At 34.4% G+C, this 72,089-nt stretch overlaps 2 protein-coding genes across 2 annotated transcripts; one reads left to right on the top strand and one right to left on the bottom strand.

Annotated features, from left to right (window-relative positions):
• Positions 1-26,466: 26,466 nt before the first annotated feature.
• LOC142628400 (putative mitochondrial protein AtMg00310) lies at positions 26,467-26,928 on the top strand. Its single transcript, XM_075802511.1, has one exon. The coding sequence runs from the start codon at positions 26,467-26,469 to the stop codon at positions 26,926-26,928; it is 462 nt and encodes a 153-aa protein (XP_075658626.1).
• Positions 26,929-38,147: 11,219 nt separating this feature from the next.
• On the bottom strand, positions 38,148-39,075 carry LOC142627362 (uncharacterized). The gene is made up of 3 exons (XM_075801206.1): positions 39,040-39,075; positions 38,500-38,927; positions 38,148-38,318 (listed from the first exon to the last, which is right to left on the bottom strand). Exons 1-2 carry the CDS (start codon positions 39,070-39,072, stop codon positions 38,511-38,513), a joined length of 450 nt encoding a protein of 149 aa, XP_075657321.1. The 5' UTR covers positions 39,073-39,075; the 3' UTR covers positions 38,148-38,318; positions 38,500-38,510.
• Positions 39,076-72,089: the final 33,014 nt, after the last annotated feature.

The raw sequence follows: 72,089 nt of genomic DNA, 5'->3' as shown, positions 1-72,089 counted from the left end.
AAAGTATCTCCCCTTATCATGGATAACCTATACACAATACATCATGAGCCAAAAAAATATGTAAATACAGAATGAAGCACCTAGATACAATCTAAACATTCCATAGCTCCAAAACATCAAAAACTCAAAAACTCCCCCTAACAACAAAATCTCCTCTCTACAACTACGTACTCCCCCTTTTTGTGATGAATTGTCAAAGGACACTCACTCATCATCAAAAGGAGGTGGCAATCTAATACTCTCCAAATCTGCTCGCAAAGCACGAAGCTCATCAAGCATGTCCACCAAAAGCTGACCATGAGACGCCTGAACGGTCATGACAGTCTCCAACATACAACGAATGTCTGAATCATCCGAAGTAGAAGGTGGAGGAACGGTTGTAACAGCAGCAGGATCGATAGACGCCTCAACAAAAGTATCACCTGTAGAAGAGGGAGGAGGAGGAGCGACACCAAAAGTCTCAACCCTAGGAAGTTTAGAGCTTGCTCTCATCTGAGCAGCCCTCTGCCTAAGAAAGGGGGCACCTATAGGAGCAACTATATGGACAAGCTTAGACGTGGGAAAGTTTTCTAAACCCAAATGCAAAAGAATCCAATGTATAAAAATAGGAAAGAAAAGTGCATGAGAAACAGAACTACTCCAATGAACCTCAATCAAAGAACGAATGAAAAGACGAGGAAAACTCATAGAAGCATCGGTAACAAAGGCATACAAAAATGCACATCTCTTTATAGGAATGGTGTGCAAATGAGAGATGGGCCACAAGGAATGACAAACAATCCAAAAGAAAAGATAATGAATCTCGGTCAACTCAGCACACATGATCCGAGGATCAGAACCCCACTAGATAAAAGTACTAGTGATGTATGACATGATGTCATCAAGGGGTGGAGACTCATCATAAGGATAAACAGGATGTTGGACCAGCGGCAACCCAAGAGCAGCAACCACAACCGAAAGAGTAATGATGTACTCATCACCCCGTATCCAATTTCTCACAAGAGTGTGTTGGAATCATAGGAGTGGACCGAGAGGTTCAAGTAGAACTCTCTGATCAAGGTAGCCGGAGGGGGATGAGAAATATCTAGCAACGGTAACCAACCCCTACGCTCAAAGTTTCTCCTAATCTCAGGATCAAGCTTGTAAAGTTGTGATTTACAACTATATTTTATGTTGGCTTTATTCCATGACAAAAAGTGTTGTATTTGCTTTAATTTGTTTCTTGTATTTTTGTGGGATTTTATTGTATTGGGTTTAATATTAAGTTGGTGAAGATTCAAGCTTAATTGAAGATTAGTGATTTTCGCGACTATCTCGCTAGTAACTAACCCACGAAAGAGCCACGTGAGAAGCACATGCTAGAAGCTGAAGCATCGTTCCAGCCTGGAGGATTTTGCTAATGTCACGCGAGTAAGGCCTTCCCGTGAGACACCCGTGAAACTCTCTGCCTAGAGGTTTTTAAAGTGTGACTTTCTTATCCTTCACCCATACTATATATACCCTTATTACCCACAATGTGTAAGGAGGCCATTTAAAGAGAAAAACTCGAGATAGGTTTTCAACAACACACACACCCATCTTTTAGAGAGAGAGCTACTAATCCTTAATGAGAAATCATCCTAGCATCTTCTCCTACCCTCTCCCATTGTCATACCTTGAGAAGAAATTTGTACCCTAATACAACCCACACATTCTCAGAGTGTAGAGAGTGTTTTGGAGATTGGGAAGCTTTGGGGATTTGCCAAAAGAAGCCGGTGAGGCTTGGTGGATGCAATCGGGCATATTGCGAGATCTAGAAAGCTAGAAAAGATAGGCCACCGTAAAGTCCGTTGGTAGCAGGAGCTTAAAGGGCTCAAGTATATTGGGTAGACTAAGCTTGGAGGGTCTTTTTTTATTCGTGTACTCCAACTTTATTCTCTAGTGGATCGATTACCACTTGGAGGGCGGCGAAGAGATTTTTCGCTGAGTTCTTCAGTTTCCTCTTCGATAACACATCGGCGTGTTATCTTGTGTTTGCATCCTTCTTCCCTTACTCTTGTGCTTTACTTTTATTGCTGTTATTCATGTTTATGCACTAGAGTAGTATCAGTTGTTTGCGCTTCATTTACCCTTGTTTCCGCACTTAGATAAGTTAGAGCAAAATCAACCGAGCCGTAATTTTTTTTTTGGGGTCTAAACAAGCTCTTGTGTTTTAACACAAATTCAAGCTTTCAATTGGTATCAGAGCGGGTACACTTGTATTGGTTTCATTACCTAAGTGTGATCCTTGACCCCTTTGTGTGTTTTGCCATGGATAGTGTTTTGTATGCTTCGATGGATGTTGTTGATTGTAACATGCCATATGTTTGTGTAAATGCCTCTATGAGTGTTAATCCTCAAAATTGTGATGCCATGTTACATGAATCTTTGGTTGTTGTTGACATTCCAAACATCAAACTCTTGAAGAAAGAAGCTAAGAAGTTTCATAAGAATTTGAGCAGGTTTCATTGTGAAAAGGATGATTTGATTGCTAAGCTCAATGAATCCAATAAATTGGTTGAAAAGTATAAGAAGCTTGCTGAAATTCTCTTGAAAAACTAAAAGAGTTTGAATGTTTGAATATGGACTTGGATGCTAAACTTGTTTTGTCTAACAAACTAGTTGATGATCTTAAATATGAAAATAAATCTCTTAAGATGCATGCCAAGTGTTTGATTGCTGAACCTATTATTAAAAAGGATGAAAATATTTGTTGCAATCATGTTGTGGTACCCAATTTGGTGCCTATTATGAGTTCTACCTTTAAAGACAAATCAATGTACATTCCTCCACACAAAAGAAACCAAAAAGTGGAGAGAAAGGCTCTTAAGCCAAAGCCTCCGTTTAGGTCTCAACCTAAGGTTTTGGATGGATCTAAATTTGTTCCAACTTGCCACCATTGCAGTGTGATCGGTCATATAAAGCCTCAATGTTCTAAGTTGAAGAGAGAACAAAACCATGTTATTAGACCCCCTCCTGAAAAGCCTAATGGACTTAAACACATTGTTTGTCACCATTTTGGTGTCTTTGGTCATCTTAAACCTCATTGCTCTAAGTTTCAAGCTCTTAAAAGAATTAAAAGAAAAGAGAAACTTGAGCTTCTTGGAAGTTGTGCTTTGCATGCTAAACCGGATTTGATGGAAAATAGTAAGTTGTTGAAGAAAGTGATTAATGCTCTTACCTCCTTGTCTATGTGCATCTCCGGTTCTCATTCTTCCAACCCTCGTCTCACTTCTAATGTGACACTCATTCCAAACAATCATTCCTTTTGGATGAGGAAGGGTTCCTATGGTTGAGCTTTTGCTCATTTGGTCCTTAATCTAATTCTTTCGATCTTTGTAGGACTCTTCATGCATTAGATACTTCATTGTCATGCATTTGTGCATCATGCATCTCTTTATATGCATTGTTTTTGCCTTTGATCTTACTTTTATACTTTTGTTTTTGTGTGTGTAAAAATTCAAAAACATATAAAAAGTGAAAAATTAAAAAATTTTGATCGTATATGTTTGAGCACATATCACATGCGAGTTTGGCCTAGTACATTTTTACTAATGGCATAGTGCATTTACGAGCCTAGCTTGTTTTGTATGCATATTTATCTTTGTAGGACAAATCTTAAAATTTATGTGTGATTGTTGTAAATCGATCTTCATGCTTGTAATGAATGATTAGTCAATAGTCTTGTTGGTCTTGATACATACATAGACTTGTGCCTATATCTTTTTTCACGTTTTTATGTTTTTTCTTAAAGAGCTCATCAAATGTCAAATCTCAAAAAGAGATATTGAGCTGCAAAAGCCGTCGCACATACTAGTATTTGACTAGGAAAAAGGGAAAGCGACTTGTATTGAAATGTATGGTGCCCCAAAGAGCCAAAGGCTTATTCTCTTACAAAGTTGAAATATCGAAAATTCATGCATCGATCTCAAAATGTGTACTTTGTTCAAAAATGATCATATGTTATGTTTTGTAATGGAGCCAAATGAAAAGCTACAAAGTCATGTAATTATTCTTGTAGGAGATCATATATGTTCATTTCTATAATTGAGATAGTCCAGTCTCAAAGAAAGGAGCAGAAGAAGAAGATGAGGCTTTCCTATTGGCTTTAGTCTTCCTAGGCATGGTGCTAGAAATAAGACAAGACACACAGAAATGAATCAAAACAAAACAAAACAAAACAAAAAACAAGGGCAGACTGCAAGTTAGCAAAAAATGATTTAGAAAAATGACAATCTATATGATGCATGAACAGTATAATCAGACAATGCATGATTTAATACAATGAGAATAAGTTTAATTTAACTTTAGAATCACAAAATTGGCTTGAGCATAGAGTTTATATCAAAAACCCAAAATTTTTTGAAAAACCACTTGTACAATTTTCAAGAAATTGACCAATTGATCATTAAACATGATAGATAACACATTATAATGATCAAATTAATCAATCCAACAAGTCAATTTCATCCAATTAAATCCAATTGAACAAAATCCCCAAATCGGAGAATTTTAAGCCCTAGAAATTTCAAGTTTTCAAAATCCATCAAATCGATCAAATTAATTCATCATGAACAGTTGTATAACATCCCACAACAAAAATCCATTGATCAATTTCTAGATAAAAAGCTTGAATCATCAAAAATCCCAAACTCCCTTAGATTCGAAATCTCACTTCAATGCATGGTAAAAATGCATGTAAACATGAAAACATAAAATTTAAAAAAAAAAAAAAAAAAAAGAGGGGTATAAAGGTCTACCGACCTTGGATGACAGAAACCCTTGAAGGAAATTGAGGGAAAACGACAAAAATTTTGCTTTGACCCTTAGACCAATCAAATAGAGAGAGAAAAAGTTCTGAAATTTTTGAAATAGTGAATGAACACGTGAAAAACTCAGTTTTTAAAAAAACTCTCTAAACAATTTTCGATTGATCAAAAAATAGATTCGATCAATCGAAAATGCCTTCGATTGATCAAACATCAATCGAGCCACAATCAAAACACATAGAACCAAACCAAAATTTTAATCGTAATTTCGATTGGTCGAGAAATAGGTTCAGTCGATCGAAATTCTGGAAAAACCAATTTTTTGAAAAACAAAGCAGTTTTATGCAGAAACTCCTCAAAACATATTAATTTATGAATAAAATTCATAAGTATGAGATGAAATGTTTTTCAAAAATACATGTTTTGAACCCAGTTTTCCCAAAAATTAAGGTTTTCAATCAATTCACCTTAAATTCTCAAACTTCAAATTTGTTTTGGATAAAACTCAAGGAATTTATCAAACTCAGTTGGCCAAATCATAATCACACAATAACATGTACAAAGTTTAGCAAAGAGTAACTTTTGTAGTGTGTGCAGCAAAAGCTTGAGGTACATGTGAGGTGATATGTGAATAGAAATCAAGTACAATTTCTACAAAATCCATCACATACATTTAAAAGAGACTATCTTATAAAGAGTTACATCATATAACTCTCACATATCTTAGAATAAAAGCTTGCAATCATGTAAGTTTCTTGATTTGCCTCATAATGTACACACCAATTTTATTTGATCAGAAACTTATTAAGTATTAGCCGGGATAATGTACATACCAATTTTATTTGATTGATTTAATTATATTCCAATAATGTACATACCAATTTTATCATTTAAACTGAGGCTACACCTTATGTTTTTTTTGTGCATGTGCTACACTTTCTGGAGCACAAAATCTTATGATATACACTAAGGTGTTCATGATTGGCTAGTAAACAGTGGTGAGATGGTTATTTATGCTTTTCTCATTAAGATCAAGTCCGACAATCAAAAGCATGTGACTTCAAGATTAAGACAAAGTGATCAAAGACTATAAACATCTTCCCACACAACATGCACTACAAGACTCAAACTAGCAAAGTGCAATAAAATAAACTCATCCAAGCTAAACAAGGTACATAAATATGTTATGTAAAGATAAATTGGCCAACCTTGATTTCAAATCCAAGAATAAAAATGCAAAACACATTTTTCTTCCCTTTTCCTTTTTTTTTTTTTTTTTTTTTTTATTTTGAAAAAAATAGCGAAAACAACCTAGAATGAAATGCATGAATGTTATGCAATGCAAATCCTAGAAAAGGAAACAAAACAAAAACAACAAAGAACAATGGTCACAAAGAGAAGAGCGATAAAGTACAAGGACCATGAAAGCCAAGGATGACTAGGGACACTGAATCACAACAATTACATGAGGAAGTGTCTCAAACTTACTTCTATCAAGTGATTTGGTGAAGATGTCAACATTCTAACATTCAGTAGGGATATACTCAAGAGCAACAATCTTTCTTTCAACTAAATCCCTAATAAAGTGATACATAATCTCTATGTGCTTAGTCTTAGAATGTTGAACAAGGTTCCTAGAGATATCAATAGCACTAGAATTATCACAATAAACAACCATAGTGTCTTGTGATATCCCATAATCACTCAAAAGCTTCTTCATCCAAAGAAGCTATGAGCAACAACTTCCAACAGCAATATATTCTGCCTCTACAGTAGACAAAGATACCAAAGTTTGCTTCTTACTCATCCAAACAACAAGATTGGCTCCTATATAAAAACACCCATCAGTGGTGCTTTTTCTGTCATCGGCATTGCTAGCCCAATCAGAATCGGAAAATCGAGCAAGAGATAAATTTGACTATTCGCTATAAAATAATCCATAATCACAAGTTCCACCAACATATTTAATGATTCTTTTAACAGCATTCAAATGTGAAACCTTGGGATTAGATTGAAATCTAGAATAGATACCACTACAAAAAGCAATATCAGGCCGACTAGCAGTCAAATACAAAAGACAACCAATCATGCTTCTATGTAATGTAACATCACCAGACTCACCTGAAGGGCCATTGGTTAATTTTGCATTTGCAGCCATTGGTGTTCTAGCATGTGCAGCCTTGTTAAGTCCAAATCTCTTGACTAGATTTCTTGCATATTTTGCTTGGTTGATGTAAGTTCCAGAATCCGTTTACTTCACCTGCAATCCCAAAAAATAGGTTAGTTCTCCAACCATACTCATTTCGAACATTGCCTTCATTTCATCTACAAAAGATTGAGCAAGAGAATTATTAGTAGAACCAAAAACAATATCATTAACATAAATTTGAGCTACTACAAAGTAATCCTTATCCTTTCATATGAAGAGAGTAGTATCTGCAAATCCTCTTTTGAAGCCATGCTCTGTGAGATATGCAGTTAACCTATCATACCAAGCCCTTGGTGCTTGTTTCAAACCATAGAGGGCTCTCTTCAACTTGTAGACATCATCCGGTTTATGAGGATCAACAAAACTCTTTGGTTGTTCAACATACACCTCTTCCTGCAACATACACATTTTCTTGCAACATACCATTCAAGAAAGCACTCTTAACATCCATTTGATACAACTTGAAATTCAAATGACTTGCTATGACCAAAAGTATCTTAATGGATTCCAATCTAACTATTGGTGCAAATGTCTCATCAAAATCAATCCCTTCCACTTGTGTGTACCCTTGAGCAACAAGCCTTGATTTATTTCTGATAACAGTTCCATGTTCATCTGACTTGTTCTTAAATATCCACTTAGTTTCAATCTGGACTCCCTTTGGTCTAGGAACTAATTCTCACACATCATTCCAAACAAATTAATGAAGTTCTTCATACATAGAATTAACCCAATCAGCATCTTGAAGGCCTTCATCCACCTTTTTTGGTTCAAATGGGATAGATAGCATGAGTGAGTGATTACATTCAACACTTTGGATCTCAATCTCATGTTATCATTCAAACTACCCAATATTTTTGTGATAGAATGATTTAACTTTACTCTTGAAGAGAAGAGGGACCTTTGACCAAAGATGTGGAAGTACCTTTTTGTTCTGATGAAGGGCTAGGCTCACTTTGTTTTTGTTGAGTTTCATGAACCGGTGTAGATGGTTCTGAACTTGATGGTACTGAAACAATATCATTCAACAATAACAACTCTTCGTCACTATGCTTCCCAATATAATCATCAAGAATAGGTTCATCAACTTCCATGGTCTTTTCTTGAACTGGAGCAATGTTTTCTGACTGAGTTTCAGAACACAATTCATCATTGATCACCACATTTGAAGACTCCATGACTGTTTTAGTTCTTAGATTGTACACTCTGTAAGCTCTACTAGTGGAGGAATATCCCAAAAAATATCTCTTGTCACTCTTTGCATCAAACATTTCTAGGTTCTCTCTATCACGTAGAATGTAACAGTCACTGCCAAATATCCAAAAGTATTTGACAACAAGCTTCTTTCCTCTCCAAAGTTCATAGGGAGTTTGCTTGGAATCAGGTCTGAAATACACCTGGTTGAGTGTATGACAAGTAGTATTAACAGCTTCTCCCCAGAAGGATTTGGGCATCTTCTTATTGTGTAGCATGACACGTGCCATTTCTTGTACAACCTTATTCTTCCATTCCACTATTCCATTCTATTGTCGTGTCTTGGGAGAAGAGAACTCTTGATGAGTGCCTTGATCATTGCAGAAGGTAGTCAGATTTGTGTTTTCAAATTCTCTTCCATGATCACTTCTGATTCTGGCTATCACAGTACCTTACTCAATATGCAATTTCTTGCACATATGTATCATCTTTTCAAGAGCCACAACTTTATCTTTCAACAACACAACCTAAGTATATCTAGTAAAATCATCCACTACAACTAGAATATACTTCTTTCCACCTAAACTCTGAACTCTGGTAGGACCCATAAGATCAATGTGCAATAACTCAAGAGGTCTGGAAGTTTAAACTTCAATTACAGACGGATGCTTGGACTTCACTTGTTTCACCCATCTGACATGGTCCACAGATGCACTTTTCTATCTTCTCAAACTTGGGCAAACCAATAACTGCATCACACTTGGAAATCTTCTCTAATTGCTTGTGACTTGTATGTCCCAACCATTGATTCCATAAGTCAACTTGATTGATCTTTGCACTAAAACACTTATTGCTTATACTTGGTGTTATACCATAACAGTTGTCAACTGTCCTCACACCAATACACATATAGTCACCTCCTCCATCAAGTATCTCATATTCATACTTGGTGAAGAGAACATTCAGTCCATTGTCACAAATCTGACTTATGCTGAATAAGTTAGCTTTCAACCCATCAACATACCAGACATCTTCAAAAACTGGAAATCCATGAATGTCCACAGTACCATTGCCTATGATCACAGATTTGCTTCCATCTCTGAACGTGACTGTCCCAATCTTTTCTTCAAAGAGTGTCTTGAATAAAGCTTTATTTCCTGTCATGTGTCTGGAACAACCACTATCCAAATACCAAAGACAATAATCCCGTGCCTTTAAGGCAGTTAAAGCAGTATAACACAAATAATTATCATCACATGTAATTATGTCAAGATGCTCAAGGAAAGATTTAACAAAAGCAACAAGAGACAAAAACAACAATTAGACAAGTTGACATATTAGCAAAAAGATCTTCCAAGAATCCATGACAACAGGGGTCAAGGATCAACAATTAGATCAAAGGATCTAAACACTAGAGCTAACCCACTCTGACACCACTTGTACGTTTTTAGACCTCTTAAATACAACCAGATTAACCTAGTTATTCAGCCAAGTGATTAACTTAGATAAATTATGCAATTCTAGGTTAACACGTATAAATCATATCATTGTAAAGTGTGGAAAAATAAAGAAAACAACAATATGATAACCTAGGAAAACCAAACCAGTAAAAAACCTGGGGACTATTTAAACTAGTTATCCTCAAGGTAAAATTGAATCCACTATGAAAGAATTGAATTTTACATAATAGCGACTTAGACCACTAACATCCTATTGCTACCCTCGAGTAAGAAACTTACTTCCACGACCATGTGACAGCTCCAAGTCTACGGACTACTTCTTTCTTGGATTCCCAGTAAGCACAAGCACTCCCGCTTGTATATCTTTAAACTCTTTAATCTAAAACTGAATTGATCACCAAGCTCTTGACATCAATCTAGATCTTGATAACCCTAAGTGTATGTGAAGGCAAACACCTCTAGATCTTACAAAAAGATTCACACACACAGGATAAAGAGCATCTTTAAAACATGGCTAGGGTTATCCCTTTTATACCTAGGGCAATACATAAAACCCTATATGTAAAACAGGCTTGGGCTGAGTTGGAAAATTCTGCAAAAAAGAAATCTGCACGAGCTTCAATCAATCGAATCTAATTTTCGATCGATCGAGCTAGGCAGATTTACACAATAAATCCTACAAAACACTCAATTCCAACTTTACAGTTTAAACATACTTTGAGCAAGTCTAAAACAAGACTAAACATTTTGATCATGGTTTGCCAACATTACAAATTAAAGTTCTAATACATTTGAACCTAAAGGCTTAGAACCCAACAATGTGGTCCCACATTTGATTCGAAAATTAAGAAATAAAATTCTTTAAGAATAAATAATTTAGGACACATGACACAAAATTGGAATTATAATTTGAGTTTCTCTCAGTTTCACATGTTATTATATATATAGACTAATATGTAACTCCGTGCATATGCACAGGTACATTTAAAATAATCACACACACACATACATATGAGTTCAAATTAAACTTGGTTTAAGAATTACAACTTACACATTTTTTAAGCCAAGAATTTCAAAAATATATAATGGTTTCTCATTTTACACACACACACACACGCTAGCATGTATCTCGTGCAAATGCATGGATACATTTAAAATTAAACACAATTTTTATTATAAAAATATAAATAATTAGTCATATTTAATATATATATATATATATATATATATATATATATAAACCATGTAACACATGCATACGTATGGATACATTTAAAATTAAACACAATTTCTATCATAAAAATATAAATAATAAGTCTAATTATTTTTTTGAAAAAGTAAACATAATTAGCCACGTATTAAATTTTGGACAAAACTTAAGTATAGTACCTTAGGTACTGTTCTTTAGATTCTCATCTTAAGATTCGGCCATGTGGCTACTTAACTAAAAAATACACTTTCATCCCGAGGGGAACCTAAGGAACAACAACTAAGTACTGTACCTAAATCTTGCCCTAAAAGTTTTACCTAAATTTAATACTACTAATGATCATTTGTTTCTAATTTTTAATAAGATAGAATGCACTGTGATTTTTATTGAGTATATGTGATTTTTTTTAATTTATAGTTTATTAATATTAGATTTTAGTATTTTGCATTCATTAACTCACTTGGAACAAAGATTAAAAAATTTAAGTGGATACATGATACAAACTTAAGTAGATAATTATGGTAAGAAACTACATAAATTTAGACACATGGCACAAAATTGGATTCTAATTTCAAGTTCTAATTGAACTTTCTCTGAGCTTTGCCTACTAATATATATATATATATGTGTGTGTGTGTGTGTGTGTGTGTGTGTGTGTGTGTGTGTGTGTGTGTGTGATATAGAATCTAATTGGATCTACACTCTTCAATTTTTGTACCCAATAATGCACTTACTACAAAAATTAAAAAAAAAAAAAGAACAAATGGGACAAAATTGAACTCCAATTAAAATCCAATTCACAAATCTAATTAAATTTGTATTTTTTGATTTTTATACCTAATAATTCACTTAACATACAAATTTAAAAATTAGATAAGACACATGACACAAAATTAGACTCCAATTTAGAATTTAATAAACCTTTTGATTTTTACACTCAATAATTCTCTTTGCATAAAATTATAAATTAAACAAGACACATGGTGCAAAATTGAAAATCAAATTAAAATCTAATTAGATTTTCTCTAAGTTTTGGCTATTAGTATATACTAGTCGCTAATTCGTGCAATGCACAGGGCTCAAAGCATGTTATAATTTTGTTTTAACCCATAATAGTGCAAAATGTTAAATCAAAAGCAAAATGGGGGAAAATATAAAGAGAATACAAATTGACTAAAAAAGAAATGAAAATCTTAACAAATTTAAGTTAAGAAAAAATAGTTGCCAATGTAAACCCTTCAATTTAAGAACTTTAATGGCTTTGCAATTAATGCCTAAAAACCAAGTCTTATCTGGTTGAAAATAGCTATGGAATAAATAAAAAAGGGGGGGGGGGGGGGGGGGGCTATCCTTTTATTCCAACCTCAAAAGTGTCAAGCAAGGATCATAGAATGGATTATGGGCAATAATAGAAGTCTGCAACACAAATCTGGGTAAAAGAAACCACCTACATCATTTAACATTCTGAGGTAAAAGATATGACAATCCAACAAATTTGAGTTAAAAAATTAATTGCAAGTAATATAGCAAAGCATGATTCCAAGTCAAAATTTTGATTCTAAAACAAAATAGGTTCAGGAACAAAATATGATCAAGATCAAATTTTCGCAAAAGAAGAAACTTCATTTTTTTTTTCTCTATATTTTCATTTTTCTTTTGCTCCAAATGCGATGAATAAATTAAAGTTTTAAAAGACAACAAAGATGAAAAAATTGATGTGTAACCCCAAAGCCTTAGGACATAGAATTCATCTTAAGCAATCTAGATGTTAAAACTCTAGGAGTTTATACTTACCTTTTCAGCTTTAGATGTCTTTGTGATTCTCATAAAAAAAGAAATAGCTTTAAATGTAAATAAGCACCCTTTCATCAACGTGTTTAATATAAACACAGGCAAAGGAAAAAAAACCATAACAAAATAAATAAATAAATAAATAAATAAGAGAATCCTATAGAGTTGAGAACAATTACATCTTAGAGAAGAATCAATTAACAATAAAATTACTAAATTTCTAAACTTTGTTCTATCAACATAGTACAATTTTTCATTAAAAAAAAAAATGGTACAACTTAAAACGATGAACCATAGAACAATGGAGACCATTGTTCCCATTTTTTTTTTAATAATAGAAAAAAAGGAACAAAACAGAATAGTAGAAGAATTAAAGCCTTTTGGGTTGTGTTCATTGCAATTCCCCAAAACCAAAGGAAACCCACACACACACACACACAAAAATAATAATAAAATTAAAAAAAAATTTAAAAAAATCAAGCAATAGGGAACCAAACGAACTAAAAGAAAAATAATATTAACAATAAAATTTTAAAATTTCTAAACTTTGTTTTATCAACATAGTACAACTTTTTCATAATTTAAAAAAAAAAAAAAAAAAAAAACCATAGTACAACTTAAAACGATGAGCCATAGAACAATGGAGACCATTGTTCCCATTTTTTTTAAATAGTAGAAAAAGGAACAAAATGGAATAGTAGAAGAATTAAAACCTTCTGAGTTGTGTTCCTTGCAATCCTCCAAAACCAAAGGAAACCCACACCAAAAAAAAAAAAAAAATCAAGCAATAGGGAACCAAACGAAATAAAAGAAAAAAAAAATCCATATGGAAAAAAGAGAGGAAAAAACAGGGTTGTATGGAGATTCAAAGGTGAAAAACTAAAGACAAAGGAAGTAAAATTCATAGACGAGGAACAGAAGCGTGACGTTTACATTGGACCAAAGCAATCTGGCTTTCTAGGTAGATAAGAGATTGGATTGGAGCGAGAGAGAAGGAAGGCAGCAATTGTAGCATAAGGTTTTCACCATGTATTGAGTTTTCAAAAATTTTTGTTATAGAATTTTAGTTGAAGTAGAATTCTCAAGCTCTTAAAACATATATCTAATAGAGTTTCACTTTAACTAAACTATTGTAACACTTGATAAGATAATTACAAATTAAAGATAAATAATAAATATATAAGATATAGAACCTAAAATAAAAAGAATCTAAAATAAAAAGAAAAAGAAAATAGCGGTAACATGAAAAATTGTGGGAGCTTCAGAGGCTTCAGTTTTATATATATATATATATATATATATATATATATATATATATATATATATATATATATATATATATATATATATATATAGATTTGGAAGCTCTTCACAAAAAAATTCAATATCAAAATATATAGCTAGGGCCAATACAAATGTGAGGAACTATACAATTTCGCAATGGACTACCTTTTTCAAAAATAAGACATAGTTACTATACAATCATGTGGGGTTCAAATGTTACTAAGACAGCCTCATGCACCAAGCGCATAAGCTAGAACTGCTGAGAAAAGATGAATTTCTTTTTCTTTTTCTTTTTCCTTCTTCACTCTAGCACAACTTTTTTTTTCTTTGTTTCTTTGCAGCTACTTATTCTTTCTTTCTTTTTTCTTTCTTTCCTTTTTTCGTCATCTCAAACACACTGATTTGTCTATAGATCTAGTTTTTTTTTTTTTTTTTTTTTTGTTATTTTATGTTTAGTTAGTAAGAAAATGGAGGAAAAGCTAAAAATTTTGAATGAAGTGGATATTCTAGCAATATTTGTGTCTATGTCTTGATTTGGATTTGAGTTTTGATTTTGAATTTTTTGGATTTGTGCTTGAATTTGTGCTATTGTGTTACTGATATTGTGCTTATGTTTAAATGGGTTTGTGTTCTTGAGCTTGTTCTTTTGTGTTTCTGAGCTTGTACTTGTATTCCTTGAATGGATTTAGTGTTAGATTTGGGTTGGGTTTGTTGAATGAGAGGAGATTCATGGGTTTGTGCTCTTATATTTTGGAGCACGTTGTGTTCTATTATCAGTATGTTATGTTTGATTTTGAATTGTATGGGTGTGTTTGTTTTGTGAGTATGCTATGTTTGATTTTGAATTTTCTGGGTTTGTGTTTGATTTTGAATTTTCTAGATGCGTTTGTATTGTGAGTATGTTGTGTTTGATTTTGAATTTTTTGGGTTTGTGTTTGATTTTGAATTTTCTAGGTGCGTTTGTATTGTGAGTATGTTGTGTTTGATTTTGAACTTTCTGGGTTTGTGTTTGATTTTGAATTTTTTGGGTTTGTGTTTAATTTTGAATTTTAGTTTTTGTTTGAATCTTGAATTTTTTGGGGAAAAAAAAACCCCAAAATTAAAATAAAATAAAAAAAAAAAACCTATAGCCGCATTTCAAAATCACAGCTAGATGAGGCTTTAGCCACGTTTTTAAAAGGTAGTCAAAACTGTACCTATAGCTGTGTTTTAACGCAGCCTAAAGAGGGTCTATAGCCATGTTTTTTTACAAAACGTAGCTATAAGTCTCAACCTATAGGAGGTGGAAAAATGCAGCTATAGGGGGACCTGTCGCCACGTTTAAAAAAACACGGCTATAGACCCCGCAGGGGCTATTGTCGCGAAGTAAAAGCCGCGTTTGTAAATGTGGCTATAGCCTATAGCTGTGTTTTTTTGAAATGCAGCTAAAGCTCGCTTTTTTGTTTACCCCATTTAAAAACAAAGCCAAAGAAAATATATTGTAGTTGACTCTTAGGCATAGAGCAAACTTGAGGGCAAAAATGCAGAAAGAACAAGAGAGAGAGAGAAAGAAGAAGATTAAGAAGAAACACTGAACATTGAGAGAGAGAGTAGTTTGAGAGAAAACTATGTCATGATCTCAAAGTTTGACAAAATTTCATGGTGGTTGAAACTTCAATAATGGCACTTAGATGCTATTAGCTTGTAAAAACAAAGCCCAAGAAAATAGTTTGTTCACCCCATTTAAAAACAAAGCCCAAGAAAATATATCGTGGTTGACTCTTAGGCATAGAGCAATCTTGAGGGATAAAATGCAGAAAGAACAAGAGAGAGAGAAAAAGAAGAATATTAAGAAGAAACATTGAACTTGGAGAGAGAGAGAGAGAGAGAGAGAGAGAGAGAGAGAGAGAGAGTAGTTTGAGAGAAAATCATGTCATGATCTCAAAGTTTGACAAAATTTCATGGTGGTTGAAACTTCAATAATGACACTTAGGTGCTGTGAATTTGTAAAAACAAAGCCCAAGAAAATAGTTTGTTCACCCCATTTAAAAACAAAGCCCAAGAAAGTATATTGTGATTGACTCTTAGGCATAGAGCAATCTTGAGGGTAAAAATGTAGAAAGAACAAGAGAGATAGAAAAAGAAGAAGATTAAGAAGAAACATTGAACATGGAGAGAGAGAGAGAGAGAGAGAGAGAGAGAGAGAGAGAGAGAGAGAGAGAGAGAGAGAGAGAGAGAGAGAGAGAGAGAGAGAGAGAGAGAGTGTGTGTGTGTGTAGCTTGAGAGAAAACTATATCATGATCTCAAAGTTTGACAGAATTTCATGGTGGTTGAAACTTCAATAATGGCACTTAGGTGCTGTGAACTTGTAAAAAAAAAGCCCAAGAAAATAGTTTGTTCCCCCTATTTAAAAAAGCCCAAGAAAATATATTGTGGTTGACTCTTAGGCATAGAGCAAACTTGAGGGTAAAAATGCAAAAAGAACAAAAGAGAGAGAGAGAGAGAGAGAGAGAGAGAGAGAAGAAGAAGAAGAAGATGAAGAAGATTAAGAAGAAACACTGAACATTGAGAGAGAGAGAAAGAGAGAGCTCAAAGCTTGACAAAATTTCATGGTGGTTGAAACTTCAATAATGGCACTTAGGTGCTGTGAGCTTGTAAATACCAAATTTTTTTTTTAACAGATCTTACATAAACCGTGAGAATCGTCCATGGTTTTCAAACACATGTTTTTCAATTGCAGTTCAAATGATTTGTTACTTCTTCTTTTTTTTCTTTTTTTGCATAGAATGGTTCTTAAGGTTAAAAAAAAACCATATTGGTGAAAGGTTCATGGTTAGCCAATGAAAACCATGCTTATTGGTTAATTATATCATACATATGGACATGATTTCTATTAGGCGTGTTTATTGGTCAAATCAAATTGGGTTAGATAGTTTTTTCAACCTAATCTAGGCGTGTTAGGTCGGAAATTTTGCAATCCAACCCAATTCATGACATCTATAAAATTCAACCTAACCTCACCCATATGGGTTTGATTGGTTTCATGAGTTGAGTTATGGTTTGTACTTACATATTTCATACCTTGTAAAAAATTAGACTTTTATCAATCATTTAATTATTTTTTAATAACATATTACAATTCATATAATATGTCTTAATTATATTACCAAATTCCAAATTCATTAAAATAATTCTTAGAATCCCAAAATAAACTAAAATAAGGATATTTAAATAAACTTTTATATATTATAAATTTGAGTTGGGTTAAATGGGTTGAAAAAACATCTATCCAAATCCCATTCAATTCAAGAATCAAAATAAAATTTCAATACACCAACTTGAGGATCGGGCTGGTTGGGTTGGATTGGATCAATTTCCTCTAGTTGATGAATTGGATGCACACATCTATTTTTACCTCTACTACGAACTATACCATGATTCTTGTTCATCAACGTGTAGAGACAGTGATCACCAAATTGGCATTGTTAGGTTTTTCAGAGTTATGGGCACAGCAAAGGTGAGATAAATGAGATACATACGCTATATATTTTATTGTATCACATGCTGAACAGATTCTTAATCGATATAGAGAGTATACATTTTGTCAAAAAAATTATAAAGAGCATACAATCTTATGAAAATGCATTGGTATAAAACATGCACTTCCTCCCCATCCCACCATTTAATCTTGCACATTATTGAAGAAATCTTGTCTATCTTGAACTCTTGTTTTATTTTTAGGGGTTAATCATGTTTTGACTTTTGAGAGCCTTTAATACACTTGAGTGTTGCCCATTCAATTGCAATGTGGGTTTCTGTTTGTAACTATAGAGGAAAGATCGTCATATTTTATGTGCCCTCCATGCCTTGCTTTGTGTTAAGGGTCACACAAGGTAGTCCAAATTTTCTGTCACACTTTTCCTGTTCCACTCTATACTCCCTTTCTATTTATTATATCACTACTCTAATTGATTAAAAAATAATTTAAATCATAATTGGCTACTAAAGAACCCTTTTCATGTAATATTACATAATAGGGGCGTTTTGTTCATCGTGATGTTACATTATACCATAATATTACATTATTGTAATCTTATATTAATGTAATCTCAATAAAAAGATAAAACAATACATAGTTTAAAAGGGTCTTCTCAAAAAAAAAAAAAACATTGTTTAAGAAGGTAATGAGATTAAGGTAATGTGATATATTTTGTACATCATATCAAGGGCACATCACAGTTAATCAAGTGCCCCCAACATGTTATCCATATTACTAGAAACTATTCTAGACACCTTGGTTAAGTCTTTTTTTTTTTTTTTGCTATATTGGTTGAGTCATATATAGATTATAAACATGAAACCATATTGATTAAATCCTTTTCACCTTGGCTGAGTCACAACTCACAACTATGCAATTTCCCTCGTAGCCTGGAAGCTCAGAAGCGAAAGACCAAAAATGAGGAATAAAGTTTAACACCCAAAAACAATACCCTATCTCCCAAGTTGTTCGCCTTAACCCATTTATCCCCTTCTTTGTTTAACACTCGAAGACCTTGAAAACATGCTTTATCTTTATCTTTTTTTTAGTACAAAAAAAATGCTTTATCAAAATCATCAATATAAAAACCCTTATAAGCCCTCATTCACTCATTGCCAATGTGTTGATATTGTATTTTGTCTGCCCTTGATTTGCATGCCGAACCCCCCGAAAAATCCAAAAATGTTATTTTCTCTCTACGGGGACATGAGAACATCTAGAATGATGTGGCGCAACCCGTTTGGGCACTGGAGCACTTGAAGTGTTTTTTCCGCTAAAATGGTCAAAATGCCCCCGGTCAGCCTTAGGTTTGACCGAAGGTCAAACGAGGTCCAAACTTTCACAAAACAACATTTTTCACAACTTTACACCAAACCAGAGCTCCTTAAATATTTTTAACAACTTTGTCCAAGTTTGACCCGAAGTCAATCTAAGGTGGGCCCAAAAACCCTAATTTTGATCCGACTATCAAAAAGGGTTGAAACCAATGCCATTGCGAACATTATCAAACTCTCATTCCAAAAACTATTCATGGATCAAAATTGGAGTTAGAACGGCCCAGATATCACGAAAACCGGGATGACGCATCGATCGATGCACCATAAACTTCCGAGAGCCATAACTTTTGATCCGACCATTGGATTTTCAAGATCCATACCTTTTCAGAAACTGGAAGCCAAGATCTTTCTAGGAGTTTCAGGATCCATTCATTTTGGGGCCCTTTGAGGCCGGTGGCCTTCCAAGGGCTGTTGCCTCGAAAAATGCACCCAGGGCCATAAATAGCCTTAGGCACCCCACAAATAGAAGGACACGATTCTATAATTTATTGGCTGCCTAGCTTCTCTACACGTGTTTTCTCTCTTCCAAACACCAAAAAACACCCAAAACACGCATCAAAGTTTCTTGATTCTTCTCTACTCACCAAAGACACAAGGTATTGTTCTTATACCCAATCTTCCTTTCCTTGGTTCTACACTTCGGATTTAGGGTTTAGGGGTGTGGATGTAGCTTTTATGGTTATCATCCATACTCCTAAACTTCTAAATCCTTTTTCTAGCATTTATCTTGCTATTTTTGCCAGAATAAAATGATTTATTGCTTTCTTTAGCATGCTTCTAGCTTTATTTTTGTTCCTAGCTTAGATCTCTTGGTTGTTGTGCTTTTTGCCATGTTTTATGTTTAGATCTACTTCCATACATGCTTATATGTTTAGATCTACATATTTAGGGTTTATGCCATGTTTTCCCTTGTTTCGTGCCTTTTTTTGCTTTGTGTTGATGCTAGGGTTATGTGCTCACATGCTTGTCATGCTTTGCTCAGATCTATGTGTTTATGTGCTTTTTGCCATGTTTTGTGCTTAGATGCACGTTTTTATGCTTATATGCCTAGATCTAGTTCTCCACATGCTTGTGTGCTTGGATCTATGCTTTACTTACTTTATGTCATCTTTCATGTGCTCGTGTGCTCTGTGCCATGTTTGTGTGCCTAGACCTAGGCTATGTTTGTCATGCCATGTGCTATTGTAGCCCTTTTGTCGCTTTATCTTTCTTTATTGTGTTTTGGCCTAATGGTTAGAACCCGATTTAGACCCTATGGTCTTTGTCATTATCCATACACTTTGGCCCATATTAAAGGGTTTGGATCACCCTGTTGTCATGTCTATGCTTGCTTGCTTCTATGCTTTATGTCTGTGTTAGCGTCTCTAGTTAGGCTTTGCCATGTTGACACCCTTGGTGGGTTTGTGGATGTGTGGTTTCATCCAACACCTATGATGTTGTGTTCACATGTAACCACTCGGGATGCATCTCCGTGATGTCGGATGCTTCATGCATACCTTTCCCTTTTTCTGCTCTGTGCGATGATATACTTGCCATGCTTCTTTGTTCCACCTATTGGCTTTCTATGCATTCCTATATGCTTGCTTATATGTCCATGCATGAGTCTTTCTTGTTAGTGTGTAGTCCATGCTTCAGTACAATGAAGTTATGGACATTTGATCCAAACCTACATTTGTCCCTCGCGGACACCACCTTTTGTGTTTTTTGCTTGTTTGCCTTTTTGTTTGTTTTGTTTGCTTTCTTGCTTGTTTGTTTGCCATGCCTATCATGATTACTCGCTTTATGCCTTTTCGTACCCTCTTTGCATCTTTTCCTTCTATCACTTGTCTGCTAGTTTCTTGTCTTTGCCTTTGCATGTACGTACATGGAGCGAGGACGCATGGAGCTGGGGTACGGTTTCCTAGGCGCAAGCAAAAAAGGCACGGGCGCAAGCATGTCGATATGAGCCAAGAGGCTATGTTCAGTAGGTTTAGGAGTTTAGTTTTTCCCATTTGGTTATGTACTCTTTTAAACATCTTTCCTTCCTCCCCCCTTTCTCTCTTAGATGGTTTGTATTAGGTATATCATGTCGTATACCATTCGTCCTCATCTCTAGAGCATGGTGACCCCTGTTTATTTTTCTGCACCTATATTTTGGGTCATGCTCTAGGGATGTAGGCATTTCCTTTCCTGCCCTGTGTGTTTACATTGTACATGATGTGTATATATATATATACCTGCTCCCTCCTTTTCAGTGTGATTGTCACAGTCCGTGTCACCTAAGGCAAGTGATGCCTAATTTCTGCCGCGAAAACGAAGTGACGTGTCACCAAATTTTCACCATGGAAATCTGGTACTCTGCCGAATGCCTTAGGAAAGTATAGATTGAGAACACACCCTTTCAAAAGCCAAACCCCAAAGCCCCCATGCATGCAAAGCCTTGAAAGCCAATGCCAAAATCATGTTTTTACTGCCAATTTCTGAAAATAAAGGTTTTATCAAAACAAAGGATTGTCCTCGGACAGGCGTTGTGAGGTGCCTAACACATTCCCCACACCTAACCAAACTTCCAGACCTAAGAATCAAGATTTTTGCCATCCACATCAGATTAGGAAAAAATATAGTTTTCTTAAACTAGAATTGGTAATAAAATCAACTAGAAATAGGTAACCAATCACACCTTAGAAAAACCCAATGATTGGTGGTGACTCCACTCACCTTTGGTAATCCCTTAAAATGTGGCCTAGGTTCTTGCCATAACACCAAAGGTAGACCTACCTTCCTCCACCAAGAGAAAGAGAACTCGAAGCTTCACATGAATAACACACACACCACCATTCGAGAGGGGCCCTTCAATGGTTCCCCGCCCACACGGGAGCTGTCGCCATGGCGGCTAGTCGAACAAAGGCCCGTGATGGCAGCGGCGATTTTTCCACTGCCGTTCTTGACCAAGGCCGGGCGTCGACACAACGTATCACTAAGCATTAGGAAATAAAAAACATGTTTTAGCGAACATCAATTCTCCACTTGATTCATTCAACCAAGTGCTTCAAAGTGCTCATCAGACTCCAAATTGGAGACCACTTTTGAATCTAAAAATGAGTTAGTAGTAAGTACTACATGAGTTATTAGTAGATTTAAAGTTAAGTCTATTGTACAAACTTTGATTATAATAATGGATATGTTTCATTGAGGATCTTTTAGGTTAAATCATTTACAGGTTTTTTACTATGAAACCATAGTTTCACAAGTTTTCCTAGGCCATCATATTGCTATCTTCTGTTATTTTCACTAGATTTACTTTTTTTTTCTTTATTGGTGATATATTTAATTTGTGACATTTGATCTAGATTAAATCAATCTAAATTCATAACTATTTAATTATTTGAAGTTGATTAATTATGCTGTAAAATCAACCAAGAAGATTTATGAGTAATATAATGAGACAAATAAATACTAAATATTTAAACTCCTAGAAGGAGTGACTTAAGAATACAATAAAAGTATTACCCAATTAAATATCTTGACACATGCGCTATGCACATAATAGTCAATAAAACTTGTTGTGGCAGAGACGGTAAAGTAATTATGTTTGTATGAAATTCGTTTTTTCTCCTCGCTAGCGTAGGAGCCTTCTCTCTCGCCTTGGGCGAGTTTTCTTTTTCTTTTTCTTCCCACTGCGGTGCAGATCGTTGGCAGTAGGACCATTGTCAGTTGAGCCCACCACCCTTACCCCCATCCAACCCAATCTAAACCATCCTACTACCCACTTAACTTGGCTGTAGCCTCGTCCATGAACCACTACTGGGATGGACCCAAACTTTCTTGACCGAATTCAACGCATATCGTTGACTGCAGAAGAGAAGGCCGATATTGTAGTCAAACAAAGCCATTGCGAGAAGACTTTAGAAGAATGTTCCCTCAGCCTCCTTGGACGACTACTCACGGATAAGCCATACAATCAAAAGGCAGCCAAGAACCTTTTTTGATTTGTTTGGAAGCTCAGAAACGACTTAAAGATCATCGACGTAGGGAATGGAGTGTACCAGTTCTGCTTCAAACTTGAGAGCCAGCGAAGGTGGGTTGCCGAGAATGGCCCTTAGAGCTTCGACAACCACCTCTTCGTAGTTCGGCGATGGGAGAAGGGCATGTCGGCACAGAACATCACCTTCCCTAGCATCTCCTTGTGGGTCCAGTTGTGGGGCTTGCCATTCGACCTTCTTAATGCTGAAGCGACAGAGGATATAGGTAGCTATTTGGGAAGAGTTGTCAGCGTAGACCAAATGACCCTCTCCTCGGACCAAGCTAGGTTCCTCCGGGTTTGCATGGAGATACCTCTCAACCAACCGCTACGTCGGAGGGGTCCGGTGGTCTGTCCCGAGGGTAAGAGGGCATGGGTGGAGTTCAGGTATGAACGTATCGATGGGCTGTGTTTCTCATGCGGAAGACTTGGACATGAGACAAAGACATGCACACTGACTAGACCGTGCGTCATGGATGGAGAACAACCCTATGGAGATTGGCTTAGGGCAGGGGGATGACGGAGACTAGCTGGAGCGGACAGGCGATCCAAGAGCCCTTCTACGCGACCCACTGTCGAACCCACTGCACATCTGATGGCACTGCAAAGCCCGAGGATAAATTCTTCTATTTTGGTGACAGGATCTTTGGATGGAAAAGGCCAGGAAAAGAATCTTGGAAATTGGGGAGACCACCAAACCCGGGAAAAGGTCTTGGGCCCCACACTAAATGATTTGTCCCATCAAAATGAACCCAACGAGAAGGACGATGACATAGGCAAGCCAGCTTTTGGGCCGAAAGCAAGTGAGACGGATCAACAGGTTTCAGGGACAAGCATGCAAGGTGATGTACCCCTGGTACAAAACCATGCAACGTCTTTTAACCCCTCAGAAACTCCAAAAAAGTGGACGAAAATAGAAAGACCACAAAACTTCAACATGGAGATAACTGAGCCACTTTTATCAGAGGAGGTGGGACACAAGAGAAAAAATACAGTGGCCTTTGGCTCAATAAAGGAGGAGGCAGTTGGAAGTGGAAAGCGACACAAGAGCATGGAAGTGGCTCATCCTATCACAGTAACAATGGTGGCAGCTGGGACCCAGCCCTGCCGACCCCAATGATCATCATGAGCTAGAACTGCAGGGGGCTTGGGAACCGCCGTGCAGTTCAAGTACTCGCCGACTTGGTGAGATCGAAAGGACCCACAGTTTTGTTTCTAATGGAAACGAATCTATCTATACAGGAATTGGAACCAATAAAGAACGAGATTGTCTTTCATTCCATGCTAGCAGTTTCGAGTGTTAACCAAAATGGAGGGGTTGCGCTCTTATGGAAGGATAAAATCATGGTAGACCCACAAACTTTTTCTCTCCACCATATTGATGTACACGTTACTGTCTCTCATCAGGAACCTTGGAGGCTGACTGGAGTGTATGGCCACCCCGAGGAACAGTGGAAAAAAGAGACATGGACCATGCTAAGGAACCTCCATACCCGGGTAGCCCTACCATGGGCGTGTATCGGGGACTTCAACGAAGTTCTCCAATCCTTAAAAAAGAGTGGCGGGCTGCCCAAACCGCTTGGGGTAATTCAGGATTTTTGAAATACCCTACTACAATGTGACTTGGTTGATATAGGTTACTAAGGCTATCCATATACTTGGCGGAATGGGAGGTTTGGAAACGCATTCGTGGAACTTCGCCTTGACCGAGCTTTAGTGAACTTGAAATGGAAGGAAAGGTTTCCTATGGCAAAGGATTGGCACGAAACGGCTTCATATTCGGACCACGACCCCATCACATTGCATACTGACACCAAGAGCAACTCGAGGGACCAGAGGAAGAAGTTATAGAGGTTTGAAGAGAAATGGGCCACGCATGAGTCGTGCGAAGGGCTCATCCGAGCGTCCTGGTCACAAGCCCAACCAGTGGGGAGCCCGATGTTTTGCTTGTTCAAAAAAATAAAGAGATGCAGACAAAACCTGGTGAGGTGGAGCCGAGAGACTTTTGGGAATACACGCACCAAGCTGTTTGCAAAGCAGAGTGAGCTACAGGAGTTGGCTTCTACAAACTATGGCCTCAATCTTGAGCGTATCAATCAGTGAGAAAGGAGGTGAATGGGTTGTTGCATGATGAAGAAGTCTTTTAGAGGCAGTGCTCTCGCACTATCTGACTTCCGGCGAGTGACAAAAATACTAAGTTTTTCCACCTAAGAGCCAGTCAACGGAGGAGGAAGAACCATATAGAGGGGCTAACGGATGAAGCAGGAGTATGGCAAACTCATGGGAACAAGGTTGCAGGAGTGATTGAGGAGTATTATCAGAGACTTTTTACAACCTCAAACCCGGCACACATGGAGGCAGTGCTCAACTCTGTGGAATGTGTCGTGACAAATGGGATGAGACATTCTTTGTTGATACCATATACGGGAGATGAGGTATGTGTGGCCCTGTTTCAAATGCATCCCTCTAAGGCACCAGGGCCCGATGGAATGTCTCCGTTCTTCTTCCAATGGTTTTGGCCCATCTTAGGGCCGGATGTCACCTCCGCGGTTCTCTCAGTGTTGCACTCAGGTCACTGCTTGCGGAAGATGCAACACTCCCACGTGGTGCTCATACCCAAAAAACCAAACCCGAAGTACATCACCGAATATCGGCCCATTAGCTTGGGAAATGTGGTTGCCCGTGTGGTTTCAAAGGTATTCGCAAATCGAATAAAGAAAATCCTACCAAGTGTCATCTCTGACTCCCAAAGTGCATTTTTCCCTAGTAGACTAATCACAGACAATACCTTGGTGGCATACAAAATGTTGCACTGCATGCGAAACAGACGAAAAGGAAAAATAGGACATATGGCAGTAAAGTTGGATATTAGCAAGGCCTACGATAGAGTTGAGTGGAACTTTCTCAAAAAAATTATGCTAAAGATTGGTCTCCCTGAACAATGGGTTGCCTTGGCCATGGAAACCGTTCCCTCATAAACGGCGAGCCAAGGGGGCATATCACACCAACCCGCGGGATCAAACAAGGTGACCCTCTTTCCCCTTATCTTTTCCTTTTGTGCGCTGAAGGCTTTTCTTCTTTATTAAAGCAAGCCACCTCATCGGGACAGTTGCATGGCATCCCTTCATGTTGGGGGGGAGTGCAGATTTTGCACCTCCTCTTCGCCGATGATAGTCTTCTCTTCTACGAGGCCACCCCAAACGACTGTCAGAAACTTCTAAGCATCCTTGGTGCTTATGAAGCAACCTCAGGGTAAGCCGTTAATCGACATAAAACTTCCCTTTTCTTCAGTCAAAATACAAGGCCTGAGACTAGAGAGGAAATCTAGAGCATGCTGGGTGCCCATGTGACTATCGATTTTGATAAATACCTTGGATTGCCTATGGTGGGAGGGAAATCTAAAGTCAATACATTTAAGGAGTTGCAAGAGAAGATTACAAAGAGGGTGATGGGGTGGAAGGAGAAGAATATATCGAAGGCCAGACGAGAGGTCTTAATAAAAAATGTTATCCAGGCCATACCAACGTACTCTATGAGCTTATTCAAAATCCCTAAGACAATTTGTGATGGGATAAACTCTGCCCTCTCTAAATATTGGTGGGGGCAGACCTGTAATGATAAAAAAAATCCACTAGATAAATTGGAGCAAGCTTTGCGGACCGAAGTGGAAAGGGGGAATGGGATTCAGGGATATACATGCATTCAATCTAGCGATGCTGGCCAAACAAGCACGGCGACTGCTCACAGAGACCCACTCATTGTTTTACCGAGTTTACAAGGCTCGCTACTTCCCGTCGTGCACTTTTATGGAGGCCGAACTGGGAACAAACCCCTCCTTTGTATGGCGAAGCTTGCTTCAGGCCCGCGAGGTGGTCAGAGAGGGTTCGATTTGGGAGGTGGGTGATGGGAGATCAATTGGGGTCAATACTCACAAGTGGCTATCCCGACCCCCACAGTTCTTGGTTGGAGTAAATACATGCTTGAAGGTACGAGACTTGATTAGTGAAGAAACCAACAAGTGGAACCACAACTTGTTGGCGGCCACATTTACCCAGTCCACAGTGAAGGAAATTTTGTGGTGTAAGAAGGGAGACTTGAACTCGAGGGATAGTTTGAAGTGGAAGAAAAGCAAAAACTAGGTCTTCTCATTTCAAACAGCATATCAGGTGGCACTCAAACTAAACAAACCTCCAATTGGGGAACACTCCTTGGACGCACATGACCAGCACATGTGGAAGAAGTTATGGTCACTCAATATTCCCCCAAAGGTCTGCAACTTTATGTGGCGGGCATGCTTGGACGTCCTCCCCACCAAAGCTAACCTTGCTCGGCGAAAGGTACGAATAGATGACAGATGCTCTATATGTTGCCAGCAGAGTGAAACTACATGCCACATATTATGGGAATGCCCGTTAGCCCGTAGCGTATGGGCCTTAGTACGGGGAAAGCTTCAAAAGAGCAACTCAGCAACTGCCAACTTCCTTATGCTGGCACGTCAAATGATAGAAAGGCTTGACAGAAAGGAGCTCGAAGTGTGGTCTATTACGGCATGGCCTATATGGAATGCAAGGAACCGTATCTAGTTCAAGCAAGTGCAGACCCACCCCACTGATATATATAGGCAAGCGTCTGAGTTATTAGAAGAGTACCAACGGTTAGCCAAGCCTCCCTCAGGTACAGCCTGAATTTTCGACGAGGTGCAATATCCTTCTTGCATGATCATCAGGGGTTGGTATGGCTCAGAGAAGGACGATATTGGCCTTAGTGGGGCTGGGTAAGCTTTGCATGGGTGGACATGGACAATCTTTGCATGGTTTTACCAAGCGGGGGTGTAGTGGGAAACCAATAGGCAAATTTTGCTTTAGAAGGGATTGGTGATGTGATGTTTCCCTGCTTTTTCTTTGTCCTGGGTGTCAGGCTAGACTGTGTAGGCCTGAAATGTCTCAGGACCCTTACTTACTCTTGTACCTTGTCATTGTTTTAATAAAAATTCTAACTTTTCAGTCAAAAAAAAAAAAAAAAAAAAAAACTTACATGTTTCAAGGAAAATTATTAATTATTTTGGGGTATAATGAAGTGGTACTTACTCTTCTCAAATTCATAGTAAAATTTAATATAAATGCAATTAATGGAAACCACTATGAATATAAAAGTAGGAAGCACCACGTCATCATACTCCAAAAATACCTAAAAATTACTCCATATGTTAAATATGTACAACATTATATTAATTATAACTTGCCATATGGCCAAAATTATTAATCCATATCAATCTACCAAATGTTAAGCTTGGAAGGCTTTAGTTCGTTTTTTTTTTTTTTTTTGATAATTACAATGGGACGTTAGATCAAAACATTTCAAATGGAAAACCTTCAAAGCTTTTGTTTTATCTTCTTTTTTTTTTATAGAAAAGATTAGGTCAAAATGCAAAATTTACTCTCTAAGTTTCACCACTTTTCAATTCAGTCCTATAAGTTTGCATTTTGTCATTTCAATCCTCCTCATTTCAATCTTCCATTAGACATTCCATCCAAGTCTACTATTAGCCATGTCTAATTTTTATTTAATTATTTATTTCTTATATTAAAATAAATATTTTCTTTTTAAAAAGAAAAAACTAGGAATTGACATCCCACCCACGTCAAAACTCTTCTTTCTATTCCCTATTCCCAAAACAACCAAAGGAAAAGTCCTAAAACCTCAATCAAACAATAATGAATTCGTTCCTAAAAAAAAATAATGAATTCATATAGATCCACAAGCAACCTCGATGCTATATTTCTTCAGTCTCAGAATCCATTACGCCTCCACACCAATCTCTTTCCCTCTCAACCCTAAAACCCCAACCCCAAGAAACTGCCAATAGCAACCACAGAGCTCAAATACTAAAAGAAGAAAGAACAATCGAGAGGGAGATTATCAAGGATTCGGGAAGCTCGACTTGTTGAAGCCCAACTTGGGACAATTTGTACCCATTGGTGAACACTAGATGTGTGTTTCGTATCACGGGGATTCTAACTCCAATTGCAGAGTCTGGGAGTGGAATGGGCACGTGGTGTTTTACGACAATTACGAAAATGGGTACACGCAAGAGTATGTGTATGGGAATTACTTTGAGAGAATGATGATGATGAGGAAGGTGTTTGGGGACAAAAGTGTTGAAGAAGATGAAAGCCATGAGGAATGGAATTTAGGTAATTTCTATTTTTTATATTTAAATTAATGTTTTTTAATATAAGATATAAATAATTGAATAAAAATTAAATATGGCTAATGACAGACATGGATGGTTTGTTAACAGAAGATTAACTTAAGGAGGATTGAAACTAAAATGATTGAAATGATAAAATACAAACTTACACGACTAAAATGAAAGGTGGTGAAAGTTAGAGAGTGAGTTTTACATTTTAACCAAAAAATTATATTTCTTTTAAAGTTTATTACCTTACACCAAATTATAAAATTGCGAACCAAGTCCTAAAATAGCCTTGCATGGTACAAACAATATTAGTTTTTTTTTTTAGAGAGTTTCAACCTATGGTGTCCGCTCCTGATGATGTTTTTTATCATTAGACCAAGACATCAATTGGTATTTGGTGTAAACGGGGATTGAACCCCACATTTTTTACTCAATTATCAAAAACTTTACTAGTTGAGCTAACTGAAACCTACAATATTAATATTCTTTTAAAAAGCCGTGTATTTGCTTCTTAAATTGGAGGTAGTCACTGCTTATTTTCTTATTAATGTTGTGTCATGCTGATTCCTTCGTGCATGGGCAGAAGTTACAGATACAATTAGGTGCGTGCAAGAGTTTTAAGTGAAAAACTAAATGGAAGATTTAACCCAGAAAAAGACTATATATATCTCCCCAGCGGCCTTCTTTGGCAGAACCAGCCCCTCTTTTCTTCTTTACTTGATATTTTTCATCTCTGATTCATTGCACCACTCTTTCAAAAAACATTCTGTCATCCCTTTTCAGCATTTGCAGCTTAATTAGGTGAAACTTCATCCAACCAGCCCCTCTATGATCTCCTAAGCTCCATAAACTCTCCATCAAGCTCATTTTCAAGGACACAAACAATACCATTCTCAAGCAATATCTACACCTCCCATCATTTTGGCTTAGGTACGTAAAACTTTTGTTTTACCATTTCCATAAATTTTTGTCAAGTTCATGAGTTTGTGTACGCGTTTTTTATTTTATATATTTGTTTTGGTTGATTTTCTTTAGTGGAGTTGGAAAAAAAAGTGGAGTGTGTGTACACTTTACATCCTTCTTTGTATTTGTTTTGCACATTTGTCGAAGAAATAATCTGAATGGAATGCAAATGCAAGTGCTAGGGGATAGGGATGGCCAAACCCATAGGCTAATGGGTACCCGATTTGACCCGAAAGTTCTAGGTATTACCTGGTTTGTTATGGGTGGTCGCTGTTTAATTTTGCTATTGACCCAAAATTGTTTCTATAAATCCTTGATAATCGGTAGATGTTTTTAATTTTTAAAGCTTCTGGTACAAAATTGCTTATGAGGTTTGCATGTTTCATGTTCGTGATAGCCTGGCCTTCTGAAATGATTGATTATTCAGGTTGTGACGACATCTAATTGGAGCCATATTACAATTCACATTTGGAATCCATGACTAGGATATATTCTTTTGTACTTATTACTCCTCTTCCACTGGCTTAAAAAATACCAGAATATACTTTTTATTTTTTGCTTTGGAACGCCAACTCATCGCTTATGTGGTCTTAAATGATCAACGTGATAAAGACAATGTTAATTGTTAACATGGCAAACACTGTTTTAGTGGAAAATAAATAAAAATGATCAATTCTTCAAAAATAAAAGGAATAATCAACACAAGCAAGTTGAAGCATTTTATAAATAAAAGGAATACGTGATATGATTAGGAGATTAAGCTAAAATATAATTATGAACTTAATAACATTATTTTGCTAAATATGCTGACAGTTTAATTACTACCAGTACTGGAAAATCGGAATGACATGTATCTACCCTAAAATGACATGTATAATCTATCCTAAGATGACATATAAACGCATGACATTTAATCTATCTTAAGTTGATATATGTATGCATGGAATTGTGAACAATTTATTTTAGAAAACAAGATTAAATGACAATGCAAAACATGTGATTGCATGATATTTTCTACGAAGATAAACTGCATGGAGAATTAAATATAGCTAACCTTACGCCAAAGCATAACATAGCATACCAAATGCAATCTTTACAATTAATTTTCCCAAAGTGTTTATGTCATACAAAAAGACACAAAAAAATAACAAGAAAATGTTTGACTCCCTATAAAGTATGAAAACAAAGTCATTTGACAAATTTATAATTTTTAAAGTACGGTCTTTTTAGCTTTGGCAAAACAAGGATTAAAAATGAAATTTAGGTGACCACAAGGGCCTTTGTGGAAATTTTGGAAAGTGGGTTCCAAATGCAAATTGTAACTGGAAGGTTAAAAATGTAATTTTGTGAAATTGGAAGGTTAAAAAGTGGTTTCCAAATGCAATTTCAGATAGTTTTGGGGTCAAAGAGTATTTTGGAAAGTTTTGGGGCTAAGGATGAAATTTTGTAACAGTCAGGGGTCCAAGTTTAATTTTTGAAAAGTTTAGGGGTTGAAATGTAAATTGTGAAATATTTGTTGGTGGGTTCACGGGTTGGGCTTGAAGGTTGAGGAGTATTTGTGTAAGTATTGAATGCATGTGGGCTGGATTTAATTTTAAGGCTGGGTTTCATTTTGGTTGGGCCTAAGGTGAGAGTGGGCTGGAGTTTAGGTATTGGTCGAGTGGATCGGATAAACCAATCTGACTTGGTCCAACTCATCTGACTCTCTTTTTCTTCTCTTGTCACGCCGAACCACCTCTCACTCTCAAATTCTCTACTCCAGCCAAACCCAACCAAGCCTCGGAGGCCACAGCCACTGAGAACCACCACTGCGGTGGCAGGAAAGCTCGACGGCGCCAGCACCATGGTGGCCGCCGCCATCTCCTCTCTCATTTTCTTATATTTTCTTTCTATTTTTTCCTGATTGATTTCTCTATCCCATGGCCGAAAGTCTTTTTCCTTTTGAGTTTATGGTTGATTTTGTGATATGGGGTTTTGAGTTGATTTTCAAAATGGGTACTTGCATACGGTGGAAAAAAAATGGGATTGCATTTGTAAGCAGACAACAATAGAGGCAGTCTAATGTTCCAGACATTAGCTGTCTGTTTCTCTTCTTCTTTTTCCTTTGCTTCCTTGCTTTGAGGGAAAATTTGCTTAACAGCAAATTTTTAGAAAAATATTTAGTGAAAAGTATGCGGCCGAAAGTATTTAGTAAGTTGGACTGTTTTTTAAAAATCAAGTTTGTGAGCTCCACCCCAAAATCAAGTTTCTCAAACTCGATTTAGACCCAATGTGATTTTTTTTTTTTTTTTTTTTTTTAAGCATGGAACTCGAGTTTAATAAACTCGAGTTCCACTTTTTTTTTTTTTTTTTTTTTTTAAATTCACGTCGGGTCTAAATCAAGTTTGAGAAACTCGATTTTGGAGTGGAACTCAAGTTTCACAGACTCGATTTTCAAAAAACAGCCCAACTTACTAAATACTTTCAGCCGCATATTATTTACTGAATTTTTTCCAAAAAATATACTATTTATCAAATTTTCCCTTGCTTTGGTATTTGACCAAAAGAGAAATGTAGAAAGTCTTTAAAGCTTCAAACCAAAAGCATAGGAAGGATCAAAAGAGAGTGAAATATAGGTGAGAAAATCTGAAGATAAGTTTTTAATTTATAAACAATAGAGTCTGTAAGTTTAAGTGTAGTAACCAATAGAATTTGTAGTATGCAATAACTTTGAAAATTGAACGTTGTAAAACTTTTTTACATTTTATATGCACAGTTATTTAAATTTTTTATAAATTTGTTTAAGGGTAATTTAGGAAACAATTTTTTGATGATGCTTCCCAAAGTAATTGATTTTCTAAGCAATCCAAACAATTTGAAATATAAAGAGTATATATTAAAAAGACAGTTTTATTTATAATCTCAATTAAGCTCTTTAAGATATAATGCACAAATTATCCTTAATAGAATATTATTTTGTCCAAATGGTTGTATTATGCAAGCCTAGATTAATAGTTAAACCAATCTTATGTAGTAGTAGCAGCCACTACTATTGTCTGGTATAAATCTTTTTTGTTTGGATAGAACTTGAGACCAATTCCAATTTTATCAAACCAAAATTCACTGAGCCCATAATTCATTCTCAATAATAAATTTCAAACTTGCAAAGAGTATCCCAAACTCAACTCTTAATGCACAAACCCACCATGAAATAAATCATTAAAAAATCAAACATATCTCTCATTATCCCTTAAATTTTCATATACACAACCTTAAAGACCAATGTGATTCAATTCATCTCCTTTCTACCATATAAACCTATCTCATTCACTAAACCTGAAATTGTCTTCAAAAGTTAAATACCAAAACGCTAAGAACAAGTTCAATACCAATTCCACCACCAATAGTCTACTAAATCAATAAAGATATCTAACATATGACCTCATATTCGAAGATCCATCTCTATTAATTTTATAATTATGCCCCTATTTTTTTCCAAAAGCATTTAAAAAAATAAAAAATAAATAAAAAACTCAACAAACATTTGAAAATCAATTAATTGGGACACATTTTTTGTTGCCTTATTAAATAACTCTAAAAAGAAGGTTGTATTGGTCTAAGATTAGGAATACACTAGTTATAGTTCCTAATGAGAATTTCATAGGCAATAAAATTTGAGAAATGATATATCCACAACATTATTTTTACAACACTTTTACAATAAGTCCTATGTGGCAAATTGTTACTTGTTGTTACTAGTAGAGATAAAAGTAATTTCAGTTGTGGATTCAACTTAAAAACCTATAACAATATGTCAACTAGGATTTGTTGTGAAAATGTTGTGGATATTAGACATCTTATAAAATATTGCCAGTAATTTTCATTTAATTCTTTTTTGCCTCCACCATTAAAAAAAAAAAAAAAATCCAATCTCCACTTGAGCCAATAAAGTTTGTATCTAAGAAGTATTAGGTTTTTAAGATTTGATTAAGAAGATAAGCAAGAACTTGTATTTGAGTTTGAAAGTAATCCAAAATGCTTGGAGCCAATAGTTTTGAACAAAGTCTAGCTACAAAATTGGCTGTAGTCTAATACTACAACATTATTCAATATCTTTTTATTGGATGTAAATTTTGAAAAATCTACAATTAGATTACATCTTCTTCTTATATCTTCATGATTGTGAAATTTCTAGAAAATTAAAGATCAATAGTTATGTCATCAATAATTTGTTTGAATTGCAAGTTTTTGTAGTTTAAAATTATGCATAAAATATAAACTTATAGATCATATAGTAAATAACATTTGATTGATACAAAACTTGACATGTACATTAAGAATGTAAAGAACATGTAATTCAACAATTAAAATTATACATAAAATATAAACTTATAGATCATATAGTAAATGATATTTTATTAACACAAAATTTGACATGCGCATTAAGAACATAAAAAACACGTAATTCAACCGTTAGACTTTCAGAATATGTATTAGTGTTTATTTTATTAAATAAGGTTATAACCTTAGGCTACAACCAGTTTTGTAACTAAATTTTGTCTTTATTTGTATTATGGTATTAGTAGGTTTTTCAAATTTGATTAAGAGAATAAGTTACAATTTATATTTGACTTCTCAAACTTTCTCAAAAAGAAAGAAACAAAGAAAAAAAAAAAAAAAACTTCTCAAAGTATTCCAAAAATGCTAGGAGCCAGTTTTGATAAAGAGTTGATTTTTTGCATGTATAATTGAAGATTTAATATTCCATTTTTTTGATAAATTTATTTTAGGGTAGTTTTGGAAACTTATACCTTTTTACAAGAGAGATAAGATATTAAATGACATTCAATTAAAAAGTTAAGCTTTTGAAACAAAGTAGCCACACAGAAAAGTCTAATCACGTATTAACTTAGTTAAGAAAAAATTAATGCATTAATGGGTGGAGATTCTTCCAAGATATGGAAGTTTGAAAATAATAATGAAAGAATGAGAGATTTAAAGGGCAAGTTTGAAAACGAAGACCCAAATATACTTAAATTTAAATGAGAGAGAGAGAGAGAGAGAGAGAGAGAGAGAGAGAGAGAGAGAGAGAGTCAACCGATACCCGATGACCCGTCCTGACCCTACCTGATCTCAACCATGCTCTAAATCAAACCCAAACCCACAATTCAAAAGAAACCAATTCCAAAATCTAATCTCAATGAGCAAAATCACCACAAAATGAATCATAAAAAATTCAAACCCATAGCTCAATTTCCACACACAATCTCAAAGTCCATTGTGATTCCATCTTAGTTCAATTTAGAACCTATAAATACCAAACGGAAACCAATAAGAATCAAAATTTAAAATTCCTAATGAATTTTGAATTTATATCCAAAATTTAAAGGCTCATGGATTAATGCCTACAGAGAAACTATACACTAAAATCAAGTTTTTAAGTGGTAGTCACATGAACCTAGATAATAATTCACAAAATTTAAAAAAAAAAAAAAAAAAAAAAAAGTTGGACTAACAATACCCAACGAACATTAAAAAAATATTTAGAAAGAGAGAGGGAAAGATTAGACACACATGATATTAAGAGCATTTCACCTGTGTAAACTGGGCCTAGAGCGCAAAGCATTGGTAAGTGGGCTTGCTTGTTATGACATGCATTGGAGATCTTATGATGGCTATGATGGGTAATGGCATTGGCAGCTATGGCTCGGTCATAGGTGGGAGAGTGAAGGAAATTAGGGAGGAAGTTCTTGGGTCTGTCTTTTGTGCCTTTGGAATAGGGTTTTTTTCAGAAACTATTGGGGATATAGAGAGAACGGCTTAGAAAGGCAACGAAAAGAGTTTGTTTTTGAGAATTGAGAGAGGCAGAGAGAGCGGCTTTTAGAGAGGTAAAGAAGAAAGGTTTATCGGGTGGGAAGGAAGTAAAAAAATTTAATATGCTGACATTAATTACCACTAGCTTTGCAATTTTGGAATCGTGTTCCGGTTTTTTCCACACAAAATATTATTTCTTACCGTTGTAATTTGTTAAATTGATCCGTATTGCACCCTATTTGTGGCCTCAATTTGAAAGCCTTTTCAATTTCATCCTAGATGTCAATGTTATAGGTTGCATGCCAGGCTTAATTTGTGTATATACACAAAATTGTAGCAATTTTTTAGATAAAAACAATTGCAGATTTGTTCTTATCTTCATCTCCGATGATTTTTATGTTGATAAACATCATAATTTGATTAAAATTTAAATTCTTCATCTAATACTTTATTACTAATTTAGTTTTTACTTCCTTAATTTTTACAAGAAGTTTCTTAATACACTAAAAAAATGCCTACGTTCAGATTTGTTTTTTTAATATATATATATATATATATATATATATATATATATATATATATATATATATATTTGGATAAATGACTGTGTGCAAGTATATCCACATATTCACAAAAACAATACTATTATTATTTAGATTAAATAACAAAATAGAATTCAATGGATATATATTAATAGAGTTTACGGTAATGTTAAAATCAATCCATAACCAAAATAAAAACCATAAAAGCATAAAGATCTTGTGCCAAATGGATGTTCTTTTGCTTCAAGGAAAAGTTTGAGAATTTCAAATTGTCATTGGTACTTTGAATGGGCATATTTTTTTTTTTTTGGGGGGGGTGAATTTATGATACTATGTTATATAAACTAATTGTTAACCAGTGTGATGTATGGAAAACTATTAAGAATAATATTTTACTAATTTTTTTTATATTACATCTTATTTATGGTAGTTTAAATGATTAATCCAAGATCTTATTAAAAAATGACAAATTTTTTATTTTAGAAAGAACAATTTTAATACATTGAAACACAAAATACTATATTGACCAATAAATATTACAACTTTAAAACCAAAACATGAGCACTGATTTTGAATGGGTAGGAATAATAGAACTCAGTAGAAAAGAATCTGATTTAAAGTTTTGTGGAGTAACACAGTAGTAAAAATGCCGAAGGAAGCAAATACATTTGGGTTCTTTTGAAAAAAAAAATTATTTAAAATAAAACGATAGTTTTTTTTTTAATTATTTATAATAAACAATAGTGCATATAAAAATGCTCCGTTTGTTTCGAAGTAAAATATTTTCAGTTGTTTAGTTGTATTTGAGAAAATACATAAAAAAAAAAAAATTGGTTTTCAATGTTGGTTTGCACATAAAACCCATATTTAATAGTCGCCCGTGCATCTTAAATATGGTTTAAAAAATATTTTTGTTAATTTGTTTTTGTCATAGACAATTTTTTTTTTTTCAATTGTGGTAGTTTGAAAATTTATTTCAAATATTTATTTCATTATAATTAGCTGGGATATTTTTCATAAATGCATGAAATGTTTATAAATAGGAGAAAACATTAATGATATACTATATGAGTATATATATGCAAGATACCATTCAAATATCAATATTAATTAAAATAAAAATTGTGATCAATAGAAACACAAAATATGGCTAGAGAAGTTTCATTCACCACAACTGAATCTGGGGAGAACAACACTACAACAAAATGTATTTTTAGTGAGGAAAAAATTCGTCACTAAAAATCCAGTTTTTCGTCACTAAGAACCTTTAGCGATGAAATCGGACTTTTAGTGACGAAACTCATTTCGTCGCTGAAACCCCGTCGCTAAAAGTCCTAGCGACGAAAATTTTCGTCACTAAAAGTCCGATTTGTTTTAAAAAGAAAAAACTTTTAGCGACGAACATATTTCGTCGCTAAATGTTTTCCTTGCTAAAAACACTATACAGTGACAAAAAGATTTAGTCACTAAAAACACTTCAGTTTATTAAATCATATTTAGTGACGAATAATTTCATCACTAAAACTATTTTCGGGTACATATAGCGACGAAAAAATTCGTCACTAAAACTATTTTTAAGAAAATTCAAGGACATATAGTGACGAAAATTTTCGTCACTAAAACCATTTCTTACAAAATTTTGCTACATTTAGCGACGAAATATTTCGTCACTAAAACAATTTTTTGTTGCAATAATTGTGACGAAAAATTCGTCGCTAAAACTTATTTTCTGTTTTTATTTTTTCCCTAGCTTTGATATTAACCTGTAACCTGTCATTACATTATTAAAACCTCAAATTTAAACAACACATTTATAAGAAAAGATCTATACATTCCACAAGTAAAAAATAAAAGAAGCATCCAATTCAAACAACTTCCATACAATAAAAGTTTGCAATACATACAATAACTCAAGATGTTTTATAACAATACAAAAAGTGTAGCATAATATAATTAAAAATAATGAAAGATGTCCTCATATGTCTTCAAGTAATGCCAAAAGTAAATCTCCTGAAAGCCACCAATAAGAAATCTGCACAAATATAAAAACAATACTACATTAAAATCATAAAGTAAAAACATAAACTATGTTATAAGAAACATTTCTAACAATGCATTAAGAGTAGCCACACTAATGAATTAAAATCATAACTCCTAATTTATAAGTTGTAGAAAGCAAATATAGATTTTCAAATGTAATATAAAGTACTAACCAATAAGTGTTTTAACTTGAAGATGAACCACCTCCATAGGTAAGAGCATCATCATAACCCTTACTCCTCAAAAAGTTAAGAATATTCTGTTGGACCTCTTCTTGCTTAGCTCGTGCCTCTTGCTCCTTAGCTTGTGCCTCTTGCTCCCTAGCTCGCTCCCTAACTCGCTCCTCTTGGTCCCTAACTCGCTCCTCTTGGTCCCTAGCTCTTGCCTCTTTGAGCTCAATTATCTCATTTTCTAGCCGTTGGATATACTCCACCGAGGAATTAGATGAAGCGGTAGTTACTAGAGAAGAAGATGGTCTCATGCCAAGTCCTTTTACAATACCGGACTTCTTCTTAAAAACCAAGTTTAAAATCTCCTCTTGTGTAAGGGGAATTGCATTAGGATCTTGACAATGATCCTCTTGCACTTTGAGAATAGTTTCCTATCATTTGAAAGAGAGAAAGAAACAAACAATCACAACATTAATACTACAAATGTTATAGCTTTACAAACATGATATAAATGGAATGATAGGGATGGAATGCTACACATACATATGTCACTTCATCCTCATGGTGTATCCACATATTTGTATTTGGATTGAAATGAACATCTTTGAAGATTTTTGCCAATTCAAGAACTTGACCGCCATTATTATTTGTCTGATTAATTAACATTCGAGGGTTAGATAGATATAGTTAATTAATCACAACATGTAATATATTGAGGTTTAAGAAAATGAAAAAAACATTCACCTCCTCATCAACCCTAACAGCAAGTGCCTTTGTCCCGCATCTATGTTTGCCTGAAGTTTTCTTCCTATTTTCAGAGTTCTTTCTTGATTTTTCCTAATACAGAACATTCAAGATACTTATTAAATCATGAATAAAACAGTATACATTTACTTCATCTAAGTATTAAGTTAATCATTTGACAACATAGTATAGTAAACATTGAATAATAAAAATATACGCATTAATAATTTACCAGCCAATCCATATTAGTCAATTTCCCATCAATGAGTCCAATCCACTGCTCAAATGTGGCATTCTTTGGCGGGTGGCTTCTTGCATAGTCAGCACCATGAGATTCTACAAGCTTTTTATAAGTTTGATGCAACTTATTAGAGTTGCAACTCAATAATCTTCCACATTTTGTATTTAATGCTTTTGTTACCAAGTTGGAATCTTCGTGTAGCTCAAACTGATCCTGTAAAATGAAGTGTATATGTATTATAAAAATATTATTATAAAAATTTAATATGCTTAATGAAAACAAAGACAAGTTAGACGTTATCAATATAAATTTACCGCTATATTTTGAAGCACCACATCTCTAGTAGCAACATCAACACTTTTCCAATTTTTCACATTGTAATTAGACAAATTACTTCGCACTTGTACGCCAATTTGATTGACCAGCTTACATGTATTCTTCCCAACAGGAGCATCGTACTCTGCAGCTATACATACTGGCAGCTTACCACTTTTTCAACAAGTGCCCGTACTGCTATACCTCGTGTTGTTCCACAGGTATTTCTGCTAGCCGATCCTATTTAAACATTATTAATGTTAAATTAAGTAAAGTATAATCTCAATAGTAAATTAAGTGAAGTATAATCTCTATGTAATTACCAGTCGTACTAGTTAATGCATCAGTAGCTTGTGCCTCTACACTAGAAGAACTTTGGGCAAGAGGATTTGCCTCAGGAGGTGTTTCCGTAGATTGGACCGTAGATTGGACCACCGGAATAGATGCCTCACCTCGCGAGCGTGTAAGCCGTCCTGGTGCCATCTGTAACTAATAAACATACATTTAATAAAACAAGAAAGTCATTACAAATAATAGAACAAAATTATTATCATCTATTGTACCCTATGGAACATCTATTGTACCTTATGGATTATAGAATTAGATGACTCATCATCATTGTCATCGTCACCAATAGGTGGTACATAATCATCATCTACCATAACACTAGCTCTACTTCTTTTCCCTTTTGCACAATTGGACTGAGCAGAATCCTTTAGAGAAGTTGAGATGTGCTTCAATCCCAAAGCATCAATTCTCTCTTGGTTTTGCCTCATTCTATCCAATCTTGTCATCTCATACCTTGGTATATTATGAGCGTATTTGGCCTTTTTGGGCATTTTTTGAAACTATGTATTGACATGAAAGATAAGTACAATTGCTACTAACTTAACATCATAGTCTACACCATTATCCATATCAAGCAATTCACAAGTACAAAATTTGAATACAATTACTACTAACTCAACACAACAAATGACCACATCAATATCCATATCAAGTTCAAGATAAGTACAGACCACATCACTATCCATATCAAGTTAAAGATAAGTACAAAACATCTCAATAACAATTACTACTAACTTTACATATCATAGTCCATACCATTATTCATACCATTATCCATATCAAGCAATTCACAAGTGCTAAGTTTGAACACAATTGCTAAAACCTCAACAACAAAAATGACCATATCAATATCCATATCAAGTTCAAGATAAGTACAAAACTTTAAAACAATTGCTACTTAGACAAGTATAAAACTTTAAGACAAACACACAACATTTAAGACAATTATTATGAACTCTACATATCATAATCCATATCAAGATCAACATCAGGTATGTCATGCACTTCATTTTGATTAGCATCTCCTGAAGTTCCACCTTCAAGAACAACCTCAGTTTCAACATCACCCATACAATACTCCATAATATTGTCCTCAACATTAACAGAGACAACATCAACAATCGCTTCTTGTTGAAATGCGTCACTATCTTCTGTATTATCATTGGATTCTCCACCCCCGACTTCCAGGACATCAAACACTCCCCTATGTTGGATGGATTGCACAATTTTCCAAGGTTCACCCAATTTGGTATCTTGAAGGTAAAAAACTTGTCTCGCTTGACTAGGAAGTATAAAAGGGTCATTTTCATACCACCGACTTGTAACATCAATGCTTGTGCAGTGTGCATCAGTTCTTATTGTTCTCCTTCGACCATTGGTACCGGTATTGTACCATTCACACTGGAACAAAACAACTTTATGGCGAAACACATACTCCAATTCCCAAATTTTGCACACATGACCATAGAAGTCGTGCATTTCTCCTTCATGGTCCCCTTCGATACATACACCACTGTTTTGGGTTACACGACGATTGTCTAGGTCCCTTGTATGAAACTTTACACCATTGACCATACAAACTGTGTACTCCTTCACATGCGGCTTAGGACCATTTGCTAATGACCATAACTGTTTAGTTGCTTCTGGTGACTCGCTAACTTTCAATCTATTCATCTATAATGATATACAACAAGTGATATTAATTAGTAATAAGCAATGATGAAACTATTTAAATGTTTAATTTCTATTTGTGTGATGAAGTTTCAAATGTCTTACATGTTCTCTGAACCACTTGGGAAACTTTTGTCGTTGGATTTGAGTTATGGCTTCACCAGTAGGATTATGCAATGTGCTTTTGTGTTCACTATTAAAAATAAGGTGATTTATTTTTAGCTAAGCATTGCAGATAATATTCAAAACCTAATCAAACAATACATGCATACGAAATCACATACTTTAAATAAGGCTCTAACTCAGGACTATTGTACAACAAGTACCAATGAGCAGTATCAAGCAATGCACGAGACAAGTTGCCATCATTCCGCCTACCACCTGTAGGTCGGGCAGTTTGTGAAAAAACTATCAATCCTTCACTAGATTCACCAAAATCTTCATTTCTTTCTCTTCGATTATACACAGTTTCGATCCCATCAATATACAAAGACTAATTGTTAATACATTCTTTGAGAATGTAAGCCTCTGCAATCAAACCTTCTGGTCGAGCTCGGTTGGAAACGTATATTTTCAATTTTCCAAGGTACCTATGAGGAAAAAATACGCACATTATGTGATTTTATACCACATGGGAAAGATGTAATTGATGGATGTATCAAATGATCTAATTACCTTTCAATTGGGTACATCCACCGATATTGTACCGGGCCTCTTAGAATTGCTTCTCGAGGCAAGTGAACAGTAAGGTGGACCATAACATCAAAGAATGCTGGAGGAAAGAACCTCTCAAGCTTGCATAGTATAAGAACTATACGTTCTTCTAGTTTCTCCAATTCACTTCGCTTTAGGGTCCTTGAGCATAAGTCTTGGAAGAAGCTGCCTAACTCAAACAATACAAGACTAATGTCTTTATGTGCAAATCCTCGCAACCCAATTGGAAGAATTCGTTGTAGTAGCACATGACAATCGTGGCTTTTCAAACCAGATAATCTACCATTTTTTGCATTAACTGACCTTGATATGTTGGCTGCATAACCATCTGGATACTTGACTGATTTCAAAAAGTCATAAAAACCATCCCTTTCATTTGGGCTTAATGAAAAGAAAGCCCGAGGCTTGTCATATGATCCATCAGGACGTTGTTTCAAATGCAACGTGTGCCTAAAGTTCATATTTTGCAAGTCTATTCGTGCCTTGTCGGTGTCCTTGCTTTTCCCCTTAATGCCCAACAAAGTACCATAAGTACTCTCATTAATGTTCTTCTCCACATGCATGACATCAATATTGTGCTTAAGCTTCTTATTTTTCTAGTATGGAAGCTTGTACAAAATACTTACCTTTGACCAATTTGGCTCCCCAATGAGTTGTCTCTTCTTGTTACTTGGATGTTTTCCTAAAATTATATTTGGCATTCTATCTAGCTGTTCTTGTATCTTTCCCACTTGTAACTCTAAAGATCTCTTTCGTTTCTCCGATAAACCTTTATGCAACCGACTATGTCTCCAACGATGTTCCATAGGCAAATAAGCTCGATGGTTAATGAATCCAATTTTACTTTCCAAAGCTTCTGAATATGGTTCATCATTACAAGTGTAACAAGAATGATAACCCTTTGTCCTCCACCTAGACACATTACCAAATCTAGGATAGTCATATATTGTCCACAACAAAGTTGCACGCATCTGAAAATGCTCTTTTCTATAAGCATCATAAGTTTCTACACCTTCTTCCCATAACTCATTCAACTCATCAACCAATGGTTTCAAGTAAATATCAATCTCATTTCCCAGTTGATGAGGACCAGGAATAAGCAATGACAACATAAAATATGGCTCCTTCATAACCAACAAAGGCGGTAGGTTATAGGGGATAAGTATGACAGGCCACATACTATAGTTGTTGTTCATATTCCCAAAAGGGTTAAATCCATCTGTAGCCAACCCTAACCTTACATTGCGAGGTTCGAGGGCAAAATTAGGATGTTGCAAATCAAACTCCTTCCACTCCTCACTATCAGCCGAATGCCTCATTATTCCATCGTCCACGCGTTTGTCTATATACCATCTCATGTCCTTAGCTCTTTGGCCTGACATGTACAACTTCCTCAGTCTCGGGGTCAAAGGGAAGTAACGCAATACCTTATGAGGAATCTTCTTACCTTGGGCACGTGTATCCTTGTACCTAGGCACCTCACACACCGGACATTTATCAAGGTTTTCATTTTCCTTCCACAATAGTGCACAATCATTTTTGCATGCATCTATATGCTCATATGACATGCCCAAGTCACGTAATATCTTCTTTGCTTCATAAGTCGACCTTGGAACCAAGTTACCTTTCGGTAAAACTTTTGTCAGCAATTCTAGCATCATATCAAGTCCCTTATTACTCAAGTTGGTCATTACCTTTACATTCAACATCTCAATAACAAACTTCAAGATACTATAATCAGTGCAACCCTGATACAACTCACGCTTTGCATCTTCCTCAAGTTTGTCAAAATTACGCACTTCCTCATCTTCGGTTGCATTTCTTGGTTCCCCTCTAATTCGGTCACCTACCAAGGCATCGATACCATCCATATGATCACCATCCGACATTTCATTATCATAAATGTTCTCATTCAATACACGTGGTTCTCCATGATTATACCAATTAATGTAAGATTGCATAATCCCACGATGAAGTAAATGTATACGCACAGTTTGAAGAGATTGTCGATAGCAATTCACACAGTGAATACACGGGCACGAAATATTACCACTACAGTCCACAACCGCTCTTGCAAAATTAAGAAATCCATTGACCTCTTCAATATATGGACGACTTAATCTACCATCCGGTGTCTTACCAATTGTCATCCAACTTTTATCCATGTTCAACTACAATTACAAAGTGAATGCTACTTTAGTAAAATAAGGACAACTCATTCATAATGTATTCTAACATCTAAGTCTATAAGCTACTTAGATAAAATTCTATCTCATTCATGAATGCATAAATTTATATTAATACTAAAACACTCCCAATATTAGTTCAAACGACCTTATAACACCATGCAAGCCACCCGCTTGCTCCAACACAACAACCCACCACAAAACCAATTACAAATATCACAAGTATAGAGTGTTCATGAGTATTGAAATCAATTAAAGTATTATTCATCACATCTAATCAACAAATTCCATTCACATTTGCAAGAATTGAAAAAACACTCCCAATATGTATTTAAACTACCTTATCACACTATGCAAGCCACCCGCTTGCTCCAACACAACAACCCACCACAAATCCAATTTTCAACATCACAAGGATAGAGTTTACAAGTATTGAAATCTAATAAAGTAATATTCATCACATCTAATTAATAATGCTCATTCACATTTGCAAGAATTGAAAAAACACTCCCAATATGTATTTAAACCACCTTATCACACCATGCAAGCCACCCGCTTGCTCCAACACAACAACCCACCACAAATCCAATTTCCAACATCACAAGTATAGAGTTTACAAGTATTGAAATCTAATAAAGTAATATTCATCACATCTAATTAACAATACTCATTCACATTTTCAAGAATTGAAAAAACACTCCCAATATGTATTTAAACCACCTTATAACACCATGCAAGCCACCCGCTTGCTTCAACACAAAAACCCACCACAAATCCAATTTCCAACATCACAAGTATAGAGTTTACAAGTATTGAAATCTAATAAATTTCTCTTTCATCACATCTAATTAACAATGTTCATTCACATTTGCAAAAATTGAAAAAACACTCCCAATATGTATTTAAACTACCTTATCACACCATGCAAGCCACCCGCTTGCTCCAACACAACAACCCACCACAAATCCAATTTCCAACATCACAAGTATAGAGTTTACAAGTATTGAAATCTAATAAAATAATATTCATCACATCTAATTAACAATACTCATTCACATTTGCAAGAATTGAAAAAACACTCACAATATGTATTTAAACCACCTTATAACACCATGCAAGCCACCCGCTTGTTTCAACACAAAAACCCACCACAAATCCAATTTTCAACATCACAAGTATAGAGTTTACAAGTATTGAAATCTAATAAATTTCTCTTTCATCACATCTAATTAACAATGCTCATTCACATTTGCAAGAATTGAAAAAACACTCTCAATATGTATTTAAACTACCTTATCACACCATGCAAGCCACCCGCTTGCTTCAACACAACAACCCACCACAAATCCAATTTCCAACATCACAAGTATAGAGTTTACAAGTATTGAAATCTAATAAAATAATATTCATCACATCTAATTAACAATACTCATTCACATTTGCAAGAATTGAAAAAACACTCCCAATATATATTTAAACCACATTATAACACCATGCAAGCCACCCGCTTGCTTCAACACAAAAACCCACCACAAATCCAATTTCCAACATCACAAGTATAGAGTTTACAAGTATTGAAATCTAATAAATTTCTCTTTCATCACATCTAATTAACAATGCTCATTCACATTTGCAAGAATTGAAAAAACACTCCCAATATGTATTTAAACTACCTTATAACACCATGCAAGCCACCCGCTTGCTCCAACACAACAACCCACCATAAATTCAATTTCCAACATCATAAGTATAGAGTTTTATAAGTTTTTAACTAAAATTTACTTACTTTGCTCAAGCTAAGCTTACAACTTTCAGAAAAAATCCAAAATTATTGCAAACAATGTATATTTAGCCTGCAAATGAGAAATAAAATAAATAAATAAATAAATAACGTTATAACTACAAGACATAACAAAATTGAGTCCCTAATGATAACTTCTCTTTGGTGAAAACAATAAATTGAACTCATGATGCATAGCACGTCTTTTACAATGATTAGAACCCAAACTTAACAAATCTCTTCACATTTATGCAAAATCTTCATGGTACCATGAAAGGTCAAAATAAAACATATTTCCACCAAAGTTTGAACAAAATTGTTATCCAACTTTTATCCAACTTTTAGAGTTAAATAGTAAGATTGAAGGAAAAGAATGAGAAGTAGCTTAGTTGATTGAAACCATAGGTGCAAAAAGTAATTAAATAAGCTAAACTACTTAAAACTCAACCTAAAAGACAAAACATTTTGACGCAATAATTCCCCTAACAACATAGGCACTTCCAAAACATCTCTATTTCCATCCAACTCAATTAATCAAAATTTCAGTCAAAGATGAAGCATTGTACAAAGATGAAATAAGGTGACATAAAACTAAGTTACAAATTTCAACAAGTCATGAAAAATATTCTCATTTCAACAATGGTGTCACACTACATTTTCTCTTTCAAACCAAACAAAAGTTTATCACAATTCTAACACAAGCATCATAGCAAACAATTTTTTTCTCAGAACCCATATAATTTCTCCTCTTATTCACAATGACAACTGCCTATCTATCATTTCTCAATCAAATTTCTCACCTAAACCAAATGAAATTTTCTCAAGACAACTCAAATATTACACCAAAAATAGAAGGAAAAAAAAATGCACCGTGAGCCTCGAGAACACGAAGGATCTTGCTTCCAGTTAAAAACCCTTCCGGCAAATTTGTATATGTTCTCCTCTATAGCGAAGAAAAAAGAAGAAATTCTCACTGAAACATAGATTAGTAGACATTAGTTTATCACATGCAGTTGTTGTCAAGTGACCAAAATTACATGAAGTAGGTCAGTACAAAACATAAATATAAGCTCCAAAGATGAATTTAGTTTCCAGCATTACATAGAACCACATATAGAACTATCTTTTAACAATTTTTGGAAAATGTAATGATTTATTAAAACCAAAAGTAATTTTCAATGACACAAGAAAGAATCTTTGAAACTAGCTCTGTTGCTTATCCCACATACAACCATAGCAAGTGACAATAAAACAAATCCACACCCACCAGTAAAAGAGTAGCCACGAATTTCTCTACCCACATGTAACCATAAGATTCATAACAACACATATGGTACAAAAACCTCAAAAATACTATCAAACTTAGTCTTCTCTCAACGCCTTCACTGAAGTTATAAATAAAGCATTCAATTGTCATACAAATTAAAATAACAACAATAAGCTTCAATGACAACAAATTGGATCTTAGACTGTTCATGACCATCTGCAAATAATTTTCAACAATTCAAAACTACTTATCATCCAAACCTGTACCAGACTCCCCTTCTCTAAAAAGAGAGAACCTTCACATCTAAGTTCCCCTAAACCTTTTGCCATAAAATTTGAGCACTACAGCAATTGCACCAGATGAAAATGAAAATCATCAGTGCAAAAAGAACAGATCTAACTTAAACACTATTACTCAATTTCAAATTCTCACAACAAATTTATCTTTTTAGCATAAGAAGGTGGCCCCTTTTTTTCCTAGTTTCAATGAGTGCAACTTCATATCTCTACTTAGTACAAACCAAGAAACAAAAAAGTAAAAAATTAAAGATCAAATTATAAATTTCCCTTCTCTTCCTATAAATTCCCAGCAACCAAACACAAACTTAACTAAAAAAAAAAAAGTAGAAAAGAAAATAAAAAAGAAACCCAGAAAAGAAAAGAAAAAATAAATGACAAAAATCCAAAAAAGAAAAGGATATTACCTATGGAGACGGAAGCCGAAGGATCGCCAGAGCGTCGCCGCTGGGTCGCCGGAGCGTCGCCGATGAGTTGCTGAGCGTCGCCGATGAGTTGCGGAGCGTCGCCGATGAGTTGCTGAGCATCGCCGGTGAGTCGCTGAAGCGTCGCGGCGAAGCGTCGCTGATGAGTTGTTGAGCGTCGCCGATGAGTTGCGGAGCGTCGCCGATGAGTTGCTGAGCGTCGCCGGTGAGTCACTAAAGCGTCGCGGCGAAGCGTCGCAGCGCGATGCGAAGCGTCGCGGCGAAGCGTCGCAGCGCGATGCAAAGCGTCGCGGCGAAGCGTCGCAGCGCGATGCGAACCGTCACGGCGAAGCGTCGCGGCGCAATGCAAACCGTCAGGATGCGAAGGTCGCCGGTGCCGAAGCGTCGCTGAAGGTGCGATTTGGGCATTGCCGAAGGTCCGATTTGGGTGTGTGAGGGAGTGGGTAATGTGTGAGGGAGTGGGTATCAGTGAAAGGAGTTGCTGAATGAGTGAGGGAGTTGCTGAATGAGTGAGGAAAAAAAAAAAGAGTTAAGGAAGTATATATAGGATAGCTATAGCGACGAATTCCATTTCGTCACTATATATTAGCTTTAGCGACGATTTTAATTTCCTCGCAGATTTACGTCACTAAATCATGTGTTTTTTTTTCAGCGACGATCGCTTTTCGTCGCCAATTGTCTCCTTTAGCGACGAAAATGGTTTCGTCACTAAAAGCATGACAGTAGCACCTTTAGCGACGAAATTTTTTCGTCGCAAAAACTAGAACTTTTAGCGACGAAATATATTCGTCGCTGAAGCTCCATGATTTCGCGCCTGCCCTTTCAATTGGCGCCCCTAATTCAGCAACCTCTATAGCGACGAAATCTATGTTTCGTCGCTATTCATAGCCTTTAGTGACGAATTTAGTTTCGTCGCTATTGCTCCACACAAATCTTATGATTTTCTTTTTAGTGACGAAAATATTTCGTCGCTAATTGTCACCTTCAGCGACGAAAGATGTTTCGTCACTAAAAGCATAATTTTCAGCACCTTTAGCGACGAAACTGTTTCGTCGCAAAAGACTAGAACTTTTAGCGACGAACAAAGTCGTCGTTGTAGATCCATTTTGGTTTCGCGCTAGCCCACTTGATCCGCACCACTAATTCAGCATCCCTATAGCGACGAAATAAATATTTCGTCGCTAAAGGTCACCCATTTTTTTATAAATAGCGACGAAATATAAATTTCGTCGCTATATGGTACTTTTTTGCGACAAAAAAATTTTCCTCACTAAAATTCGTCACTGTAGTTACATTTTGTTGTAGTGTCAAATTAGCAATCACTCAAACTCCTTATTTGTACTCAACTGCTATACTGATTGATTCTCCAGATTTGACATAAAAAGAGGGTACTATCCAAAGCCTATAACTAATGGCATGGCCTATCTACATACAATTCTAGTATATTTGAGACATTTACAAGACTCACCGAGTGAAAAACTTACAAACTGATCTTTTCAAGAACATGCATTGAATATATGTACATAGAGAGTTTCCTAAACCACTCTAACAGAAGCACTCACACCTATTGTGTTTAAAATGAAGCTCTTGTAATCCTAAATGCAAGGCCAAAAAACAAAATGTAATTAATAGCCTCCAACTCTGGCATTCCTTTTCCTTCAATTCTTATTTAACTAATGTTATTTCTAAAAAGTTCAAGTTGCGTGAATGAAGATCATATTAATTTTATCGCGGTGAGCATGTCACAAATTATGAGTAGCCAAAGAAAAAAATTCTACAAATTCCATCAATAAAATTCTACCAAACACAACACAAAAATTCTATCAGTTTTAATACTAATCAAACTTATATTCACATAGTCCATGGATCAAAGACTATCTATCAAATATAAAACAAAAGAATCTATCTTAGTGAATCATATCATAAATTCTATGGTTAATCTCACATATTGTAATTTTCATTGATAGCTTAAACTAGAGCATATGCATATGGCATAGATATTGCCTAGTTCTGATTTAATTCTATAGGCAAAGAAGTAGATTGGAAAATAAAATTTAGTCCTAGTCACTTTTCAATTTGGTTTAGACTTTTTCTCAAACACTTTGAAGGTGATCAAGGATAAGCTAAAATTTAACCCATATCAACTATGTCACAAGATCACAGTGAATCCTAACCTTTAACACCTATCATATATACTCGCTACACCATTTTTAAACATTCTCACATAAAAATAAAAATTCAATAGGGGTAGAAACCCAACGACAAACCCAGCAGCAAAAACCTAGGTGGTATTTCAATGTTTTCAACAGCAAAAATCCAATGGTAGAACCTAGAATGGCATAGAAACCCGATGGCAGCAATCAAGATCAGCACCCATAAACCATCCCAAATTTTTGTATACTAATCTTATCTAATTTCAATTTATGTACTAGATATTTTTAATTAAGTCATGTATCACATAAGCATAAAGTTTTTGACTGATAAGTTTATGTATAAATAATTTAGGGTGTTAAGTGTTGATTACTTATTTGATACATTGATATTACTTTATGATATTAAATGTTGATATCAATTTAGAGCTTTGCCAAGTTTTGAAAGTATAAAGCTTTGATAAAGAATAGTCCTTAAGAAGAATAAGGATACACTAAAGAGGGATTCAACAATCTCCTTGAAGCATGATAGGCCAAAAACGTATTGACCCCTTGTGATGGATTAAGTTGATTAATTAGTCAAGTTATTAATTAATCAAATTAACATGAAAAATGAGTGGTAGTACAAACAAATCACCAATTAAACTAAGTATGCAGCGGAAATTAAATGACACGGTGATTTGTTTACGAATGAGAAAAACCTACACAGCAAAAACCCCACTTAGTGATTTTAATGCCACCACTCCCGAAATTCCACTGTTATCACAACAAGTGGTTACAAGTAAAGGAATCACAAGTACCTTACCAACCTACAGTTGAACCCTTACCCCAATACCCAATTGGACTTGTTCTGTAGTGACAATTTCTCCTTTCAATGCACGGCTCCCAAGTACGTGACTAACCAATTGCGCGGATCCCAGTACAAGACTTCAATCACCAACTAGAGAAGATTGTTGGCTGCAAATTTCTTCAATTCATCTACATGATAAAGATCAAGAAGATGCTTGGTTACAAAACCTTACGGTGCACATTACACAGCAGCTTCTTCACAAGAGAGATGAACTAGGGCAAGAACTTTGTCTCTAGTCACAATTTGCTTGAACAATGATTTCTCAATGCTTGTGCAACTTGTGAACACTTTGACGGCCCTTAAAATAATCATTTTTATATGTCTAGGGTTAGGAGAAAAGAACGCCCAAAGACACATCCACGGATTGGAATCAAAACAGAACTCAAAATCTGTTTTTCTTAAACCTCGATAGATAGAGGTGTCGAGATTGTTGTCGAGCAACTGTCAAGCCACAGGGCTGGAACAGCTCTTTAAACCTTAACACATGCTAGCTGTTGACCTAGCTGTCGAGTTTTAATGAACTTGCACTTTTCAGCTTGTTTCTTGAACAGACTTAATGACTTCAACACTTGATCTTGAAACACAGTTTCTTGAAACATAAAACTCATCCTAAATCTACTCAAATACAAGTAAAGTGCGTTTTGTCAAAAGATTAGCCAATTACATAAAAGAATGACATATATTCTAAACAAGTGAAACACATATGTCCTAACAAAGCATGATGCATAAAGAGGTATTTAATGATTTATTTCATATTTATGATAGATATAATAGAATTTCAACTTATGGTATTTGCTCCATGATTATTGCTCATTATCATTTGGCGAAGACATTAATCATGTTTTGCTATTTAGATGCAATTTTTTTTAATAAAAAATGCAAAATTATTATATACACTATTTAGATGCTTTTTTCATTATTATTATTAAAACCAAAAGCTTATTGTATTACAAATTCATTAGCTCTATTTAGATGCAATTAGTTATGCTTATCATAAAAAAAAGATGCAATTAGTTAAAAATGTATTTATTTTTTTTAGGATGAATTTACAAATGTATTTATGTCATACATTAGTTGTTATTTTTTAATAAAATAATATCTACCGTGAGTTTATGATCAAAACTGTGCCACGCACAGGAATTCAACTTTTATATATACAAAAAAATTAATATTTTATTTTCTAAACATAATTCAACATAATAATAAAAACGTAAACCATTTTTTTAATCATCATATATAAGCCCACTACCCATAAATCAGTATAAAAAGGAAAAAACCCAACGGAGGGCAAGGTCAAAAAAATTGGAGGGAGAAAATACACGGAGTGAAAGAGAGAAAGAGAGGGAGTTCATTGAAGAAGAAAACTGAATCCTCCATTTTTGCATGTGGATGTAAAAGGAGAAATCCATCTCTGGAAGTTGGAGATATGAGTTCGTCGGGATTTGTTCACTCTCTACCATCTCTTTTCTAGCTCCTTCCTCTTTAGACCTCTTTCTGTGAGTTTCCTCCGTTCTCACACATAAAAACAAATTGTGATTTTAGTCCTGATTTTCGACTCCCACAAGCCTCATTAGAACTTTCAGGGCATGGAACATTATGCTCGTTCTGTTTTAGCCACATCCCATGAATGGTGAACTCATTTGCAATTTTTCATAACATGTTACTTCACCGGTGTTGCAATAGGATCTTGGCCATTGCAACACAAGGTGAAAGTAAACATAGCCTACAATGTTATGGTTGCTGTAACCAACACCCAATATGAAAATGAAAAACAATAAGAGAAACAAAGTATATTTCATTTTGCGTTATAATAAGATAATATATGCGTAAAGTATGGGGATTATATATAGGTCTGAACCACTCGATTTCTTTAAAAATTTGTAAAATTAATGGTTCCTAAATATAGCAAATGATCGTATGTATCATATGCATGCTGATATAGTTTGTAAATAAAATAATGACGTTACCAAAAAATAATAATACTGAGATCATGAAATAATAACCTACCTTTGGATTAATTATTAAGGAAAAAAATTAGCAACAAACTTACTTGTAGCCTAATGCTACTTTGCTCAATATCTTTTTATTAAATGTGATTTTTGAAAATTTTACAATGGATTACATTTTCTCTTTATATAATTTACGCTTGCAAAATTTCTAAAAGAACAAAAATCAATAGTTATATCATTAATCAAATATTAAAATTTCAAGTCTTTGTAATCTAAAATTATGTATAAGAATAAGTTTATGAATCGAATAATAAATAGCATATGATCGACACGAAATTTGACAAATGTGCTGTTGAACATAAAGAAGTAAAGAACATATAATTCAATGGTTAAAATTTCCAACTATATAGTTATTTTAATAGTGAGATTTGTAATCAAACTTTGTCCAAATATCAATAGAATGTCTATTTCATGCTTTGTCAATCTCTAACATGTTTTAATAACTTTCCAACCACAGAAAAAAAAAAAAAAGAATGTTAATATTTTTATATTAAATGTTACTACATTGTTTAAGAAGAATGACATATACAACCATCGATGTGACACAATCTCTCATTGTTGTATTATATTATACAAAATGATCCCTAGCTATTTTAAAAATGCAAACCAAAACACTGTTCTTTTTAAGTATTTGTTTTAGAGAGTTAACAATTTTGGAATCACTGCCACCAGTTTCTTAATCACATGAATATAATTTATTATTTTCATTATTTAATTCTTTGTATCAAATATATAAAGTGGAGCGAATCTTTTCTGTGTCATATTTGGTCCATTTTGGTCCTCATTAGTCCCTTACGACCCACTTTGGTTCTTTTCAATCTATTTCGGTCCAATTCTATCCATTCGTTCCATTTCGTTCTCTTGGGACTCACTTTGGTCCATTACAGTTTATTTTGGTCAATTTGAATCCCCTTCGATTCGTTTTAGTCCCTTTGTTGTATTATTGTATTATTGTATTTTATCAATTTATTTTGAACTCAAGTTTTAGGTGTAACTTTAGTGTTGTAATTTCTATTTTAGTATAATGGATAAATTGAATTTGTCATATCGTTTTTCCCTCTACCCTAGAGAGTTTTCCACATAATTCTTGGTGTTTTCTTGGTGGTTGATTTTCTTAACGCTTCCGCGGATTTCTATTTCTCTATTTCTTGGGTTATAATTAATTTAATTCATGCATAGATGGATTTTATCCCAGCACATTCAAGCCCTAGATATTCGTCCAAAAACCCAAAAGAGCAGATGGATTTGACGTGGCTAGTCTTAAAGTGGCTACATTCTCCGCAAGCAGTTTATATTTTATAAGCACTTCAATCTAGTGGTGTAGGTACCCTGGGACGCTCATTGCCAAATAAGCCAATACCGTACCGGAGGCTGTATCGGTTTAGCTACCAGTACGATATATTTTTAGATACTGATTAATACCGATGTACCGTTTCGGGTTTACCGCTATTTTATATATTTAATACACACACGCGCACACACAAAATCTATATTTACACACACAGACTCTCCAAATTTTAGTCTCATAAATACCTTCCATTTCAACTATTGTATACTGATTGATACAGCAACCTAAAGATCAATTGGAGATTAGAATTAATGCAGGTAAAACAGTTAAAAAAGAAGAAAATGGAACTCTTAATTCAAACACTAAATCCAAAATAAGTAAAAGCATTGGAGAGATCAAAGGTTAGGTGAAATAATGAAATTATCTACTAATTACTTTTATTATTGATTATTTTAGAGACAAAAACTGCCACAATCACCACAAAAAAAAAAAAAAAAAAAAACACATCATTTTGTGTTTCGGTCCGGTATGCAGCTGGTACGATTGGTATTTTTTTCGGTACAAAATAAGAATGTACCTGTACCAGTGCATTGGCCGGTACAGTATGTACTGGCCGATATGGTACGTTATCAGTAACACTGGGTTCAAGGCCTTATGGGATGAGCTCGTCAATTACCAAATAGTTCCAGTTTGCAAATGTGCTTGCACTTGTGGAGCTCAAAGCAATTCTACTGAGATTCATGAGCGCGTGCGAGATCATGTAATGCGATTCTTGATAGGATTAAACTAATCCTATGCTTAGTTTAGAGGCCAAATTTTGTTGATTGAGCCATTACCTAATATAAATAAAAGGAATAATTACACTTTACCCACCTGTGGTTTGCCTCTAATTTGATGTGCCTACCCGTGGTTTAAACTTGACTCTTTATCCACATGTGGTTTCCACCGTTACTCTGCTGTAATTCACCTCTGTCTCAGCCGTTATTTTAAGACAAAATATGTAAAAAATCAAAACCCAAACAAATCAAAACACACTCACTCCCAAATGTTGTGTGGAGTTTGATTTGATTGATTCACTCAATGAATATGCTTTTTCTTTTTCAATTGATGTCTTGTGTGTTTAATCACACAAACCCAACAGATCTACCACAACATACTCAACGCCGGCAACAACGAGATCTAAACCTAGCCAAAAACTCAAATCTAAACACACAAACCACCGTGAAAAATGGGATTTGAGGGAGCAATTCTAGATAGGTCCTACATTAACACACACCACCAACTTTCAAATATAGCATCAACAAGAATTAAAAAAAAAAAAAAAAAATTTGATACAAATTACATAGAGCAAAAATTTTAAAAAAAAAAAAGAAAAAAGAAAAGAAAAGACCATATAGAGCACTTTGAGGTTGTGCGGAGGCAAATCCGAGTGGGTCTGATTGTGCAAGGCATCCACACCACTGTTTGGAGCTCCACGCGCCGCTTATGTCCCTCCTAGGTGGTAAATCGAAGAGTGAGTTTGAGAGTTAGGTTCCGAAAGATCGGTAGAGAAGTGGAGAGATGTTGGTGGCTAAGATCAGGTTAAGATAGAGATTCCGGTGAGAGGGAGGTTCGAGTTGGAGAACCACCATCTGAGGTGGTGTTGGAGCGGTGGAGATGTGCTGTGAGTGGTCGGCCATGGCTGGGCAAAGGGTTTGGAGAGAGATTGTTTGAGCAAATTAATGGTCGGCCATGGTTGGGTTTGGTGTTGGAGCGGCGGAGATTTTTTTTCTTTGAACAAATTAGTAACCATTGTGATGAAAGAGAGACAATAAGGCAAATATATATTTGCGGAGATTGATTTCAGTTTGATTTTTCTGGTTCTATGTTCTTCATGTTCAAGATTTGTGTGAATTAAGGGAGAGGTCAATACCACTTTTTGATCTTGTTTCTCTTGTGTTTTTAGTTATATTTTGATAGATCCGTGGATTGTACTTTGATGGTATTGCTTGATTTAATTTGTATTAGTTTTCTAGATTTATGTTCTTCACGTTTGTGTATGTTCTTCATGTTTGTGAATTGTGAGAAACTAATACCATATTTTGATTTTTTTTTTCTTGCTTTGGGAGGAGAGAGACATAAAATGGACGTAAAAAGATATATTTACCCTTTTTTTTTTTAACAAAGGTGGGTAATAGAAACTACACGGAAGTAACCACAGGTGGGTAAAGTATCAAAATTTAAACCACGGGTAGACACTTCAAATTAGAGGCAAACCACAAGTGGGCAAAGTGTAATAATCCCTAAATAAAAAGCATTATCTTTGGTTTTGCAATAAGAGAAGCAAAGGAGTATAATGGGGTCAATTATGTGGCTCATCTTGTTCAAAATTAGGACTCACATAGACATAGGTGGTCGCTATGACAATTTTGCTATTTACCCAAATTGTTTCTATAAATCCTTGATAATAGGTAGGGGGATGAGTTCCATTTTAAAGCTCCCTGCTGCAAAATTATTGCTTATGAGGTTTGTCTATTCCATGTTCGTGATAGCCTTCTGAAATTATTGATTATTCAGGGTTTTGACATCTCATCTATATATATATATATATATATATATATATATATATATATATATATATATATATATATATAACCAAAACCTATAAAACTCTCACATTTTTTCACATCAGCACAATATTTAAATAAAATTATTTTTATTTAGTCCAAACTTAATAAGGAGTGAAGTTCTATTTCTTTAACAAGTTCAACTTAAACTCAAACTCATCATTTTAAAAAAAAAAAAAATTGTTTAATCCAAATTTATTAAGGAGTAAAACTCTATCTTTCTAATAAGCCTAAGTCCAACTCAAACTCAAATTCAAACTTTGATATTATTATTATTATTATCTCTTTACTTCACTAACGTGATATTTATGATAGGGTGCAAATTTATAACCATGGATATTCTTTTAAATGTAACCCAATCTTTTTATTATATTTTTCTATTTTTTAGCCATATATATATTTTGTTTTGTTTCAATTATTTCTAAGTAGTGAATCATTTGATTTTTTTAATATTTTTTTGGTCTTTCAGAAGTTTTAATATCTAAATTTTTAAGTTTTTTTTTTTTTTTTTTCAGTATCTAAAATTATTTGACAAATTTTTTGTAAGCTATGGCTTCTTCATTAAATTGTAACACAAATTGAAATCATACAAGAGCAAATCATGTAATGGTATAGTTTCTTAATCACTTTAAGATTTTATAAAATTATTTTAGTCTACCTCACAAATAGATAAGTTCTCATACATAGCGCGGGTTAGCAGCTAGTTGTATTAATATTACAAGTCACATTTGGAATGCAAGACTAGAATCTATTCTTTTGTACTTATTAATTACTCCTCCTCTTACACTGGCTTAAAAAAAAATACCCGATTATACTTTTTTATATTTTTCGAGTTGGAAAGTCCTTCCAATTAGAGTTTTGTATATAAACAGGGTTCTTTCGTCTCGTATTCTTAGAAGAATCAGGTACAAGAAATGTCCACCATGATTTCAACCTATTTTCGGTAATGTGGTCTTAAATGGTCAACGTGACAAAGAAGCAATGGTATATTACTTGGTTTTGCTGATTTTTTTTTTTTTTTGCTGAATAAGAATAAGCAATGGTATAATACATAATAAATACAATGTTAACTTTACAAATTATACTGTTATGTGTGGAAAATAAGAAACAACGATCAATTCTTCCAAAAATAAATAAATAAAAGGAATAGTCAACACATGCAAATTGAAGCATTTTATCAAATATGAACTTAACATTTTAGGTGATGACACGTTGAAATATGATTGACTAAAATATAAATATGAACTTAATAACATTACCTTTTAGGTGACACGTTGAAATATGATTGACAAAAATATAAATATAAACTTAGTAACATTATTTTGCTTAATATGCTGACAATTTAATTACTTCTGGTTTTTGGGAAACCGGAATGGTTCTCGGACACATGTAGCCTTGTAATTGTAATTTTGGAGTTTTTTTTTTTTTTTTTTGGAGGGGGAAAATAATTGTAATTTTGGAGTTGTGTTCCAGTTTTGTCCAAGCAAAATATTGTTTCGTACAGTTGTAATTTGTTAAATTGGTCCGTATTGCACCGTCTCTGTGGCGTCAATTTGAAAGCCTTTTCAATTTCATCCTTGATGTCCATGCTATAGGTTGGCATGTCAGGCCGAATTCCTGTTTTAGAAAAAAACACAAAAAACAAAAAATTATATATATAACAATGTTTTATTTTTTCAACACAATTCAACATCATAATAAAAATGTAAACCATTATTTTTAAGCATCAATAAAATCTGATAATAATAATAAAAATGCAAACCTGCCGAATACAGTTTTCAGGTTAGGGGAAGTTCTGCTGCTATAGAAACAACTTTTTCGAAGTACTCGGCTTGAGTGAAGGATGTGCAGGAGCCATGAGCACTCCATTCGTGACTCCAAAAAGGTTTGTTATTTGGATTCTTTACTTTAATTAAGCTTGGCCAGTAGTACTCCATACTAGCTATGAGGCCATCGTGCAGCTGCAAAAAAATGTGAAGATAAATAAAATCCAAGACCACAACATAAGAATAATAGCGGAAGTACTAAAATTAGTATTGGTAGAAAAAAATGTATTTTACCTTTCCTGAATTGAAGTAATGAGCTTTATTAGAAATTTTAGGGCATGAGACTGTGTACTCGTTCTTTTGTGGCCACATTCCATGAATGATGAACCAATTTGGTCGGTCATGATAACATGTTACTTTACCTGTGTTGCAATGGATTCTGGCCATTGCAACACAAGGTGAAAGTAATCATAGTCTACCTCCCCATTGTTGCCATAACCAACCCCCAATACAAATTCTAAAACCAACGAGACAAACAAAATAAGTTTCATTTTTGCTCCCTTACACTACACAATGTCACAAGTTATGATAATAAAATAATTCACGAAGAATGGGGTTTATAAATTGGCCCCAACCAGCCTATTTGTTTAAAAATTGGTGAATGTTTAATGATGTTACCCAAAAAAAAAAGGTGGCCATGCAATAATCATCCCTATCTCTGGATTAATTACAAAGGACAAAATTAGGCAAAACACATGGATTACGTTTTCTTCATATATTTTTCATGCTTACAAAATTTCCAAAATAACAAAAATCAATAGGTATATCATTAATCAAATATTTAAATTTCAACCTTTAGTAGTCTAAAATTATGCATAAAAAATAAGTTTTTGGATCGAATAATAAATAACATATGATTGACATGAAATTTGACATGTGTTGGTAAACATAAAGAACATGCAATCAATAGTTATATTTTCAAAATATATTGTTATTTTAATTTTTTTAAGGAGAGTTGTAGCCAAACTTTATCCAATTATTAATAAAATGTCTATTTCACGCTTTGTCCATCTCTAACATGTGTTAATGACTTTCCCATTGATTTTTTATTCATGCTTTTGTTAAAGTAAGGAGGAGAGAACTTACCCTTTTTTTTATAAGAAACTTGTAACTTTTATTAAAACGAAGATAACTTACCATTTTATACCGTAGAAGCAAGCAATAATATCACTAAGTTATCCAATAGCATGCATGATATTTGAAATTTATTTAATAGTGTATACAACGTGTGAAACCAAATATATATAGATGTAGACTTTTGACTTCCAAAATCATAAAATCAAGGTGTTTAAGGGCCCGTTTGGTTTAGTGGTATCTCAATTTTTATAATTCAGTTTTCAAAATTCATAACTCAAACTCAAAATTCATAACTTAGTTCTCAAACCTCACTTTCATTGAAAAATTGCAAAACACATGTTTGGACTCATGACTCATTTACATAATTATACAACTTTTCTCCAAAACCGTGGACCCTACCCACTGACAGAACCCATGCTACTGTTGCTACCAAAGTCCCATTAACAAAAAAAAAAATCTTCCTCCTTAACTTCTCATCTTTCATTTCTCTGACTCTCCCTCTTTCCTATCAAATTTTTTTTGTCTCTCTTTCTCTGTCTCTCCCCGCTTCACTCTATTTTGATTTTTTTTCCCACTCTTCTCTATTTCTTTCTCAGCTTTCTCTGTCTCTCCCCTCTTCAATTTGTATTTTTTTTTCCTCTTTTCTGTTTCTTTCTCAGCTGTTTTTGGTTGGTTTGAACTGGTGGTTATTGGATTTAAAGTGGTGGGTTGTTTCAGTTGTGGGTTCGGATTGGTGATGGTGGGTTGATCGGGTTTTTGGGGTTGGGTTACAGTGAAGATCGGGTTTGAGATGGGTCGGCGTTTGGAGATCGAGTTATGGGTCGGCGTTTGGAGATTGGGTTATGGGTCGGCGTTTGGTTGGCGTGGCTTGAATTAGTTGATTTTGGAGTTTCAGTAGTGTGGATCGGAGATCGAAGATCAGAGGTCGAAGATCGGCGTGGAGCTTTTCGAGGTGTGAGTGACTAGCATGGAGCTTTTCGGTGTGTGAGTGATCGGTGGGAGAAGAACAAAAAAGAAAGAACAGAAAGAAGAAGAGATAAAGAAGAAGAGAGAGAATTGAGTTATGAATATTTCTGGTGAACTGACGGGACAACACAGCAACTCTGGGTTCCACAAAGTCTGAATTTTTACCATCTTGCCACTGAGTTATGTAACTCAGAAACTGAAAACACCAATTTGGTGTTTTCGGTTTTTATCACTCAAACTCAAAAATTTTGAGTTTGAGTAATGAAAAAAAGATTAGAAAATCAAGCCAAACACTCAAAATTATGTGGGTCCCACATTTTTTAATAACTCAGTTATGAGTTTCCAATCATATGACTCAAAACACCCCTAATCCAAACAGGGCCTAAGTCATTGAGAAGTGATCATGTTTTTAGTGTTAATTAAACATTTTCTCGTAGTAAAAGATGGGAAAGTAACGAAAACAAAAGATAACCACACAAAAATTAATCTAATAACCAATTTTCTATATTAGATTTTTATTTTTATTTTTTTGAAATAACAGTTAGAATAATTTTATTCCGAAAAATTGTGTTGTCCGTATACAAAGTAAAGCACCTGGACACACTTCCCAGGCTAGGCTGCAGTAGCCATACATTGGGTTATTTAAAAAAAAAAACATTTGACTGTTAATTTAGTGAGAATTACAATATGGTAGTTTAAAATTTACAAGAGTGTAAAAAAATACAATATATATTTTTAAAAAATACAATATACAAGAGTGTAAAATTTACAAGAGTTTAAAATTTGACTGTTAATACAATATTGTATTAGCTGAATATGAATTTTTTTAAAAAATATTTTAAAAAGAGTGTAAAAAATCATGAATATACTACTTAAAATCATGGCTTCTTGTAATTTATATAGTGGGTGTTGCTAAGTGAGTTTAATTAAGCTTTTTTTTTAACTAAATAATTAAGCTTGTTTTGATGCATATAATTTGATAACACTTCTTGATAAGGATATATATATATATATATATATATATATATATATATATATATATATATATATATGTGGGGAGTAAAAAGATCTTAATAGGGATATGGGCCGTTGGGCCTTGCTAAGGAAGGCCGACCTACTCTTGGGTTTAGGGCTTGTTGATACTTTAGGTCGGCCCATACGCCGAGGATCCGAGGACCTAGCCGAGGATGTTTTCCCCTCGGACTGACACTAGAGAACCCGGGACTTCATGGTACAGGTTAGGGAATGGCACGGTCAAGACCAATGGTTAAAGGGGGTGAACCCTTGAATGTCCTAGAAGCACCGATGTTGGGAAAGTGTCAAAAGTAAAGGCTGCTACCTCCACATTAAAGACCCTGCACCTACCACCCTGGCCGCATTAATGGAGAGGTGACACTTGAACAGTGGAAGGGAAACTTCTAGTTACTGTTCAAAGGCACTAAGAAAAGAAATATCTAGGCTAAGGGAGGAGTTGGGGCAACACGTGTATAAAGTATTAAAAAGAAGAGTATTTAAGGAAGGACCTAGAACAGAAATGAGGAGGACTTTTTGTAATCTAACAAGAAAAAAGACAAAGAGAGAGAGATAATATAAGAACAGCTCTCGGCTTACGTCCGAGGAGACCTATTTGCATTACTCCTTGCTGTTTCCAAATACCGGCAATCTTTAGTTTGTCATTTAATCTTCATTCACTTCTAACCTGGGTTTCAAGCCCACTCTCTACAAATTTTTATTGTTTAAGGCTCATTGGGCCTGAGCCCATAACTGTTCTTGGGTCCAGGTGCAATTGTGCACCTACAATATATATATATATATATCTATATATATATATATATATATATATATATATATATATATATATATATATATATATATATAAATTACCAAGAAGACACTGAATTTAATATCACAAGTCTATTACACAGTCCAAAATATATGTAGCACTTTAGTTTGGGTCATGTTTTTCAATTCTTTTTTTAAATCATGCTTAGCTAGGTCGACGAATTGATAGTTGATTGAAAAAAATGCAACCATCGGATCCCTCTGCACTAATCCTATCGTTGTGAATTATAAAAAATATTTTGACTTTAAAGCAAAGACGTAGTTGATTTTGAGTCTATTCATAAATGCACATAATTGTCTCTTGTTCATGGTCATGTACCACAATGGCATACAAGTGCATAAGATGAGGAGGAGGCTGCTACTAGAGCGCATGATCTTGCTGTCTTAAAATATAGCCTGCTAGCGCTCACATTAATATCTTTGTGAGTTTTAATTTCTTTGCAATACAAATAACTTTTATGTTCCATCTTTTTATTATTTTTCATCATTTCCTTTATTGATATTTTTTTTTTTACTTAATTTTACAAATTTCATTTTTGTATGTGTTTGTCTTTATCTATTTCTCACTTTCACAGGATTTGTTTTTGGCTTAGATCAAGTGTTTATCTATTCACTTGTAAACCACTTTTCTTTTGGACCAAAGTGGACCAAAATGGACCGACATAGACTAAATGGACCTAAATGGACTGAAATTGACTGAAGTGGATCTAGAGGGAAGGAAGTGGATCGAATGAGTCTGTAATGGACCGAAGTGAATCCAAAGGGACTGAAAAGGACCAAATGGACCGAATTTTACCGAAAGAGGCCAAAGTGGACCCAAAAAAAAATTTTGAGATAAAAATCCGTCATAGACAAGATTCACCCCACTTTATATATTTGGTACAAAGAACGAGGCAAAGAACATGATAAATTATGTTTCATGTGATTAAGAAAATGGTGGCAGTGATTTCATCAAAGATATTAGCCCTCTAATACAAATGTTTTAAAAAAAATGTTTTGGTTTATGCTTTTAGAATGGCCAAAGATTGCTTTTGCTTTGTAGAATATAATACAACAAATGTGAGATTGCATGACATCAGTGGTTGCACATATCATTGTTCACAAGCGATGTAGTCACATTTGTACCATCATCGTATGCAAATAAACTTGAACTCTTAAATCATCAATGGTATCCAAACAATATTAGATTTCATATAGATCATGCTTTTTCTTAGGATCCACAAACAATGTGATGCTCATGAAGAGTGTTTTAAAGAAAGAGAAATACTAACCCATCTTCGTATTTTGCAAACACATTTAAAAGTGTTAGTTTATATTTTTTATTTTTTTACAAGATAGAATTTCCACTCTAGCATAATCTAAGTATATATGTGTGAAACTCCCTCCTGGAGATTTGAAATCCGGCCCTTACCCCTTACACCCAATAAGCACTTATACTTGTAAAATGACCATCGCACCAAGAATGCGCGGTAAGTGTTTGAGTTTTGAAGTGGTAAGAATTGTAATATCCCACTTAACATATTTAATTAACAGTGATATGTCAAATCTATTGCATTTATTAAGTAGTAAATAGTATTTAACCAACAACCATGGCATATGTTATATAATGAACTTCAGAGTCTCAGGCACCAATCTAACTCATACCACCACTTTCCATGAAGACAAGCAAGACAGAACCAAGATTCCGAATTGGTGGTGCCAATAATTTGTAAACTGTGGTTGTTTGAGCTAATTGTGAAAGAGGACCAAATTTTATTTTTCTTGGACCCAATTCAAATTCGGTCGTAATATACCTACAATTTTTTTTGGTAGCTCGGGAGCTGGTGTGACTCCGCCTTGAAGACAGGCAAAGCCTAACCTTTAGTGTACCTCCATTGGTACTGGGCAGAAATTCTGTCATATTCATATCGGGTTTACAGAATCAAGAACTCTTTATGTATAGCAGTAATCTCACCTATTTTGCCATTATATCTCGATGTGGACAATAGTATGACTCCGTTATATTGATCTAGCAGATAAACGAGAACAAAGAGCCATTCCCAAAGTAAGGATGATAACTCTAAAGCCCCTCCCTTTTTCTTTTTCTTTTTTCAAAACGTTCGAGATACTTTAATATTTATGAGGGATCGCCAATTGGAAGTCTAATGTCTACCCCACAAGGCTCTAGACATTGCCAATCAGGATGATTTCTTTTACACTGCTATATAATCGTGAAAAGATATATTGTTTCAGCTAAATAAAAATTATAAATAAGATTTTACTCAACTGAACCCCAATTTTTTTTTTTTTTTTTTTTTTTTTTTTTGTATGTGTGCAAATTTTAAATTTATATATATGAGATATAATTTCAACCTATAGCATCCTCCATCTAATGTTTTTTCTTTATCATTTGATCAAAACAATAATTAATATTTTGTGTAGATTGGTTCGAATACCAAATCTCTTATTAAATAACAAATGAACAAACTAAAACCCACAACCCCAACCGTTGATATACAACATATAACCCTACTTAAGCTAAGCCTAATATAAAAATCAAACAGTAAAACCTCTCACAATTTGAATAACTATAAAAGGCAGTAAACCGTAATTATTGAAAACACAGTTTTCAATAAGGTGTGCGTTAAATAAAAAAATTAAAAAAAATAAAAACAAACAAACAAAAAATTTTCCTTCTTATTTTTTTGAGGATGAAAACCTTTTTCTTTGAATCCCTAAATATTTATAATGCACAAGCATTCAACCAATCTATTTAGTAAAAAGAAGAAGAAATTTTTAATTTTTTATGGCGATGTCACTAGATTAATAATTATCTTTTTTCTGGCACCTATGCTCCACAGTCCACATACCATCTTTCAATTTTTATATCATTTATAATGATATCTTTTGAGGGTTTTTTTTTTCCACCTAGGAAATTATGGGTTCAAAAATCAAAATGCCGTCAATTTGAGAAATTTTAGGGTTGAAAAGTATTTTAGAAAAGTTTTGGGATTAAAATGTAAGTTCGGGAAGCTGTGTTTGTGGCTTGTGGACGCACGGGTTGGGCATAGGATTCTAGATGGGTTAGGCTGTAGCTTTTAATTTGATTTAGGCCCAAGGTTCTGTTTTGAGGGCTATGGCCTATGAGAGGTTTGTTTGTTTTTTGCTTTTGTTGGTGCTGTTGTCTGTGGTAGAGTAGAGGGTTGAGGATGATCGACGTTGATTGTTGTAGGATGAGAAGCAAAAGGAAAGAGGAAATACCAAGGTTAGGCTATGGGAATGGGAATGGGGTTTTCCTGGGATCTCGGGGACCTCTCAAAATGGGCTGATGATTGTTTTTCTTGTTCATAATGAATAATAAACAGGAGAAAAATAGGTATTTATATAGGGTTCCCTTAGGGTTTTAAGAATGTGGATGAAATAGTAACTACTCAAGGATAAGAATGGTGACATCACTCAATTTTCGCCAATGACCAGTCAAATTAAAGGAAATTTCATGGTCTTAAATATAGCACCATAATTAAACTAATTGCATGGTTAGATTTCAATTAAAGCTCAATTAAATTTGGCCAATCACATAAAATTAAAATATGACATATGATGCTTAAACATTTGAAGTTTGAGGGAAGTAACTATTTTGTAGTGGGGCATACTAAAACTGAGCAAAGCGATCTAACGTTGGGGATTGATCTCTTGGGGTGAGTGATGTTGCATTAGAGCATCAAAGCTCTAAATTAAAAACATGCACAAGACTCTCCAAGCTGATAGCTAACCTAACATTGAGAAAATGAAAATAAATTAAATCGTCTTGTGATAGGATAGGTAATGTTAGAGGAGAAGATCAGTCAGATAAATGCTAAGCAGTAGTCAAGATTAATCATCACCTGTACATGAAGCCAAATAATATGAAATGCTTCAAAACATGAAGACTATCTAGAGAAGCAAATGTACAATTAATCATGTAAAAATACCCTAGTATCCTGTCTACTTTGCTGGCCAATGGGCTTAATTATAGGGTAAATTACAATTCCGTACCATGTCTACTTTGGTAGGCCAACAGGTTTAATTACAGAGTAAATTACAATTTTCAACCCTAAATTATCACCTAAATTATATTTAACCTCATGAACTATTGAAAGGCAAGATTAATCCTCCAAAGTTATGACTTTGTTTCAATTCTCTATGCTATCTGTTTTTGTATTAAGTTTGATGAAAATTAGCATTGAAATACTAATTTACGCCTCTCTCCAAAATAGATGACTAAAGGGTAAATTAGTCTTTCAATGAAAAATTATATTAGAATTAACTGCAAAACAAATGGCAGAGGGTTAAGTGTGTAACATATTTTTAAAATATAAAGCTCATGATCTTGCTGTCTTAAAATATAGCCTGCTAGCGCTCACATTAATATCTTTGTGAGTTTTAGTTACTTTGCAATACAAATAACTTTTAATTAACAATGATATATAAAATCTATTGCATTTATTAAGTAGTAAATATTCTTTAACCAACAACCATGGCATAAGTTATGTAATGAACTTCAGAGTCTAGGCACCAATCTTACTCATACCACCACTTTCCATGAAGACAAGCAAGACGAACCAGGATTTCGAATTGGTGGTGCCAATAATTTGTAAACTGTGGTTGTTTGAGCTGATCATTGTGGAAGAGGGCCAAATTTTATTTTTTTGGGACCCAATTTAAATTAGGCCATAATATATATACCTACACTTTTTTTTTTTGGCAACTCGGGAGCTAGTGTGATTCCGTCCTTGAAGACAGGCTAAGCCTAACCTTTAGCATACCTCCATCGGTACTAGGCAGAAATTCTGTCATATTCAAATCGGGTTTATGGAATCAAGAAGTCCTTATATATAGCAGTAATCTCACCTATTCAGCCATTATATCTCGATATGGACAATAGTATGGCTCCGTTATATTGATCTAGTAGATAAACAAGAACAAAGAGCCATTACCAAAGTGAGGATGATAACTCTAAAGCCACTTTTTCTTTTTTCAAAACATTCGGGATACTTTAATATTTATAAGTGATTGCATAGAGCCTAAGCTCATTGGAATTATAACCTCTTAGATAATTATGTGATAGAGCATAAATAATTTTTTTATTATTATTGTAACTATAATGTTGCAAGTTGTGCTATCAAAATTAAAATTAACATGGAAGAAGAAAAAGATTAGGAACAAATAATCTATTTTAAGACATTGGTTAATTAAATCATTTTAATAACTTTTATTTTTATCTTTAGAAACTTTTTTTTTTTTTTGGTGAAAATTAAATTTAGATTGTCACTTCTTTCGTGAGAACTGGATTCACCTTACAAATTGTAAATAAGTTACAACAGATACTACAAACCAAAAACATCTATGTTTTAGTTTTACTGTATTTTGTTTTTTAGATAAGGAATTTGGCTTGGATGATTGATAAGCGATTTTTTATTTGACATTCTTAATGTTGAAAAAAATCAAAGAACGGTGCTTATGACTTTGTCAATTAGGACAACGATGCAATTTATTTTTATAAATTAAGTGTAAATTAGATGTGAGAAGAATTAATGGTAGGTTTCATGAAGCTTCTTAATATTTTTTTTTTTTGACATTTAGAAAAATAATTTGATTGTCATATTTTTCACAATCACTATAATTATGTTGGTTATTTTTTGCCAAGCTATGTATATAATCTTTGCAACCAATTATTTAATTGAAATGTGTTATGTTGGTGCAAACACAATAGTAATAAAAATAACACGTACAAAGAGAAAATAAATAAATATTTTACATTTATTTAAGGAGATTCAACACGTCCTCCTTTCACCTCTACTTTGCACACATGTCTAATCCAGTATCTACTTCAATATATAGTAGTTCATTAATCACCGCAATTAAAAATAAAAAATAAAAAATTCTCTCTCATTTTCAATGTGAGATTAAACACAAAGGATATGGATATGGAGAAGTAGGAGTTTGAGGAAAACCACAAAGGATTGTGCAGAGGATTGTGGGTATAACAATCTCTAACTCTCAAGTGTGTATGTTAGGGTTTTCTCTCAAAAATACACTCCTTACAATATATAGGTAATGTAGGTATATATAGTGCGGATGAAGATATGGTGTAGGAGATATGTTAAAATAGCAAAACAGAATGTTTCATAGATATTTCACAAGAAAGCCTTACCCGCGAATTACTCACAAAAACCAGCTGTCATAACTCTTCACATTCCAGTCATGTGCTCTACTCGTGGCTCACTTCGTGGGAAGGCTTCTCGTGAAATTTCTCACGAAATCCACTTGGTCTTCAATAAAATCTTGAGTCTTCACACTCTCTTTCACACACAGCCCATACAATGAAATCCCATATAAAATACAAGATAAACATGATTGAACGTAATTATAATTAAATTTGGCGCGGAATTAAAGCCAATACAAAATAGTTGTAAATAACAACTTTACAATTATGTTGGTTATTTTTTGCCAAGCTATGTATATAATCTTTGCAACCAATTATTTCATTGAAATGTGTTATATTGGGGCAAACACAATAGTAATAGAAATAACACGTACAAAGAGAAAATGAATAAATATTTTACATTTATTTAAGGAGATTCAACACGTCCACCTTTCACCTCTCGCACACATGTCTAATCCAATATCTACTCCAATATATAGTAGTTCATTAATCACCACAATTAAAATAAAAACAAAAAATAAAAACGTCTCTCTAATTTTCAATGTGAGATTAAACATTTCACTAACTCTTTAGTTTTCATATTAACTCTCATATCTTTTTATTTATGTTGTTATATAAATTCATTTTAATTAGATAATATAAAAATGCTACACAAGTTGTTTGGGCATGCATTAAAAATTAAGAAAAATATATTCTCAGTATTGCTTGAAGATACATTACAAAAAAAACAGGGCTATCCCAGCGTTTTCAAAACCACTGGGATAGCCCCAATAAGTGTTGGAATAGGATCAAAATTCCTATCTTAGTGTTTTTTTTTCTCGGCGCTTCAAACTGCAGCATAGTGACATTCGGTATAGGGTCGTCAACCTGTACCAGGGCTTTTGCAAGCGCCGGGATAGATAGTAACCTATACCAACGCTTTAAAAAGCGTTGGTATAGGTCTTGAATGAACATAATTTAAAAGGCCTATACCAATACTTTTGAAAGTGCTGGTATAGGTCTTGAAGGAGTATAATTTAAAAGGCCTATACCAGCGCTTTTGAAAGCGCTGGCATAGGGCTTGGCTATGCCAGCGCTCTCAAAGGCATTGGTATAGGTCTTGAACGAGTATAATTTAAAAGACCTATACCCGCGCTTTTGAAAGCGCTGGCATAGGCAGTACCTATTTTAGCGCTCTCAAAAGCGCTAGAATAGGGCATATTCATATGCCCCAATGCCAACCCCTATTCTAGCGGTTTTCAAAACACCACAATAAGTCCTTTTGTTTTAATATTTGTAGCACCTGTAATTTTTTTTTTAATGCACATACAATACATATTTTCCAATAGCAAATACAATACCACATTAAACCAATAAACTAAATATAATTAATTACACCATACCAATAATTACATCCCAAATGTCTAAAATTTTATACACAAAATAATACATCCCAAGTGTCTAGAATGTTATGAACAAAATAATAGATTCTAGCTATATAGAATGTTATAATAAAGTTTCCAACTATGTACAATGTCCTACACAAAAAAATACATTCTAACTAAATAGAATGTTATAATAAAGTTTCCAACTATGATGTGTGTGTGTATATATATATCAAAGTTTGAAACTTTATTATAAATATGAAAATGTCACAGTAACTACTTCAAAATAGGTGCCCAAATTATCGCCTACTGCGTATCATCAAATGATAGGTGCTGAGCACCGGGAGACTCGATATCCACTGCAGAATCACCATCCTACAAATTAAGAAACACACAATGGATTAGTGTACTAAACAACAAAGTTAGTAGCTGAATGACATAATATCACTACTATTTCAATTAAGCATATCAATTGGATATTAGTCTCAATAAATTGGTCAAAAAGTGATTAGTGAGCATTTTATGGAAAAGATTCAATAAGTGATTACTTACAAATAAGTATGAACCAACCATCAATGCAAAGAAAAGGAAAATGTTTTACAAGCTCCCAGTCAAAAAACCACAATACAATTATCAACTAAAATAAGTTCAAATGAGGATTTAATAAAGAAACCAAATATGTTAATTTGATGGCTTGAATGTTGTATATTTGACCAATCTCTTTAAATATATTTTCAGCCTTTATTTTGAATTGTAATTAATGATTATCATTCATTTTCAAGTGATTTTACCTTTAAGTAAAGTGAAATATATCGATTTTGTTAAATTATCTACGCGTGTGTTAATGTCTAGTCTAAACAAAAACTCAATCTCCCAAGACCAAATAGTTTCTAGTTGCTATGTTTGTTGATCATTCATTTTCCTCTTTGTAACCCAGAAAAGAAGTAACACTATATTGCTGACTAATAAAGTACTTTCTGAAGAATTGGTGGTACAAATTTTGCTATGGCGGCCAGCGATGTCTTTATTACGATTCAAGGGTGTCTTTAAATCATGGTATGTTCTCATTACTAGCCAAAACTTCATCAATAAACACCTTCTCCATAACCAAACCACTTTTACAATAGGGTTCTTGTGATAATCTTTTCTAAGACACTTTTCCAAATTATACTACTCCATATTCTTCAAACAAAAAAAATTATATTAGCTCATATATATGTTTGACATTCCTTTGGCCGTTCCTCAGACATCCTATGCAAACTACCACTACGTTTATTTTTTATTTATTTATTTTTTTTTTTACATGAACCCTTTTTAGATAATCTATTTTTCGTGTGCGTTTGGCATTGGCTTAAAAAGCCAGCTTTTTTTACTATTTAGCTTATTTTTGGTATTATTCATGGGTTTCACTATACTATTTCAACTACCTTTTAATTTTATCTAC

The sequence above is a fragment of the Castanea sativa genome, chromosome 3 (assembly GCF_040712315.1).
Source record: "Castanea sativa cultivar Marrone di Chiusa Pesio chromosome 3, ASM4071231v1".
Classification (NCBI taxonomy): Eukaryota; Viridiplantae; Streptophyta; class Magnoliopsida; order Fagales; family Fagaceae; genus Castanea; species Castanea sativa.
This window is presented reverse-complemented; position numbering and strand designations above follow the sequence as displayed.

Bases quoted from the DNA above. Each gene is read 5' to 3' on its own strand.
- LOC142628400 (XM_075802511.1), top strand. From the start codon at position 26,467: ATGGGATTCAGGGATATACATGCATTCAATCTAGCGATGCTGGCCAAA.
- LOC142627362 (XM_075801206.1), bottom strand. From the start codon at position 39,072: ATGTGGATACACCATGAGGATGAAGTGACATAT. The intron at 38,928-39,039 runs GTATGTGTAGCA...TTCAAATGATAG, and splicing joins ATGAGGATGAAGTGACATAT to GAAACTATTCTCAAAGTGCA.